Raw genomic sequence first — 72,089 nt, forward strand, 5'->3', positions numbered from 1 at the left:
TATGTGGGAGCAATGGCCTGTGCACTTGTCAGTATTTAGCCATATGTAATCAATCATTTTCCACTCAAATCTAGCCAGCCATGGGAGTGAAAGATGGCTGCTGTTTTAATAACACTTGGAGCAATAGAGTACAAATACCATAGCCAGTTGAAACTACTGGGAAGATTGTGTTAGGCAGAAGCTAATTTTCCAAGCTGGAAATTTAACCAGCATCTCAACATGCTCTTCCTTGCATAAAATGCCATGATATTTTTTTTTCATGACCACATGTTCAGAATCTCAGATTTGCATGTACTCTGCAAGACGACATTTCCAAAGTAAAAATAACGGAGTGTTTTATCCCAAAATGGCGTGTGTGGTGGGAGGAGGGGAATGAAAACTACAATGGAAAGAAACAAAAATTCAGCAGCCTGATCTAATGTAAAAGAAGTAGCTCAAGAGAAGTTTTTGCTCTGGCTCTCAATTCACACAGTAAAGCTCACAGGTCACAAATATTTAGCCCCTACTATTTTGTCATGTGGATTCAACTTTTTAAGTCAGAGGAAAAATGACTGAGCTAAATTCTTTGACACTTCTGCACAGACAAATTTGCTCCATTACGACTGCAATTTTCATAATCCTTATGATGCATTAGCCAATTTTTCTTTAAATGTTTGTAATAGAGTGAAATAAGACATCATTGTTTATCTTACCATTATCTTTTATTTGAGTTAATAGGATAAAAATTTTAGATTATATTGTTAGAAATTTTGTGTATGTCTTCTTTATGACTAATTACACAGGGTATATGTAAATCGCATCATCAGAAAAGCAGCAGAGAGAAATGTGAACACCGGTACTGCAAATAAATTGTCTTAGGGGCCAAAATTTTCCTAGAACATAATCAAGAAATTTCTTTTTATTTTTGTATTTAGATTCTGCTTTGAGTTTTCACTTTCTTTAAAGGAAGAAAATTATTTGACCAATAATCTTTTGAGGCAAAGTCTCATTTACAAATTCCTGATACTAGTAGTCTTTGGAGCCTACAGTACAGTTTAGGTGGAGTCCTTCTGAATCCACTAATCTAAAAAAGTGTGGTAATTGCCAATATCATTACTCGGTTCTTTTTGGGCAAATCTTTTGGCCATCTATTTTCATAATACGAACAATGAAACATATGTGCATGGATAACATATGTGCTACACTCCTGCCTCCAAGAATATGTTAAATAACAGAACCTTTTTTCACGTATTGAACCTTCTCTATGTCTAAAATAAGTACATTGTTGCTCACTTACAACAGAATTGGAAATTTCAAGGCTTTTATTTCCAACATTGAATGAACTGAGACTCCAGTCCCTTTCCAAATTTTAATATGTCACATACCAGATCACAGCTCTCTCTTCAAAACTGTATTTCTGTAGCTACTATTATTTACATGAATTTAAAATGGTAAAAAATAGCTGTGCAACTGCTTTAGCAGTCTTGCGAAAGATAAAGCGATAGAATCACTTGGAGCAAAATGGTGACTGATTGTGGATAAATCATATCTTTGTCATGCCTTGTTCTGAAAAAATACAACTCCCATTTGAAGATCTGCTGTTGCAAATAACTTAGTCTTTATGCAGGTCACAAGATATTTTCCATCTGTTATTTCACCAGCACTGTAGCAGATACTTAGATTGCTTTTAATTTTAAGACATTAAGATGAAGCCATGAGCATGATTTTATTTACAGTAGGACCCAATAAAAAAGCTAAAAAAATAAAACTATTTTTAAAGGAACACTGATCTGACAAGGTATAACAACATATCTGCTTATTAAATAGGGGCTCTTTCCTACAAATGCTTTCTGCATGGCATTGTGATTCTTGTGCTGAGTCATCCCACTGTCATCCTCCCAAAAATCTACAAAACAGAAAGATTTATTCAGAACACTGACAGCAGGGGCAAGGAAATGCATCATCACACCATGGCTCACAGGAGAAATACAACACATGTAATATGGTTAAACAAAATACAAGAAATGAGAGATGGCCCAGATCACAGCTTGGATTAGATCAGCTCCACGACCAGATGGAGGAAAACTGGGCTTTAGCCAATGAGCTTCAAGGAACACAGCTGCAACCAACACACAGGAAACAAAGACAAACAATGACCTCAAGCACCAACTTGAATATCTTAAACTACAGTATTTAGAAATATATCATTTATAAACTGAATAACTGACATCTGCTTACCATAAGGGTATAGCAATTCTGTACCAAATACCCATACACCTGCCTCAGTGTATATATATTAAAAAATCCTGCTCCAGTGAACAAATGGGCCTGAAATATGAATGCCTGCCCATTACTTATATAACATTCTTAAACCATAATATTCAATCCTGAGACATTCCCTTCCGTGAGCATTGTGGAAGTTTGTCACTTAGGCTCATCTCTCAGTATACAATAGTGCTGCTCTAAGTATTCAGGGCTGGCCTTACCATGAGGTGAACTGAGGCGGCTGCCTCAGGTGCCAGACTGTGGGGCGGGGGGGGGCACCACTAGGACCCAGAGTGTAGAAAATTGTGTCTGCTGCTGGTGCACATGTATTCTCTCTGCTCCAGATGCACAGAGATGGTGGAGCGCTGTGCTGGAGGACGGAGGGCACAAGAGACACAACAGGCAGGCAGGAGAAAAGGTGAGAGGGAATAACAGAAAACAGCAGAAGCTGCAGGGACAGAGAGGAGGAGGAGCCACTTATGTACTTCTCTAGCATGCCCAGGAGCCTGGACTGATTAACACCAGTTTCTCAGGGAGCTTCCTGTTTCCTGTGGCTTCCCTGAACCCACTTGAGGAAACAGGCAGTCAACTGAAGCAGTAGGAGCCAGTTAGGTTCTTAAGATGCTGATATCTTCCCTCTCTCAGACCCTGCTACCAGCCTGCTTATTTATCCCCTTCAACTGAGTGTTGAGAGCCAGTATAGCTGGCACAGAACAGCAGTCATGAGTGAAAGAAGAAAACGCCCCTCTGGGGCAGCATTCAGAAAAAGAAAGAAAGCAAAGGAAGCTTTTCTATCTAAGCAGGAAGAAGCTCTCCTGAGATACATAGACACAAATGTTCACGGTGAGCCTTCTGGCCACAGTGAGGATGTGAGTGGTGAGGAGATGCGTGATCTTCCAGTTAGTCAGAGTGCAGTTGACCTGGCAGCTACTGCAGCATCCATATCTCCATCTCAAATGCACATGCACATTCCTGAAGAAAAGTGTAGATCAGAGAAGAGTGTGGTAGAGGCAAAGAAACAGCTGCTGCTGAGTTTAGTTCCTTAAGTATAGATGATCCAGGATTGTGGACTCACTTGAGCAGTAGCCTGAGGGACTTCCTTGTACTACATGGGTCACAGCAAGAGAAAAACTTCACGTTCCCCAAAGACAATGAAAATAGAAGTTTCCATCCAACATATTACTGGTGTGAACTCCCCAATGGTGACAAAGTGGAGAGGCCATGGCTTATGTACTCAAAAACTCAGAATGCTGCATACTGTTTTTGTTGCAAACTCTTCCAGTCTAATGTTCCAGCCACATTGGATTCTACAGGAACAAAGGACTGGAAAAATCTGGCTAGAAATCTGGCATGCCATGAGAAGGCAGCAAATCACCAGAGAGCATTCCATAGGTGGAAAGAGCTTGAGATGAGACTAAGGTTAAAGGCCACCATAGATGATCAGCATCAAGAAAAGATTGCATCAGAGTCTCTTTACTGGCAAAATGTTCTGAAAAGGCTCGTTGCCATTGTCAGAATGCTTGCTCCCAAAACCTAGCACTGCGCAGCACTTCAGATCAGCTGTATGTGCCAAACAATGGAAACTTCCTTAAAATTGTGGAGCTGATGGCTGTGTTTGATGCTGTACTCCAGGAGCATCTAAGAAGAGTCACTACCCAAGAAATGTACACACACCACTACCTGGGAAAAACCATTCAAAATGAGATCATACAGTTATTGACAACAAAAGTCAAACAGAAGATTCAGATCTGAAGTCAGCAAGATATTACTCTGTTATTCTGGATTGCACACTTGACAGCAGCCATACAGAACAAATGACTTTAATGGTGCGTTTTGTAACAACAACAGAACCTAGTGAAAATATCCCTGAAATGGTGACTGTCAAAGAGCATTTTCTAGAAGTTATTGACATTGATAATACAGGAGCTGGTATAACAAATGTGCTTCTTAAAAAGCTGGAAGATATGGGAATTGCGATAGCTGACATGGTCAAGGCTACGATAATGGTGCCAACATGAAAGGAAAGAACAGAGGAGTGCAGACATGGATCCTCGAGCTTTTTTTGTCCCATGCAGTTCTCATTCATTGAACTTGGTGGTCAGTGATGCAGCATCAGCTTCTAGTGAGGCTGCTGAATTTTTTAATGTAATTCAAAGCATCTATGTATTTTTCTCTGCATCAACTCATTGATGGTAAATTTTGAAGCAACATCTGGGAACATCCTCTCTGACACTGAAACCACTAAGTGCCACATGATGGGAAAGTCAAGTGGAGGTGATAAAGCCTATCAAACACCAAATTGGAAAGATAGATGATGCCATAGTTGCCAGTATGGAGGATAATGTTATGACAGGAACTATTCATGGGAGAACAGTGGCAGAGGGAAATGGAATCACCGGAAACATACATAACTTCAAATTTCTGTGTGGCTTAGTGTTGTGGCATGACATACTGTTTGAAATAAATGCTGTAAGCAAGAGACTCCTAGGTGTTGACCTTGATGTATCTGGATCAATGGAACAACTGGACAAAGCAGTCATATCTACAGTCTTACCGGTCAGATGAGAGATTTCAAAACATTCTGAAGAGTGCACAGAAGTTAGCTTCTGTGTGAAGTTCCTCTGCCATTTTCCCACCCATTCAAGAATACAAGAGTCACCGAAGAAGACATTTTCATTAAGAGGCACGGGATAATCTTGTAAGAGACCCCAAACAACAATTCAAAGCTGTATTCTTTAACCAGGTGCTAGATTATACAATCGAGTCAGTTGAAGAATGTTTCATTCAGCTCAAGGAACACAGCAGTATATTTGGGATGTTGTATAATATTCCAGAACTCCTCACGATACCTGAAGAAGACCTACACCAGCAATTCAGGGCACTAGAGACAGTGTTGACACATGATGACATGCGTGATATTGATGCAAGTGATTTGGGTGATGAACTGAAAGCCCTTTCAAGATACATTTCAGCAGAATCAACTCCAAAGGTTGTTCTAGAATATATGTGCACAAATAAGATGACCACGCTCTTTCCAAATGCTTTTATTGCTCTGCACATACTTCAAACACTTCCTGTAACAGTTGCCAGTGGAGAACACAGCTTCTTCCAAAATGAAGTTAATAAAAACACATCTACACTCCACAATGACACAAGAGAGGCTGGTCGGCCATGCAACTATCTCAATAGAGCATGAGCTGGCCCAGACTGTCGACCTTCAGAAAGCAGTTCAAATCTTTGCAACCAAGAAGGCACGGAAAGCACCGCTTTGATTATTCAACAGATAAAAATGCCAGTGTTTACTATGCAGACAAGAAAAGTTACATTTGCTGTTCACACATTTGAAAGTTAAGTGTTACTTAACATTTTTGAACAAGACATTTTAAGTTGTTAGTTCTCCTTTATTGAGGTAGATAGCAGAGTGGTACCATGAGAGGAGTAGAACAGGAATAAGACAGAATTGAGATCTTTCAAAGTTCTGGCCCAAGCAAGGGGGTATGGGGGCTTCATTTGAGCTCTCCGCCTCAGGTGCCAAAATGTTGTGGGCCGGCCCTGTAAGTATTTGTGTATGTATTTGTGTGAAATGACACTGTACCAACTACAGCTATTCCTACCTTGCCTTACCTCATAATACTGGGTATATGCCAGAAGATCTATGCAGACCCGTGTATTTTGCATGTAGATTTAACCATAAACATCACTGTAAACTGCAACCTGTTAAATATCTGTCACTATTTCACTGTCTCCATAAGTGTGTATAGCTACTCAGCGGAAGTTGACACTGTATCTAACACTCCTCAGTAGGAGCTCTAGTTTGATGTTTTGGAGCAGTAGTCTGAAAAATGGAGCTTCTGCTTGAATTAATGGAAAATTAACAGTATTCAAAATTGTTGTAAGATAAACTCTGTATTTCTTAGTTGTTGAGTTAAAATATCCACATAAAGGCCCTACCTCAAGAGGCGTGAGAAACCCTGCTTTTTCATGCATTCCAATATGAGATAACCTTTCTGTCCCACTCTCCATGATCAGATTCTTAAAATGGCAACTTCCTATTCGACGGTCAGTTATTCTCTCTTTTTTTAAAACTATTTGTTTAAAACTATTTGTTAGTGATTTACTCTTTGTTTTCATATAGGCATTAAAACACACTTTCTATTAAATTAGACTCTTTTCCATACCTGATTGAAATGCCCAGATCTGAATCTTACTTGTTAATAGAAGCATCAGGCATTTTTGCTCTTTTTTGGAGCACACCCATAATGAGCTTAGAAAATAATGAGTGGAAATTGCTACTAAAGAGGAAGGTCATCTTCTGGGTATATATAGTCAAATACTGCCGGATATTCTTTAAGAACAATAGATAACTATTCATTACATCTATTTCAAAGCTGACTCTTGGCACAGCAACATTCTGGTATTTTCCCTATGCAAACAAACTTCTAAAAATGCCTCTGATCTTGAGCATTAACATAAACAACTTTATAACACATTGTAAGTGACTTTTGCATCTGTTTGTCTGGCAATTTATTAATCAGGACACATGCTGCTTAATACATTATTCTTTTGGTAGAAAGCATTAAGAATTAATATTTTTTTTATTCTTTTAGAGAGAGAAATACTTTTGGGGGATTAACTTTGTTTCCTTTGTGCCTGTTGTAAACATATCTATTGTCTATGGATTGAGGCAGCAGGTCCAGCACAAAAGAGGAAACTTTCTAAAGGCTGAGGAAAACATTCTCTAAACACAATGAGGTAAGTAGATTGTTGAACAGGGAGCTCAGGCCTGGAAGGTCATTTGACTTGGAATAGTTTAAAATAACCCAAAATAATATGTAGGTTTGCTTCCATGTTAAATCAGGTTCCTTAATCATGACTCTTTCTTAATCTGTGAAAGTCAACTTATCCTGTTTCTTATGGATGTTATTAAACCTCTTCCCCACTAAGTGGTGGTTAATTACAGCTCACGTTTATCATTAAAATCTGTGTTTCAATGTTGCTCCAGTGTATAATGAAGCTGTTATAACACTCTCCCACCCCTTTTCCAATGTGCTTTCATATACAAATTACTGTGCTATCACATCTTATAGGGAAATTGCAATAATTATCAGGTTGGTGCTTTCTGCATGTGGCCTTTCAGGCCTTCTGGATGTTCACTAAGCAATTGATTTTTTTTTTTCCTGCATGGTATGAATTAATGGAAAATGTTATTACTTTATATAGCAGAATGAAGTAGGAATTATCAAAAGAGGTTCTGTCTGGCTGACACAGGATCCAACTGTGTGAATACTTAGTGTCATTGCATAAGCTGAAACTTGTTAGACAAGCTGCCCTCTAAAATAATAATAATAATAAATTAATAATAAAAATAATTAATAATTAAAGCTGACCAAAAAATAAGAAATAAAATATGAGTGAAAATACACTTTTCTCCAATTCTGAAATCTAGTACCCTCAGGAGTCAAAAGATTCCTCAAGTGAGTTACTGTTTTTTAAATCAACCCTTGTAGATTTCAGCAGTTAACAGCTGAGATTGAGAATTCTGTCATCATGACCTCTCCAGCTCTCTTTCCAGAGGAAAAAGAGGTTAGAGTGGCAAAAATAAAGTGAGGCGAATTTTTAGTTCATATTTTAAAACTTCCTAGTTGCTGATCTGCCCTTCCTTCAGTTAAAAATGGAAACAAAAGTTAAGATGAGAACGGAAAGCCAACAGCTAACATTGACTTAACAGTGTATCCAAGTTCAGTACAGTCAAACCCAAAAGTTTAAAAAATATGAGACAGATCCTGCCTCCTAAATCATGACCGACTTAAAAGATATTTAAAAACAATAAATGTTGGGGATTTTTAAATGCTGTCTGGTTTTTGAGCCATTAGGATTCACATTTTCACGCTTTGCTCTGCCACCAAAATGGCTAGAAACTTTTATTTTAATGAGAGCCACCATAGCCTGCTGAGTTTGTTGAGTGTTATTGTTGAGAGAATGAGGAACTTACTTAATACACACACTTCCATTTACTCTAAAATCTGAGGACAGGCCTATACCTTTGGAAATTGGCATATTGGAACAGATAGTCCATCTAGTTCAGTATGTTGTCTCTGTACTATACTAGTTATTTCAGAGGGAGACATAACCCTGCCATAATGCACCTAGGTGCTGGTGCAATTATCTACCATGGGCAAAATGCCTGAAGTGAGGTAATATGTATGCAGTGAATACAGTGTATCAGGTGATAATAGTAAAGAATTGCAGAAAGAGAGTCTCTTATAACACAGTACATGGACCTTTATTAGAATAAGAAAAACATTATTACCCCGATGCTGCTCTGTTAGCCTCTCTGCCTCTGCTTCATTGTAGAACTTTATAGCACATTTCCTGCCCCACACCTGTTGGTTTTCCTACTGAAGTTTTAAAGAAACAGTACAAAACCACACATACTGTCTTAGCAATATTTCTAATTATTTTATTCCCCACCTCTGCTCTGGTCAAGTAACCTGGTCACTGTGTGTGATAATCAAATTGAAGCATACATCGTTGCAAATATCTGAACCACCAGTTCAGATAGCTGACTCCTGTGGATTTCTGCTGCACAGTGGTTAGGCTTAATGGAAAGGAACAGAAGGTGGAGATGGTGAATCTTGTGGTTAGGCTATTCGTTCTGCTGGGTGGAGTCAGGGAAGGGAGAATCTTTGGCCCATTTGGCTTATCCTTTTGAAAAGAGAAATCTGACTAATCGGCCCCTCAGCTCTTTCTTCTTGAGGAGGAAGAGAAAGCGTAGACTGACACATTGCAGAAGGAAGAAAAGGAGAAGAGAGACATTTTTGCCTAGTGGGTAGAGCACTGGGATTTTGGCAATCTGGGCTGTATTCCCAGCTCTACAACTTCTTAATCCTCGGCATGTCACTGCTCTGTGCCTCAGTTTCTCCATCTGTAAAATGCAGACAATTATACTCACCTCTATTATGCAACACTTTGAGATTGCTCATCAAAAACATTTTATAAAGCGTTTGGAATTATTATTTATTATTTCTTTTATTTATTAACGAGAGGGGAACACATTTCATATTTTGTGTTGGCTGAGCGCATTGCTCCTACCAGAAGCATCTTGCATTGCTCCATTCTCTCCCTGTGTGCTACCCTCCCAACTGCCTCTATTTCAAGGACTCCCTCAAAGTCCACTCACCACCTCCCCCATACCAGGAGCTCTGCCTTCCATTGCTCCCTCCCCTCATATGGTATTGGTGTTCCCCACTTCCCTGTCTCCATTCCTGCCCCCCGGCTCCTTTTCCCACTTTCCCCTCACCATCGCTGTTCCCCCCCACCCCAGTCCATGCACACATACTCAGTACCTCTCTGCCTGAGTCCTTTTTTCCCTTCACCACCATCACTCCCCCGAGGCCTTCTGGGTCCTGTTTCCTTCCCACTTCAATTCAATTCCACCTCAGTCCCTGGGTCCCTGCTTTCCCCAGTGCCATCTGTCCCATCCTTCTGGCCCTGCTGCTTCCCCCAATACAGCCCCTCTGGGTTCCTGCTTCCCCCCCAACAAAGCATCCCTATAAGGCTCTGTTAACTGCCAGAGTATAGACATTGTCCCCAAGCAGCAAGTTAAGTTGCTGCCTCTGATATGTGTAGGCAGCAGCAGAGGGTGGCAGAGAGATTCTGCTGCTTGCAGCACTGGGCAATGTGCGGGCCCTGATTTTCCTGTGAATCAGGCTTTTCTGGTGTTCCGCTTGGCATCAGAATCAACAGGCTTGTGCCCACTGGTGCCTAGACTCTTCCCTGAAATTGTGGAATGGCTTGGATGTAGCATTCCAAAATGATCATAAAAAGAAAAGGAGTACTTGTGGCACCTTAGAGACTAACAAATGTATTTGAGCATAAGCTTTCGTGAGCTCACTTCATCAGATGCAAAATGATCATGTTACAGACAAACAGAAAAGCCATTGAGTTGAGTGTTGCACCTCACTGGGCTTGGCTAATAAATTGAGGAGAGACAAGCACAGAGATCAAGCACTCTAGAGGAAAGGGGATTTCTGTAGCTTTACTAACTACTGGTCGTGCACCACCCTTTTTAATGTGTGCTTCCTCTCCCCATTGTCTCCTTCCTTACCCTAGATGAGAAAATTCTACCGCAGTGGCTTCCCTGATGGCATGCTACCTTTGGCTGTGTGACAGGGGCTGGGGACTAAGGCAACCCCAGAACTGGAATGGAAGGAACAGGATGAAAGAAACACTATGTAAAATATTCCCTTCAGAAGTATTTGTGACAACATTACAGTCTGAAGAGCATTCTTACTATGAATATTAGTAATTGATGCCTACTAGATGCTTTCTGATTGGTGTTCCTGGCCATCCAAAAGTCATGAATACAGCTATCAGGGTCTTTCAGTATGTTTTCTCCATTTAACGTGGTGGTCTGACCAAAATAGTGCCTGTGGGAGTTGACTATGCTTAAAGTTTACCAGCACACACTTATAATCCATTTGCTGCATACACAGTGGTGCAGCCACTCTGTTCTTTAAACTCCAGTATGACTAGTCACACACAATGGGTTTAAGAATATTCCAGCCTGTTCTAAAAGATCAGCCAAGTCATATTTTCATAATGCTTCTTAGGTCCTATTTTTGACCACACATGTTATTAATCAGTAATCCCAGGATATCCCCCACTTACTATTTTCCCAGTGTTTCAGAGTGTTTCTTTATTTAACATTTGAAAATGTGAGGTAATGGACATTTGAAATACAGTGGAGGGCTTGTTTTAGGGCTGGCAGAGGACTAGTTGCTGTGTATGTGTTGTATGTCACTTCTCCTAGCTCAGTGACTCACACTTCAGTTCTGGGGCAGGGTTGCTCTAAGACCGCTCCACAGCCTCTTCCCCTGACCCAGAGCTGAGTGCTGTGGCAAGGAGGGGTGGAGAAAGGAGGAAGTGAGCACTACTGTGATTGCCTTTGAGGGGGAGTTGGGCAGCACAGAAGTGGGGCAACGGTAGGAGGAAGAAAGAAAGGAAGCAATTCCTCTCCCCTGCCTTGGCTTCTGCTGGGCCCTAGCAACTGAGGAATTGTGCTGATATTTCTCCTTAGCTGGCAGACAATCCAATGAGTGCCTCCTTGTGAAACACCTGAGAGAGGGTTCCCCAGAGGTTGGAAGTGGTTAAATTAGATCCAGCTTCTGGATTTGTTTGCTGCAGAGCAAAAATTAATGGGGGCAAGGTGGTCTCTTTGCACTACTCTCATATAATAGGCCATACATTACTTGGAAGCATATGCCTGCATGCTAATAAAATGTAACTGAACTTCTGGAAAGACCCAGTTTTGCCATACATATAGAGAAATCGTAATCTTTTACCGTCGTAGCCTTTGCTGTTAATTAATAACAGCCTTTGCTATCTCTAAGTTGAAGTAATAGTGTGAGATGCTTGTACTTGTTGCTTAGCATTACTTTATTGTCCAGTAGTTTGAGTAAGCAGTGGCTAACCTAGATGCCAAGTCCTTATGTAAATATATAAGGGGAGCATTCATTAGAAGGCTGCCCATTTAATTCTGAACACGTGTAAGCTGCTCTGTAGTGTGAATGCACTGGCCCAGCAGACTTGTTCCAGAGCCAGCAAGTTTTGCAATCGGATTTAATTGTTCAGTGTGACATCCCCTTTCAGTGGACCGTCCTGACATGGTGCAGACTTTTGTTTTCTTCTGTCTGAGCCATCAGCCTGTGGTCATGATCCAGGAAGTAAAATTTACTTTCAGACTTGAAGGTTACTGTATACAGCTTCTCTTCCCTCCCCTCATCTTCCCCTCCCCCTTCCTGCACCCTGGTTTGATGTGGAGTTGGATTAGAAAGCATGTTGGAAAAAATACACACTTTTTTATCCAATTTATTTTCTCAGTGGCCATAGAACCTGGATTTCATAGAATTATATTGGGAGCTATGAGAGAAACGGAAGGTGGCAAATCTTGAAAGGTGAAATAAAATGAAAGGCGAGATTTTTTTTTTTTAAAAATAGAAACTTCTCCTTTTATTTCGGGCTTAAGCCAACAATTGGAGACGCAAATACTAACAGTGCTGTGCCCCTGTTGTTGTTGTTTATATTACGTTAGCATCAAGTGGCCTCAACCAGGTTACGGCCCCACTGTGCCAGGCTTAGTATAAATACAGAGGCCTAAATATTCCAAACTAGTGATTTTTGACTCCCAACTTGAGAAATCATCAAGTGGCCTGATTTTTATAAGTCATGAACATTTGTCCTTGGCATATCAGGCCCATTTACAGTATGTCAAGTTAGGCATCAAAATCACTAGTCAGACTATTCCTGTTCCAAAGGCTTCTCTAAAAGACAAAAATCAATGGATAAAGCAAACAAGCAGCAATAATAGGCTATTACAGCATAGACTAGCTGTGTGTGCTGAAGAACTAGCTATTGTGCACTAGCCTAAAAATAGTGGATCCTTACTGCACTTCTGTACAGTTTCTGCTTTTCTGATATTTGGAAAAAAAAAAAAAAGTCCTGCTGCCACAGCACCATGGAGTGAGGTCATATGGGGAATAGCAGAATGTGATGCTGCCCCTACTTAAAGGCATAGTAATGCCCCTATTGACTCTTGGCACTAGCTTCAATCCAGAGGCAGGCAGATGGTGTTAACTCCATGCTCTTTTAGGTTCCTTCTAGGCAGAGAAAGGAAGCAACTGTAATTCCCACCAATATTTTATAGGAGCTGATCAGGCTGAAAGCAATAACTCAGTGCGTTCTCCAGCCACCCTGTCTGCGTGCCTTCCCTGAGCAGCACAACCCACTGTTTGGGCTTTGCTAACCGTCTACCAGACAACTCAAAGGCTACTATAGCCTCCCCAGTGTCAGAGTCTACTGCCTGGATTGATCCCTGAGGAATCTAGCGCTGTGTCTTTAAAAGCAGCGGAGGGTGAAGGAATGTGAAATAATAGAGCAAAAGGAGAAGAGAGTGGAGCAGGGCATTGCATTGTCATCACTGGTATTGAACTATACTATTAATCACCGCCTCCACTCTGGATTTTCTTTGTCTAGCACATTTTTATGGCTAATACTAACTCAGTATATAGACAATAGTATAGGGTGCACTAACCAACAACTTCACTCATTTTTGTGAGACTTTTACCATACTGGAGCCTTGAGGAATTTCCATTTACTTTCCCTGTTTAACACCCATCCAACCCCACATCTCTGTTTTGTTTCCTACTTGCAGAAGATGGAATAGTACCTTCTGTGGTCTTTCAACACTGCTCCCCAGCCAGCCAGAGAGGGTGCTATTGAGTAATGCAAGGCACTATCTGCCCTAGGGAACTCAGGAGCCTTTCCAGGTCTTTTATTGGTCCAGGGGGCAAAGGACAGAGAGCAGGGATTATACCTGGATTCTTACTATGGCAGCGCACAGCACTTAGTACTTCGGAGCTATGCAGAGAGCAAAGCCCTCTCATACTTCATTGTGCCATATGTGACTGAATATTGTGCTCTTAGTATTCAGTCAGCAAGACTTTCTCCTGGTTTTCTGCATCCTTTTGTAGGAGTCACCATTAACACATTTCCCTTTCTGTGCCCAGCAGAGCTAAACAGGCAAGGGAAATCTTGGGCAGATTTATAACGTAGTAGCAGAGCTGGTGGAAAATTTCTGTCTGAAAATGCTGATTCATTGAAATCAAAACATTCTGTGGGAACATGCTGATTTAGATTAAAATTTGTTTTGAAAAACAAATCAAAATTAAGTGTTTCAAGCTTCTAGGAACAGAATGGTTTGATTTTCCATTTCAGATTGGCTTTTCATTTTGAATATAGTCTTTTCCCAGGAGCATATAGTTTTAGATAATATAAAATAAATATTAAAATAAAATGAAAAATATAAACATAAAAAATAAAAAGATATAAAAAGTCAAAATCAAAACTAAATATTCTGACTGAGTCGAAATAAAACATTTCAGAAATTGTGTTTTGCAGGAAATGTTGACTTTTCATTCCAATTTGGAATGAAAGAGTTTTTGAAATGTTGGAATTTCCGGCAGAATGGACATTTTGAGTTTTGGCCAGTTGTACTCAGTATGCTGAACTGTGTTGCTTGCTCTTGTTCTCTTTGCTGATGGTGTTATATAGCATTTGTTCTGATCTGCAGAACTGCCTGTTGTCATAATATGGACCAGACGAAATGCTGCTCAGCCCCAGCCTGGATGAAAGAGCACAGTACTGGCTATGGCAGCAACAGTGAGCTTTGAAGAGAGTATTCCTGCAAGGCTGAACAGAAAAAGGAGAACCTGACTAGCTGGTACAGGTAAGATGAGTGACTGGTGACATTGACTGTGGAAGGTCTGAGGGGGAGAATCTCAGGAGAAGGGCTTGCAGTAGCATGCAAATTCCCCTCTGCAGAAAGGGGACGAGGCAAAGTGGGTGCACAAGAAAAGCAAGCAGAAGGAAGTAGAGGAAAAAAATACAGTGAAACGGAGAACATAAATCAGCAGGAAAAGGAGTCAAATTACTGAAAGGCAAAATCTGGTGGGAGGGAGAGAAGAAGAGAAAAAGAAAAGGAGGGTAAAACAGAGATGAGCTAGCAGGTAATCTGGCTTAAATACACCAAAAGAAATTAGGAGAATGCAGCTATAGTAAAGAGGCAGAAATAAACCAAACAGCATTTAGAAGACCTTAGAAGATGTTAGAAAAGGTGTTGAGGAAAAGTATAGGGAGAAGAGTAAAAAAGTGAAAACAGGAGCCTAGTAGGATTGTCCTCCCTCTCGTTACTGAAGCTAGATAGTGGTTTGCAAAATGTGGCATCATTTTCCATGGATTGAAAAAGTGGCATCTCCTCTGATTTTGTGTATTTTGCTGCCTTATGCTTGTCACGATACTGAGAGGTATAAACTATAGCACTATAAACTATGTACACTATAAACGTCTGTTCATGTTAACTTTACTGGCAATAATAGACTTTACAAGGCAGGAATATCATGCAAGCATTCTTTAATTACATAGTAATAAGGCTTACTAATGAATACCATGTAACTACATGCAGATTACTGTGTAATTACCTTTAGTAAATCCAAAATTAGTTAGCATGTAACCTTAATTCTGGCATTGTGGTTTATAAGGCCATAATCCTGTAATGATATGGTACTTACTGTGCTGTTGCAATGCCACTACATAGTAATTTTTAAGTAGTTAAATGGTCAGTAGTTTCCACATAAGCAATATATGTATCTTGTGACTTAAACTGCTACCAATTTGTCCTCTAACCTGGTGTCCTGTTGGTTTCAACAGTGTCTTAAACTAATTACATTTTAAATGGGCTTTGTGAAATGTTTCTGTTATATCTCTCACTTACTGCTACACTGTATACTCAGCTGGGTGTAAGCATAAAAGCAATAATAAAATAGGCAGCTTAATTAGTTCCATTCATTTGCTTTAGGGGTCCAACTTGAGTACAAATGTGCACACTCAGAGTACTAATGTTTACTGTTCATTTATGGAAAGTAGAAGAGTTCCAGGCAGTAACTGCTGGGAATAACGTGGTGGTTCAATAATTATAATAAAATGATGTACAGATTAAGGAGAAGGGTAAGTATCTCTCTCCCAAATAAGGAGATTTAGCTGTGGTAAATTCTCAATTGCCTGTGTCATAAGAGTTTGAGTGACACTTCCCTTTTAAGCTTGTCTAAAAGGTCAGTAAACAAAGCTGATTCTGTCATCATGCAGAGGCTATTAATTTAACTTCACTAGTTAAGTAAGAATGCTTTTTAATATATTTATTTTTACAGTATGTTTGCAATGTACAAGACTTTTATTGAGTAGTGTGTGTTTGAGTAGTATATTCTTTAGTGATCAGAGGGAGGTGCATCCATGGAATAGTCTGCCAATTTCTAGTGAAGGGTGCTATCGTGCTACACACTGAGCGGGGACTAGGTAGCAAATGTTCGCTACTGAAATTCAGTGGCATTATTTTTGACAATTTTACCCACCAGGTCTGATTTTCCTCCCACTTACACTGGTGGGTTGAAGTCAATTAAATTACATCTCTCATACACTGGGGTGAGAGGTGAGTCAAACCTAAATTATGTGTAGTATGACCTGGTCTATGGACAGTGTCAAGCCCTGTGGTCAGGCCTAATAGTAGGAGTAGGAGTCAGGCCTAGTGGTCTGAGTGCAAATGCCAGAGCCAGAGATCAACACAGGGCCAGACAGGAATCAGAGCTGAGGGTCGGAACAAGATTACCAGCAGTTAGGGAAGGTAGGACCAGGGCTGATTCTGAGGCAGGAGTAAGGCTAGGACAGGATGGGAACAAGGCTGGGTGTAGGGTAGGATCTGGGATGGAGAAGTGGAGGAGCAGAGCAGGAGCAGTGCTTGGAGAGATGAGCACAGGAGGCAAAGTCCATGGGCATGTGCACTGAGCAGTCAGTGAGCTGCTGCTGGGCTTAAGAACCAGTCTGCTGGCTTCCTTAGCCAGTCAAGGTGGTCTGTCAGGCAGTTTAGCTGCCCTATTAGGGTGTCAGGAATACTGAGTGAGTGCTGCTGCAGGGCTTTACTCCTGACAAACTCCCAAACTCTCCTAGTTGTTATCTATGGATTTTTGTCCTCCCAAAAGGAATCAGAGAACAAGGACGGGGTGGGGACCAGGAACAAGACAGGAGCCAGGGACGAGGCAGGGAAGTTAGGAACTGGGAATGAGACTGGAAGTCAAGTAGCAGTCAGCAGGGCCTGTAGCAGCAACAAGTCAGGATTCACCTTGTTGCACAGACAACTTCCAATGTCTCTGACTCAAATACTGTACTTGGGCCAATCATGGGCTCCAGGACTCCTCTAAGCAGCTTCCTGTGGGCTGTCTCTTTTGTGGAGTGTAAGGCCCAAGGGATCCCAATTGTCAAGGCATTAGTAGAACTGTTGGGTGGTGGTGTGGACATGCCAGCAGCCTGGAGGCCTGGGTTCAGGATCCAGGGATCCTGACACTCTGCTGCAGTAGTCTGCCATTAAAGTGAATGATGCTTCTCAGGAACTGCCTGGTAGCCGCTGTAATAATTTTAATGTGCGCTTTCAGAAGTTAATCCCGGTGATAAAGCTATCATTCTGTGTCTGCTTGAGAGGTGGCATCAATAGTTATCGCAACAATCTCTCCACTCCCTCACTATTTACCACTTTGTGACCTGCTCCAATACGTCTGTTAGTCTATAAGGTGCCACAGGACTCTTTGCTGCTTTTACAGATCCAGACTAACATGGCTACCCTTCTGATACTCAGTGAATATAATGATTTAAATGGCCAGCAGCATTTCTATTGGATTATTGAAAATACTAAACAGAAAAGGAAAAAGTTAAAATAACCAGGAATTTTGCAGATCCTGGCTAGTTCTTCTCTTATATCCCAACAGTAAGCAAGAGTCTGGATGTAACTGAAGGAACAAGCAATGAATGGCCCCAAATCTGAGCCTTAAGTGGAAATCCTGATCATGGGACTTCACTGGGAACTGAAGGTACTCAACACTTCACAGATTGGAAGCCTTCTTAGCCCTTAAACATATGTAACAAATAGATACTCACACGGGCCCTGATCCTGCACATATTACATTCCCAGAGCAGGGTGCTGTTTAAAGTAGAACATTATTAAAACTTTTGTCAGAATCAAACAAACATACACATTTTGCACAAGACCCAGTACTGGAGCGTGTCTCAGGAGCCGCAAACTCTTCTGTGACCATACCCTGCTCACCATAGCTGTGTCCCTCTGAACTTTCCAGCACATTTCCAAAACTTAAGGGACATGGAGCTGAAAAATATAGCTCTGGTATTCCAGCCAGCTGTTACACGTAAAAATCATTTCCATTTATGCTAACATACATGTTCTAATTTACAAGTGCTACCCAAGCACAGATATACGTGAAGTTACATGCATAAAGTTACTCTTGCGCATAAATGTTAGGGTGATAGAGCTATTTATTATTCTCTGATAGCTCTCACTTTTTAATTTCTTTGCATTAGTTTTGTCCATAATGTATTTCCAGGATTCAGATACTCTCTTAATTTTCTTGAGTCTCATGTGTGACCCGTTTATAAGCACCACCCTTTAATCTCAAATGAGGAACTAGACAGGGATACTTACTGCTACTCTCTGGTTTGCAGTGGCCATTGAATCTCTGGCAACAGCAGTATGTGCAGAACCAAATAATTTAGGAATTAATGTTTGGCTTTACATACATACATCTTTTTTCAATAACTAACGAGACACAAAAACATCCAGTATCTCTCACTCCACTTCCAACTACATGGTCTGTTCAAACACTATGGTGATCTCTCCAGACTCAATGTGGACATTCAGAAATTAGTAGCCACTACTGTTAGCCATCTTTTCAAAAAGTTTTACTTCAAGACGTTCAGTTGAAATGGTTCCCAGAAGTCACCTACCACAGGACAGGCCCAACAAAGAAAATAACAGAATGCCACAAGCCATCACCTTCAGCCCCCAACTAAAACCTCTCCAATGCATCATCAAGGAACTACAACCTATCCTGAAGGATGACCCATCACCCTCACAGATCTTGGGAGACAGGCCAGTCCTTGCTTACAGACCGCCCCCCAACCTGAAGCAAATACTCACCAGCAACCACACACCACACAACAGAACCACTAACCCAGGAACCTATCCTTGCAACAAAGCCCGTTGCCAACTCTGTCCACATATCTATTCAGGGGACACCATCATAGGGCCTAATCACATCAGCCACACTATCAGAGGCTCGTTCACCTGCACATGTACCAATGTGATATATGCCATCATGTGCCAGCAATGCCCCTCTGCCATGTACATTGGTCAAACTGGACAGTCTCTACGTAAAAGAATGAATGGACACAAATCAGACATCAAGAATTATAACATTCAAAAACCAGTTGGAGAACACTTCAGTCCCTCTGGTCACTCGATTACAGACCTAAAAGTGGCAATACTTCAACAAAAAAACTTCAAAACCAGACTCCAACGAGAGACTGCTGAATTGGAATTAATTTGCAAACTGGATACAATTAACTTAGGCTTGAATAGAGACTGCGAGTGGATGGGTCATTACACAAAGTAAAACTATTTCCCCATGTTTATCCCCCCCCAACCCCCCACCGTTCCTTAGACATTCTTGTCAACTACTGGAAATGGCCCACCTTGATTATCACTACAAAAGGTCCCCCCTCCCCCCCCCGCTGGTAATAGCTCACCTTAAGTGATCACTCTGGTTACAGTGTGTATGGTAACACCTATTGTTTCATGTTCTCTATGTATATAAATCTCCCCACTGTATTTTCCACTGAATGCATCCGATGAAGTGAGCTGTAGCTCACGAAAGCTTATGCTCAAATCAATTTGTTAGTCTCTAAGGTGCCACAAGTACTCCTTTTCTTTTTGCCAATACAGACTAACACGGCTGCTATTCTGAAACCAGGTATTCTTCAGAGATCATTAGTACTGTGGCTACTAGGGTTGTGACTTGTTATAGTTAGGTGCTAAAGTCTCACAGTAATTATTCTTTGATTTTGGGTGTTGATCCAATTGAATTGATATGGGAATAACTGTAGTATCCTTAGGTTACCATCGTTAGAATAATAGAGTAATTTATTATGTACACCCTGATGATAAAGATAAGTGTTTATAAAGAGTTGCAAAAATAATCTTATATACATTGAAAAGTCAGGGGACTAGTCCTTATTGTAAATTATAAGTATCTGCTTGTGGGGCTGGGACTGCAGCAGTAACAGCTGACCTGGTTGCACAATGGGCTACAATGTATGAACTCCAAGTTTTATGGTAATTACAAGACTTTTACTCTCTAGCCAAGAAGAGGCATTGAGTGTTGAAAAGAATAATGCTTTCAGCTGGAAGGGAGTGGGCCCCAAATATGATAAATAATGGATTAAATGACAGGAGTCTCAGAAGAGACCATCTATCTGGTTACATGGTTGTGTGTATATATATATATATATATATATATATATAATTTTTACCCAGCTATTAGAGGTGAGCAGTAGTTGACAATACAAGGAGAAAATAAAAAAAGCTTAAAATTAAGTGGATTTGTCAGCAATGCATTACCATCTGCCTTAGGATGTAGTTTTAGGTTTTAGGCTATAGCTACACTATATCCTAGGTCAATATAACTTATGTCGCTCAGGGGTGTGAATAAGCTACCCCCTGAGTGATGTAAGTTACACTGACCTAAGCGCTGGTGTGAACAGTGCTATGTTGGCGGGAGAGCTTCTCCCACTGGCATAGCTACCGCTGCTTATTGGGGGTGGATTAATTCAAGATCTCTCCTGTAAATTTAGAGTGTCTGCACTTGCAGTGCAGCTGCACGACTGTAAGCTCTCTAATGTAGCCATAGCCTGAGTTTTTACTCAGGGGAAATTCCTATTAAAGTCAATGGAAATTTTGCATAAGGATTTCAGCACTGTCTGTCCATAATAAAGTTAGAACTTCATAGGATTATTATTAATGGTGGCACCCTCTATGTTATAAGCAATTTGCATACACATAAGAAGGAGAGTTGCTGCTGCGAGGCAATCCAAAGACAGACAACAGATTGGATGCAGGGAGACATATAATCTGAAAGCTGAAACAAATGTAGTATCATTTTACACAGCAAAGAACACTCCCCAAGCCTCTCCTCCTTCAAAATCCTCCTCAAGACCCACTTCCAGGAGAATGTCAACAGCAACTCCCAACTGGTAACAGCTGATAGATGGCCTGTAGGGACTTCTGATACTTCTCTTGCTGATCTGTGTAGGTACTCCATATCTTACAATTTATTACAATAAATACCTGACTTGAAATAATCTAGCTGTGCTCACCTCTGGCCTATTGTAAAAAAAAATATGCTCTTATTACTGCTTCCTTCATTCTCTCTCTCGTGTTCTTTCAGATAGTTTATTACAGCCACTTGTTGCACCTGGTCTTAATCAGCTTGCATGCTGTTTGGGGCATGGATCATCTTTTACTCTCTTTGTACAATATGTGAAACAATCCAGTTCTGTTACTAACAGGGGTCTATGCCCACCTCCATTTTGTGTGGTGAAGCCACTGCCTTAGTTTTACCTGCTGGAAATAGTTTTGATTTAGACCGTCCACCAAAGCAGAAAAAGTCCCCGCCTTTCTGAAGCAACTAAAGAACTCTTGTGCCAGATCCTGCAGTTCTTCTCCCTCTCAGGAGTATGATTTAGTTTTGCAAATGATAAGCTTTAACTTCTGCTTTTCTGCTACACTATGACGTTGTACAACATCTAATTTTGGTAAAAGCTAATTTTGGAATCTGTTATTTTGAATTCTCGGTATGAATATTTGCACTTTTCTTGTTGTTAACTGTAGTAATTTTGCTCAAACCTCGTACCCATTTTCAAATTTGGTTTGCCCCATTATTTGCTCCTCAGCTGAAGGCCTAACAGTGAAATGCACTCCATAGCAGAAGGACCCTGCACATGACTTTATCCCCTACATGAGATATTTTAAAAGGCATAAGCTGGGAAATAAAACTGTGTATAGAACCAGTATTCTGTGGTGAATATCGCAGTTATTGAGAGTTTATTATACACATTCTCTGTGTATGGGATGGGAGCGAAGTCTGATGTCCAGCAGGCCATACAAATTATACAGAATAGGGCCAAACACCAGTAGAAATAACTCCTGCAGTGGCGGTTGTGCCAGCAGACCTTCTCCCTACATTGGTACAGAAATTCTCCCAACACTGACTGCAGAGCAAAGCTAGGCTGATTTCCTCTTTGTATCAGCATGTAAAAAAGGAATTTACAATGATGTTTACTCAGCCCAATGACATAACTTCTTACCATTAAAAAACCTAAACCAAAAACCTGCCTATCTATCATCCTTTGTAGGCCAAGTGATCATAGAGGGTTTCTGCAGCGTAAATTGAGAGTGGGTAATTCTGAAAACACTAAAGTTGTTGAAAAGAACAAATAATATTTTTTGTCTACTTAGATAGTTAAATGCCTCTGAATAGAGACTACTCTAATAGATTAATCTATAAGGTTGGCACATTCCAAATGTTGGGAAACACCTCAGCAAAAGTCTAATCAGAAGCCCACTGAAGTCAACAGAAGTCATTCAGTGGGCTCTGGCTCATGGTCAAAGGTCTTGATCCTGCCCCATTAAAGTTAAGGTGAGTTTTTCCATTGTCTTGAATGGGAGCAGGATAAACTGTGTTATCCTGCCCACAATGAAGTCAAAGTCAAAACTGGCAGACCTAATGCTCACTCCAAAGAGTTATTACTAGCAGTTTAAGAGCAGAGAAAGCTGAACACAGAGAGGGTCTGCTCTCCATTATTTAAAAAATATAGGGAATAACAGGAAATAAGATTTTTTTCCCTTAGGTTATCTGAAATAATAAACCTTCATGCTAAAAAGTGAAAGAAATAAAATGTATTTCTACTTTAGGAGAAATGAAAGAAACAACAGAAAAATCTCATATATTCATCTTGTCTCCAGATTAGAAATATGTAAAATAATAATTTTTTCTAAAAAGTCTGTTAATTATGCAGTATTTGTTCAGTATATATTATTATGTTACTAGCTTTGACAATTCAGGTGTAACTCGACATGTCAATAAAGTTAGCTGTATAAAAGCAAGAGTTCTTTGTCCTAGGTGCTGTGGCAAAGAATGCGTTATAAATATCTAAATAGTTTAGACTTTTGTAGTTCTGTAGGTTTTTTTTACATAGAATCATAAAAATGTAGGGCAGGAAGGGACCTGAGAGGTCATCTAGTCCATTTCCCTAATGCTTAGGGAGGACCAAGTAAACCTAAACAATCCCAGACAAGTGTTTCTCTATATGACCTTGCTTCTAAGTATACTTTGTATTGAATATTTTTAAATTAGCAAGAAGTATGAATTTTATTAGAATAATAGAATATTAGGATTGGAAGAGACCTCAGGAGGTCAACTAGTCCAATCCCCTGCTCAAAGCAGGACCAACACGAAATAAATCAACCCAGCCAAGGCTTTGTCAAGCCAGGCCTTAAAAACCTAAAAGGAAGGAGATTCCACCATTTCCCTAGGTAACCCATTCCAGTGCTTCCCCACCCTCCTAGTGAAATAGTGTTTCCTAATATCCAACCTAGACGTCCCCCACTGCAACTTGAGACCATTGCTTCTTGTTCTGTCTTTTGCCACCACTTAGAACAGCCTCACTCCATCCTCTTTGAAATCCCCCTTCAGGTAGTTGAAGGCTGCCCCCTCACTCTTCTCTTCTGCAGACTAAATAACCCCAGTTTCCTCAGCCTCTCCTTGCAAGTCATGTGGTCCAGCCCCCTAATCATTTTTGTTGCCCTCCGCTGGACTCTCTCCAATTTATCCACATCCCTTCTGTAGTGGGGGGACCAAAACTGGATGCAATACTCCAGGTGTGGCCTCATGAGTGCCGAATATAGGGAAATAATCACTTCCCTCGATCTGCTGGCAATGCTCCTACTAATACAGTCCAATATGCCATCTGCCTTCTTGGTAATGAGGGCACACTGCTGACTCATATCCAGCTTCTCGTCCACTGTAATCCCCAGGTCCTTTTCTGCAGAACTGCTGTTTAGCCCGTCGGTTCCCAGCCTGTAGCGGTACATGGGATTCTTCCTTCCTAAGTGCAGGAATCTGCACTTGTACTTGTTGAACCTCATCAGATTTCTTTTGGCCCAATCCTCCAATTTGTCTAGGTCACTCTGGACTCTATCCCTACCCTCCAGCTTAGTGTCATCTGTGAACTTGCTGAGGGTGCAATTAATCCCATCATCCAAATCATTGATAAAGATGTTGTACAAAACTGGCCCCAGAACTGACCCGTTACACACCGCTTGATACCGGCTGCCAACTAGACATCGAGCCGTTGATCACTACCTGTTGAGCCCAACAATCTAGCCAGCTTTCTATCCACCTTATAGTCCATTCATCCAATCCATACTTTTTTAACTTGCTGGCTAGAATACTGTGGGAGACCATATCAAAAGCTTTGCTAAAGTCAAGCTATATCATATCTACCACTTTCCCCATATCCACAGAGCCAGTTATCTCATCATAGAAGGCAATCAGGTTGGTCAGGCATGACTTACCCTTGGTGAACCCATGTTGACTGTTCCTGATCACTTTCCTCTCCTCCAAGTGCTTCAAAATAAATTCCTTGAGGACCTTCTCCATGATTTTGCCGGGGACTGAAGTGAGGGTGAATGATCTGTAGTTCCCCAGGTTCTTTTTCTTCCCTTTTTAAAATATGGGCACTATATCTGCCTTTTTCCAATCGTCCGGGACCTCCCGCAATCACCACGAATTTTCAAAGATAATGGCCAATGGCTCTGCAATCACATCAGCCAACTCCCTCAGTACCCTTGGATGCATTAGATCTGGACCCATGGACTTGTGCACATCCAGCTTTTCTAAATAGTCCTTAACCTGTTCTTTCACCACTGAGGGCTGCTCACCTCCTTTCCATACTGTGTTATCCAGTGCAGCAGTCTGGGAGCTGACCTTCTCTGTGAAGACCGAAGCAAAAAAAGCATTGAATACTTCAGCTTTTTCCACATTATCTGTCATTATGTTGCCTCCCCCATTCAGTAAGGGTCTCACATTTTCTCTGACCTTCTTCTTGGTGCTAACATACCTGTAGAAACCCTTCTTCTTACCCTTCACATCCCTTGCTTGCTGCAACTCCAACAGTGCCTTGGCCTTCCTGATTACACCCCTGCATCTCTAGCAATATTTTTATATTCCTCCCTAGTCATCTATCCAAATTTCCACTTCTTGTAAGCTTTCTTTTTGAGTTAAGCTCACTGAAGATTTCACTGTTAAGCCAAGCTGGTCGCCTGCCATATTTGCTATTCTTTCTGCACTTCGGGATGGTTTGTTCCTGTGCCCTCAATAAGGCTTCTTTAAAATACAGCCAGCTCTCCTGGACTCCTTGCCCCCTCATATTAGCTTCCCAGGGGATCCTGCCCATCAGCTCCCTAAAGGAGTCTAAGTATGCTTTTCTGAAGTCCAGGGTCCGTATTTTGCTACTCTCCTTTCTTTCTTTTGTGAGGATCCTGAACTCAACCATCTCATGGTCATTGCTGCCTATGTTGCCACCCACTTCTACTTCCCCTACCAATTCTTCCCTATTTGTAAGCAGCAGGTCAAGAGGAGAACGGCCCCTAGTCAGTTGCTCCAGCACTTGTACCAGGAAGATGTCCCCAACAAGCTCCAAAAACTTCCTGGATTGTCTGTGCATTGCTGTATTGCTCTCCCACCAGAAGTCAGGGTGATTGAAGTCCCCATTAGTCCAGGGCCTGTTATCTGGAAACTTCAGTTAGTTATCCGAAGAAAGCGTTTGTGGGAAATGCTGAGTATCAGATGTTTCAGTATCAGAGTATCAGAAATGTGTACCAAGTAATGGAAAAGAACAGTACAAGAGGCGGGGCTGCGGGTAACAAGTTGAAGGACAAGGCCAGAAGATTTTGGCTGGACTGAGGACTAAACTTTGGCTGAACTAAGGACTAATGATATAAGCAGTACCTGAGAGTCTTTACCACCACAAGATAATGGGACCCAAAGATAAGAATGATGAGAACATTGGGTGATAAACAACAGAAAAGGAATAAACAAGTGCTGTGTATATATATGGCTGTGGGAAGGGAAATAAAGTGCTTTTTACCAGCAACTGTTTCAGTTGTCCTGTGAGCCAGCCTGCTAGCAGCAACAAGCGTTGTCTTCCTCATCCTTTTGATCTTGTGGTCTATAGCACACACCCACCACGACATCACCCTTGTTGCTCTCCCCTCTAAATTTAACCCAAAGACTCTCAACTGGCTTTTGTCCAGTTTCAAACTGGAGCTCCTGAGCAATCATACTGCTCTCTTATATACAATGCAACTTCTTCACCTTTACTCCCATACCTGTTCTTCCTGAACAGTTTATACTCATCCATAACAGTGCTCCAGTCCTGTGAATTGCTCCACCAAATTTCTGTTATTCCAATCATGTCATAGTTCCTTGATTGTGCTAAGACTTCCAATTCTTCCTGCTTGTTTCCCAGGCTTCTTGCATTCGTGTACATGCACCTAAAATAGCTAGCGGATTGCCCTACTTTCTCCATATAAATCAGGAGGTTTCCTGTCTTGTACCCTCCTTCTTGTGTTTCCTCCCAGTATAATTGAAGGATAATATATGACAGTGTCCTCATCAAGAATAAATTATTGTAGTGAAGTAATGGAGCCGCGAGAGACTTCCCAGTCTCCTCAAAATCCATTGAAAGGCAGTTTTACTTTGATTTAAGGGGCAGGGATGAGGAGGCTAAAGCCAAAGCAGTAACCAAACTGGCAATAGGAACCCTGTTGTGTATGCCTATCTTGCCTTTGTGCTCTGCCACATCAGGCAAAATATAGAATGTGTATTAGATGAATATTCTAATACTTTGTCAAATAAATAGACTGAGTCTGGTCACATTTATATTACATCAGAGTTTCTCATCACGGGTGTAACAGCAATGGTGCCAGACTGCTGAACATATGCCTCACTGCTAGATTATGTTGTCTAGGTGGAGTTGAATTGCTGAGGTGGTTTAATGGGCCACATTTCTCGATCTCTATTGCCCAGGTGTGACAAGGAAGGTGAAAGAGGAGTTAGTGATGATAGAAAGTATTTCCCCTAAAAAGGAATCACCACATCAGTGAGTAAGTGAATAGTTTCATTGGGAACTTTACTTTGTCTCTCATGAACTGGAGCATTTCTGCTTGATGATCCAATAATACCAGTTAACAAATAGGAATTCTCTTGTTCAGAGTTATGGCAATAAGAAAAATGATGAGCTACACTTAAAAAGTTGTTCATTTCCATAACAATTTTTTTCTATCTCACTGTCAGCACTATAAAATGTTCCTTGCACAAGCTGTGATATAAACAAAGGCAACATCTTTTCCAGTGGTACACAGCAGATGGCAGCTTTATCACCATATCATACACATTTCCCATTCTCCATTGAGCTGTGTTTATCCTGGACTCATGAGCTTTCTCATAATTGAATAGTATATTCGACACTGCACTAATGTGTTACTCCTCTTTTTCCCCTTTTGTTGGAGTCTTGTTGTTAGTTGCTTGGAGCTTGTGCACTGGGGAGGTTGGGGCTCTTCCAGCTGCTGATTGAATGTCTCAGGCTTTCACTGTTCCTAATGATAGTTACTTGTTAATATTCTTGCTAAGCACATAAATTATACATAACACTTTACTGCGGGGAGAAACACAACATGCCTTGGGTTTCCCTGGTCATTGTTCTTCCTCAAAGCCAAACATTCATAGAAAATGAGCCCAACTTCCATTCTTCAATCACACCCTACCCCTCCATGCTGTATTAAGCTGTATTTATCTCCTGTAACTTTTTTTGCATGAACAACACGGAGTCCTTGTAACTAACAAATTTATTTGGGCATAAGCCTGGTGATCAGCACCTTTGACTACCCTTTCCCCTGAGCTATATTAATCTGTTTCAGCCTCCTTTCCTTCTTCTTCCAGCACATCTAAAAGCAGTTCAGCATATAGTGTGCAGCGATTCTCAGCTACAAGTTACATATTTATATTCAAGCACACATACATCCACACATAGTGGTGCTGGAAGTAGGGGTGTTGAGGGTTCAGCAGCACCATCTGGCTTGAAGTGGTTTCCCTCATATACAGGGTTTACAGTTTTGTTCAGTGGCTCTCAGCACCGCTACTGTACAAATTGTTACAATGTCACTGTGTACACAATGCAGATTTAAAATCTTTATTTTAAAACAAAAAAGGAAATTGTTAATACTAATTTCCCTTTTGTTTGGCCTGTGGCAGGATGAACCTGCTTTATATTTGGGGTGTATGATGGACCACATGGTGAAGCCTGTCTTCCTGTAACATTGCCAGAAGGCCTGCTTTGCAATAATATGGGTACATCTATTATGTTTTTATGATTTGCCTGGGACTTTCCTCTTCACCTTCCTCTTTTGCTTTCTGTTCTTAATAGCCATCTGGTTATTTCCTGGGACAAGTATAGCAAGTCCTATCTCTTCTGGGCAGGCTTGTACAGTCCAGGCTGTTACAGCTTTACTGCTGCCACAGCTTTACTACTGTTGTTTGAGCTAGCTGGATCAAAGCTAGCTTGGGTACATCTACATGGGCTGCAATCACAACTCTGATTGCAGTACAGATGTACGCCTCAGTAGTGCACACACAAGAGGGTTATGCCTGTAAGGCCCATTTATATGATAGCTCCAAAATTTTGACTTCATACCTATTTTCTCTGGGATATTTGTGTCTCAGACTCAGCCTCTTTCATGGGATCCTCTTCAAGCTTATTCACCTTTGTGACATCCACCAGAAATCTTCCAAAGCCAAAAAAGGCACCATAGCACTGCAGTGATCTTGCTTAATGTTCCCATGTTGTTCACACTCTATGTTCTTTGAAGAAAGGCTCCTGGAGGTCTCCTCACAGGAATAATGTCGCATACAAGATCACTGTGCAAAATAGCAGGGTGGATATCAGTCACCTATTTTATTTATTTTTATTTTTTATTTTTATTTTATTTTATTTAACATCAGTCACCTATTTTATTTTGGCTGCGATTTTCAAAGGAGCCTCAGGGAATTAGGTGCTCAGTTGTATGGGGTTTGACATTTGAAATTCAATCGGATTTATGTGTCTAACTCCCTTAAGCTTCTTTGAAAATCCCAGCCTTTATTTGTGACGTTACCAACTTGTATGCTGATTGGTCACCTGACTTTAAAAGGCATTGTCCTTGCAGACCTCAGAGTCAATCCTGGCTGAAATTGCTTGACATTATCTTCTCTGTCACATCATTATCACTAAAATCAACAGCATTCTTATCCATCTCTGGAAACAGTGCAGAGACTGTGAAAGTACCAATGAATTCACTAACTGGCAATCTCTAGAACGGATGTAACCATCACCATATCTGGACAGCTGCTACAGCAGCCTACAGAGGGGTCTGCTCAGAAATACACGTCCTAAAAATAAAGGGAAGGGTAAACATCTTTAAATCCCTCCTGGCCAGAGGAAAACCCCTTTCACCTGTAAAGGGTTAAGAAGCTAAGACAACCTCGCTGGCACCTGACCAAAATGACCAATGGGGAGACAAGATACTTTCAAAGCTGGGGGGAGGGAAACAAAGGTTTCTCTCTTTCTGTCTGTGTGTTGCTTTTGATGGGACCAGTGCAGGAATGCAGGTCAGAACTCCTGTAAAGAGTTAATAAGCAATCTAGTTAGATATGCGTTAGATTCTGTTTTGTTTAAATGGCTGATAAAATTAGTTGTGCTGAATGGAATGTATATTCCTGTTTTTGTGTCTTTTTGTAACTTAAGGTTTTACCTAGAGGGATTCTCTATGTTTTGAATCTGATTACCCTGTAAGGTATTTACCATCCTGATTTTACAGAGATAATTCTTTTACTTTTTCTTTAATTAAAATTCTTCTTTTAAGAACCTGATTGCTTTTTCATTGTTCTTAAGATCCAAGGGTTTGGGTCTGTGTTCACCTATGCAAATTGGTGAGGATTTTTATCAAGCCTTCCCCAGAAAAGGGGGTGTAGGGCTTGGGGGGATTTTGGGGGGAAAGACATTTCCAAGTGGGCTCTTTCCCGGTTATATTTGTTAGACGCTTGGTGATGGCAGCAATAAAGTCCAGGGACAAAAGGTAAAATAGTTTGTACCTTGGGGAAGTTTTAACCTAAGCTGGTAAAAATAAGCTTAAGGGGTTTTTCATGCAGGTCCCCTCATCTGTACCCTAGAGTTCAGAGTGGGGAAGGAACCTTGACAACACATAATTGACCCCAGCTGATTATTTGGCTTAAAATATTTGAGCCTTATTCTCCCTACCCTCTTCCCAGGATAGATTTTACAGCTGAACTGGTCATCCCAGGGTCCCAGTTTTTCCCTATGAACACCACTAATAAGTCTGGGGAGTGGCATGACACTCAGATGGGGCTTTGCATGTAAACCAGCAAAGTATTCTGAAGCTGCCTCTAACTTTTCTTATGAATGCTCCGCTCCCTCCATCTCCACTGGTATCCCAAGAGGGGCAAAGCAAACAACAGGAGATTGATACAGTACACATTGATTGAATATAGTAGTGTAGGCTAATAAGTACACCAACTTATGAGTATAAATAGCATAGTCAAATAAAATTATTCTAGCATGGTGTTCCGTGCCTAAAAGAGGACCACATGACAGTATTAATATAGACTTCAGGGTTTTTTTGCAAGCTAAGGTAGTGCATGGTTAGCAAATTCATTAAGTGTAGCACTGATATTAGTAGGAAGTGCAAATTATGCAGAATAATTGAAGTGTGAATGCCATTCATTTAAAATATTGGCAGGAATAATTTCTTTAAGCCAAAGAAAATAATAAACATCTGATTTAGCCATACCACACCTCATGAAATAACTCACCTTCATAGACAGGACTTGCAGATATTAAGCCAACATCAAGCCCTAGCACTGTGGAGGTCACCTCACAGCACTTCCCATGACAATTAATATTGACATTAACAGCAAATTACCCATTCAGTCATACTAGGACTTGGGCAAGATCGCTAGGGTCAATACTGTGTCCCTAAAGAGTGAACCGTGCAAAAATATAGTGGGAGCAGCCATACTATCAGAGGCTCGTTCACCTGCACATCTACCAATGTGATATATGCCATTGTGTGCCAGCAATGCCCCTCTGCCATGTATATTGGTCAAACTGGACAATCTCTACATAAAAGAATAAATAGACACAAATCAGACGTCAAGAATTATATAATTCAAAAACCAATTGGAGAACACTTCTATCTCTCCGGTCACGCGATTACAGACCTGAGAATGGCTATCCTTCAACAAAAAAACTTCAAAACCAGACTCCAACGAGAGACTGCTGAATTGGAATTAATTTGCAAACTGGACACCATTAAATTAGGCTTGAATAAAGACTGGGAGTGGATGTGTCATTACACAAAGTAAAACTATTTCCCCATGTTTATTCCCCCCTCCCCTTCCCGTTCCTCACACGTTCTTGTCAACTGCTGGAGATGGCCCACCTTGATTATCACTACAAAAGGTTTTTCTCCCCTCTCCTGCTGGTAATAGCTCACCTTACCTGATCACTCTCATTACAGTGTGTATGGTAACACCCATTGTTTCATGTTCTCTGTGTATATAAAATCCCCCTACTGTATTTTCCACTGCATGCATCCGATGAAGTGAGCTGTAGCTCACGAAAGCTTATGCTCAAATAAATTTGTTAGTCTCTAAGGTGCCACAAGTACTCCTTTTCTTTTTAAATATCTATTTGTGATTGTTATAATGCTTCTGTGTTCAAAACCGAAGAAAAAGTAGATATGCGTTGCTTTTCTGCAGCAGCAAGTATTCTGTCAATAGTGATTGCTGTAGCTAGCTTATGTGGGGTCTGTAGAACAGATGCTTTAGAAATAGCTTCATTTTTATAATTAACATTCATTTTGAATATTTATTTATTATTTTATCTATTTTTATTTGCCTCTTTGAGAATAAGATAAGGGCAAACTAACTGAGCTACTTATTGCAGGGGCTAGAGAGTGGGAGTATGGGAATGCTGCTCCAGCAAAGGAGGCTAGCCTCTAGCTAGGCCCTGAGGAGGTCTCTGTCTGCAAGAAGCTCCTAAAGCAAAATGTTTGAATACCCAGGATAAACAGTATTCTCTTTGAAAAGCTGAATCTTGTGATTCAGGGGGGCGTTACACGTTCATCTTAAAACAGGATTTCGATGCCATACTATAACACTTTACTAAATTTTAGCACTGTAAATGCATCTATCTCAAGGGCTTACTTTTTCTCAGCCTCATAAAAGATACTGTGAAAGTGCCTGTGGAGGTGGTAAACTAGTTTTAGTGACTCAGGCATTTTCTCTAGAGTACATTGTTTGTACTCCACCAAGTGCAATTAACTCATGGTTTAAGGTCTGTGGATAAATAATCTTTTTCATTTAATCTGCTTGAATATCACAACAAGGGTTTTCCTGTCTCAGAACCAGTCAATAGGACTGGGTGGTTGAGTATTGAACGTTTCTCAGTCTTTTATTATTCACTTACAAAGACCAGTTGCATATCTGTGGTATAATGAATATACAGTATGAAGAGCACTAACAAATAGTCACATCTGTAGGGCTTTCAGTTTTAACCATTTATTTTTCAAATCATTAAAAAAAAATAAACTTTTGTTTTCCAGTGATTTATTTGCAATGATGTCTGCTGAGCCTAAAAGCTGATTGAAAAAAGTACACCTCTACCCTGATATAACACTGTCCTTGAGAGCCAAAAAATCTTACTGCATTATAGATGAAACCGCATTATATCGAACTTGCTTTGATCCACTGGAGCGCAGCCCTGCCCCTTCTCCACCCGCCGAAGCACTGCTTTACTGCGTTAATCCGAATTGGTGTTATATCGGGTTGCATTATATCAGGGTAGAGGTGTATCTGTTTTATATTTTTGGGTATCAATAATTTTTTAATTACAAATTAATTTTATAATTAATTTAGCATCACTTATTTGATATTACTTTTACTTGTATAATATCTCTTAGCTCATTCATTCAGTTTTTCATTCATAGATCTCAATGTGCTTTACAGAGGCATTGTTAGGCATTGTTATCCCCATTTTGCACACTAGAAAACTGAGACACATATTTCAAGTGACTGGCTTTTGTCACATCAAACGATGGCACAACTGTGAATAGAACTCAGGTCACCCAATTTTCAGTCATGTAGCTTGGCCACTGGACTACACTGCTCAATAGCTGTGGAATGTGTATATTGTCTCAACTTTAAGTCAATAAAATAAAACATTTATTGGTATGTCTGCTGTTTTGCCACATTCTTGTTAAGTATCAATTTATTATTAAAATTAAAAGCCCATGATATAAATATATGTGCATATAAGAATAACCTAACCTATTTAAAAACAAAACAATACTAGTAGGCCCTGATTTTCAAAGGTGGCTAGTGATTTTCAATGTTTCAGTTTTCGGGTACCCAACTCTTTAAAAGGATCTGATTTTCAGTCAGTGCTGAGCACTTGCCCTATGAAAATCAGGCTTCTCTGCGCTGGCTCAGATTGGGCACCAAAAACTTGGGACATCCCAAAGACACTTACTACTTTTGCAAAAAGAAAAGGAGTACTTGTGGCACCTTAGAGACTAACAAATTTATTAGAGCATAAGCTTTCGTGAGCTACAGCTCACTTCATCGGATGCATTTGGTGGAGCTCACGAAAGCTTATGCTCTAATAAATTTGTTAGTCTCTAAGGTGCCACAAGTACTCCTTTTCTTTTTGCGAATACAGACTAACACGGCTGCTACTCTGAAGCCTGTTACTACTTTTGAAAATCATAGCAAATCAACTATAATCTGCAGTGATGGTCCAGAACACAATAGTGTTACTAAATGGTTTTTTGATTATTTTTCTAAATGCTGTAGTGTTTTGTACAAGAATGTTTAGACAGATGTTTTTTTCCCCCTTTTCTCTCTCTGTAAGAACTATTTGCTCTTTTGAGACTCAAGAGATTGTCTTTTTGATGTTGAATTGACATTTCGTCTCTGTGTGACTGGATATCTGTAGGTAGAATTGCTGTGGAAATGCATCCATTACATATGTTAGATATAGTTTTGTCTCAGAAAGTTAGAGTTATTATAGATAAAATATTTATGCAGACATATAAACCCTACTAAATATAAAATGCACCCTCTGCATTTTCAAATTCGTCTGTGGGGATTTAGGGACACCAATCCAATTGACTTTAATATAAGATGTACCCCTAAATACCACCACCCAGCTTTGAAAGTGTACGGGCAATCTCATCCCAAATTATTTTATAGCGCCCAATTCTTGAGAGTTTGCAATGTGAAAGAGTGAACGGTGAACTGCGGTCACTGGGAGCTGTGAGTGGCCGTGCCTGCGGACGCTCAGGTAAACAAAGCATCTTGAGGCCTGCCAGGGGCTTACCCTGAACAAGCCGCAAACCAAGTTTGGGAACCCCTGCTGTAGACAAACTATTTGGGACAGGTAAGGAAACAGGTTTTAAAAGAAAGGTTCGTGCACTAGAAATATTGAAATATACATTCCAAGATTTCTGATTATGGAATTGTACATTCCAGTCGTGATCAACCACTCTGTAGGGACAGATGATGAGCATGAGAGGGGTCACAGTGGTGTTATCCTCACTGTCTTTCTATTTCTGGGAAAATCAGTGGGATAGCAAGGGTGGGCTTTAAACAGTTCAAAGAAGAACATCCTTGTATTCAAACTAAGATTAGTATCAACAAATACATTCATTATAAAATGGAACTGGGTTGACTTGGTATCTATTTCCCATTGTTCTGTTTTCATAGAATCATAGAAGTGTAAGGCTGCAGGGACCTCGAGAGGTCATCTCTTCTTCTCCAAACACTCCCCAGGGTCAAAGCATTGCCAGTACCTAACCACTCTATTCCCTAATTGAAGGTGGGGAGCCCAGGCACTATACTAGTCTACCTCTCAAAATGAACAAGAAGAGACAAGGTCATAGCCTCATCCTCTCTCCTCGTGCCCCAGAAGAAGAGGGAGTGCACGCTGCACCCTCTAAAAAGAGAAGTGCAGTGTCTGGACCCTCCAGAACAAGTCTAACTGAGGCTGTCCTTAACTTTCAAAGTGGTCAGTAGCATAAAGCTCAAAGAATTTTTTGTGTCACGTGACTGTGGATTTGCATTCCAGTTTCTTCATGTTGAAAAATAAAAGGAGAGATAGGAATGGAACTTGGCAGGCAGTTGAACAGGCCTGGGGAGACCTCTGTTCAAATCTTCCAACATGCAATGGCAAATACTCTCAGAACAGTGTACCTGTGTCTATATGTGTTTAAAGCCACCATACTGTTGTAACCTGAGAACCTGCCATTGCCTGGTGCAAGAGCAGTAACTTCACAAGCTGTTATCTGTAGCAGTTTTTCTAGTAATGTCATATTAAACCTGTACCTGTGTCTGCAGCTGGGATTTCGTTTGACAAGATATCTCCTCTCAGATTGCATGTGCTTGCTGAGTTTACTGGAGTTTTTATTTTAAAACTTAAATATAGAACATCTGTAGAAGATGAGACTAACAGTTTGAAGTTCTTTATTCAGGTGATGGTATTTCACTGTAGTATTTTATTACTTAAAATCATATAATAGTCATTATAATAGAAATTATTGTTCATTTGGATTTCCACGCGTGCTTCATTAAAAGGTGGTACTTCAGTTATGAGATATTTAAAATTGAGTATCACCATTTACAGCCAACGCAGCTCAAGGATGCAAAATCCTTTGTTCAAATGACCTGCTAGCCAGCCAGCTAAAAGCATCAAACTCTTTGTAATCCAATAGTGCTTCCAAAGCAATAACTACATTCCTTGGGAGCTATGCCCTGGAGACAAATTAGCTATTCAAAGCAGAAACAGTTTCACTGTATAGTTTTCTCAGGTGAGGCACTCTTGGTAATGCTGATTTTATCAAGTAAAGACATTACCTGTCAGAAAATACTGAGCTGTTATTTCTTTGAAAAAGAGCATGTCCTTAGCTGGATTGTGCAATCCTCACTCAAGCTGGTGAACACTTGCACGAATAGTCCCATTGACTTCACAATGGAAGTGATTTGTTATGATCATTTCTGTTGCAATTAACATTATATGCTTTGAAATTATAAGATACTACAGTTTCATTGGTTTCAGTGGCACTATTTGGGTTACTAAGTGCTCACCAGCATGAGTGAGGGTTGCACAATGTAGACCAGTGAATCTTAATATCAAATTACACACACACACATGCACACACACACAGACCTTCAGTTTTTCTTTCGGAACAAAACCAGCAGTAACTAGAGGATGAACTTTTCACACTGAAAAGAGCTTGTAGCAAAAAGAACAGTGCCAGTGTGCAGATGCCACCCTGCAAAGAATGTTGGCAGGAGACAAACACTGGGCCTTCCACTGCTGCAACTTTAAATTATTGTTTGTCAAGTTGATGTATTTGTAATAAGTAGAGAAATGAGAACACAAGGGAGACAGAAGGCTTGAGACCTCTCAGAGGCTAGAACATTTAGCATTTTTATGTAGCCTGGCAAAACGGAAGGAATCTTCACTGACTGATAGCGCACCCTTGCACAGCTTACCCTTGTGCTAGTGTGAATGGGAAGTGGCAGAATCCACAGACCACTCACTTTTGTGCTCAAGAAATGAGACCAGCAGAGTAAAAATGTGGTGTAGTGCAAGTACAAAGTGCAGTCAAATATAGAATTGTCCCGCCAGTTGTAGAGGGAATTCATGCCTCCTCAGAGCATGCATTATTTAGCTACCAGAGAAAGCGTTGTCATTTGGCTTTGGAAGACAGTAGTATATTCTCTTAATCATGAAACCCTGGAGTTTAGGTCCTTTGTACCCATTAAGAGGAAATCACAGTTAACAGAGGACACCATTTTAATAGCACTGCTGCTGTCTGTACAGGGAGCTGCAGAACCCATCGTTTGACTGGACAGGCCTATGGGATTGGGGTGAGGCCAGAACAGCCACCTTCCATCTGAGAATCTCAAAACATTTCAGAAGTATTAATTAATTAAACCTGGAAATAACCCGATGGGATAGACAGTTATCCCATTAGACAGAAGAAGAAACTGAAGTACAGAGATTGAATTACCTGCCCAATGTCACACAGGAAGACCATGACAAAGCCAGGAACAGAACCTAAATTTCCTGACTCTTCATCCTAAACCTTAACCAGAAAAACATTCTTGCTTTCCAAGTACTGTACCACTTAGTCACCAGAAAGGTGTCCCCATTAAACAGAATTTCCTTTCCCATTATACAGCAGCTTTAGCTCTTAAATGGCTTGGGTGAAATCACGCCTTTATTGAAGTCAAAGTTTTCTCCATTGACTTTAATGGAGCCAGGATTTCACCCAGTCTTAAAATGGTTCACTGAAAGAGATTCCAGTTAAATAGATTTTCCAATTAACTTCCCAACTGAATAGTGTATATTTTCATAAAAATATTGTACAGCCACAGACCCCCTGTGATTTATCAACAGCTTTCAGTTTTTAAACTTAAGGATACAGCCCAATAAGAGAAATAGAATCTTTTTATAGTAGTAATGCTGTCAGGTGGCAAAAGTCAGTCCACTCCAAGGGTTAAAACCAAGCTTCTTCTCTAAAGTTTCTATGGCAACTAGATGCAATCTATAGTGATATTGTAGTTAATGAAATGTTTCTTTCAGACCAAGAGGGCAACATGTAGCTTTCAGTAATGAGGGGTGTCTTCAGGGGAAAGAACAGAGGCATCAAAGCTGCCTCCTAGCAAACTATATTGCATGCTGCAAGCCTGGGGTACATGCAGTGTATCTTGAAGTCCAAATCTCCTTTTGTTTATTCACAGTGCCTCTTTCATGTTTGCTCCACTGAAAAGAAATTCTGGGAATATGGAAAATTTCTAAGCTGTAGATGTATTACTTGGGGGAAACAATATTTTTGTTTGCTTATTTCCAGCAACACCATTGAAACTCCATGTAATATTTTAACAGACTCACAATTCCTCAGTCAGAATGCTGTATAGTCCTATGCGAAGAAAGCTTCTTTGTGTGTGTGAAACAGGTTTGTTTTTCAGATATTTGGAAAGGATAGGTGCATCTGAAAGCTGTTGATGTCACTGTACTGTATCTAATATGGATAAAACCATGTCTCACTGAATTCCTTTTGTCTTCTGAGAAGCTGCCTTCCTGAAATGCAAAAAACGAAACAGGTATTTCCCATCTTGATGATTCATTTCAGACACAGGAAAACATGAAAGAAAGTCCCTGTGTGTGTGAGAGGGAGGTCAGTGACTTACTCTGGAATATGCCACAACTGAACTGAAACACAAAAACCACCTGCCTCTCCCCTTGCAACCTCAGCGACGAGGGGACTTTGTTTATACCTGAAGGGGAAAGAAGACCCTTGGCTCTTTTAAGGACTGCACCTTCCTCATGGACTTGAGAAGAGGAGACAGGGTTCTGTGACTGATTGGTTGGAAGGAGAGATGTGACATAAGCCTGTTGGCTCCCACACACCAAAGGGGAGGGCTTTTAAGTCCTTCCCCAGCTCTGAGTGCCAGTCTATCCTGCTAAGTAAAGCTATCTCCTCCTTGAGATTAGAATAGGACTGAGTTCTGGGTCCTTGCTGTGGGCATCACAGTTTTGAGGGTCCTGGAAGCAGGTTAATGGGGGTATGGAGCTGATGGCAGCCTTCCCTGGAGTGGGACAAATTATAAAGGGAGGATGAGGAGCACTGGATGGGTATTGCTGGGTAGTTCCCAGACATGTTACTTAATAAAGTTGTTGCCTAGTTAAACTACATTCCTGATTTCAGAGTAGCAGCCGTGTTAGTCTGTATTCGCAAAAAGAAAAGGAGTACTTGTGGCACCTTAGAGACTAACAATTTGTTAGTCTCTAAGGTGCCACAAGTACTCCTTTTCTTTTTACATTCCTGATGTTGTCTTTCTTCCAGTGCTGTGTGGGACAAGAGTATCTGCCTCTGCCACAAGGAGGTGGACTCCTCTTTTATTAAAGATGCAGTAATGCAAAGCCAAAATGACAATCACTCCTTTCGGTTATATACTTACTGTACATACACCACAGAGATCATTCTTATCTACAAAGGACCCTCTTCAGCACTCTGTTCAAGTCAAGTCAGTGGGAGTTTGGCTGAGGTAAAGTGTGAGTAAGGGCTGATGAATAGAGCTTGCTTTCTTTTGACTACGTAGCACCATGAATACTATTTACATACAAACTCTAAACATCCATATTTGTGCCAATAGTTAGAGTATTCCCTAGCATTTCATAAAATGTCTGAAAATGCAATTTATATCTAAAATATTTAGTACGTTAATATGTTACTTTCTACTGAAATTTAAGTATAGGGCCAAATCTTGAAGTCCTTACTCCCATTGAAAGCATCCAGATTATTGCTCCTGTCAGTAGGATGAGCTACAGTATGTACTCATATACTGTATTTTTACATATGTAATACATATTTCTCTATAGAAGTACAGTATATATATGTAAAGTATGTGCTATGCTATAACATACCAACACTTACTGCATTTCTGATTTAGAATCAAAGGTAATATATAAAAATCAAAAGCCAAAATGTTCAAACTTTGTCTTCATTTGGAGCTGCTTGGGGCGGCACAAAACGTAGAGCCGGCCCTGACTCTAGCACTTTAACTGTGAAAACATTACTGCCATATTGCACATTGTAGGAAGATTGAACAGCTTGCCAGCACATCCTGGAAGAACTCCTTTGGAAGAACTTCTCTTGCTTTTGCTTTTAATTCTCTGTAATGTCAGAAAATGGGCAGAGCTGCATTGAGGTGCTGGTGGACATTTCAGCAATGTTTTCTGACCCACCAAAGGCAGTTGGCAGAACTTAGGCTGGAGCAGGAGGAGGCAGAGAAGCAGTACCCAGGCATGGCAGACTTGCACTGGCTGATGCTGCTCATTACACTTGGTACAGCTGATGATGCCCCCTACGTAGACTGGTGCTTCTGGAACAGAGCCACAAGCACAGACTGATGGGATCACATTATCATGTAGACCTGGAATGACTATAAAGAGGCACACATGAGGCCACCGTTGCAAGTCCAGAAATGGGTTGCTATAGCTGACTGGAAGTTGCCTACCCCAGGCTGCTACAGGTCCATTGCCAACCAGTATGGTGTTGGAAAGTTGACTGTGGGTAAAGTGGCGGCAGAGATTTCTGAGGCAATCAGGCCTGTGGTTTACCCCAAGGTGATGGGTATAAAAGATATTCCTGAGGTAATTGCTGGCTTTGAGAGAACAGGGTTTCTAAACTGTGCTGGAGCCATTTATTGGACTGATGTGCCCACAGTTTGCTTTCCTGAAGGAGCACATGAGTACATAAACAGCAACAGGCATTACTCCATTGTTCTGCAGGCCCTTGTGGACCACAAGGGTCAATTTCTGAATGTCAATGTGGACTGCACTGGGAAAGTTCATGGTGCCAGGGTTTTTCACCAACTGAGAGTCTACATTGATGGACAGTCTGGGACACAAGTCCCACCAAATGACATTGTCATAAACAGAGTTACTGTCCCACCTGTTGTTCTGGAGGTCCACACATACACCCTTTTGCCGAGGCTTGTGAAACCATAGACTGATTTCAGAGGCCCTGGGAAAAGATGGTTTAATCACACTCTTATCAGGTATAGAATGGTTGCTGAATGTGATTTTGGCAGGCTGAAATCTCATTCAAGATGTTTAGAGACCCATTTGGATGCCAGTGTCATCAGTGCTGTCTGCATTACCATGGCTTACTGTGCTCTTCACAATCTTTGTGAAGCCAGAGGCGAGCCATTTTCCCCCGAATGGACCGATGACAGCGAGGGGCTGCTGAACCAGTACGCTCAGCCAGAAAGTGCAATTACCACAGCTGGAGCTGGACGCACCCAGGCAACAGAAGCCAGGGATGCTTTGTGCTCCCACATTATGGACTTGCATAGGCCAAAGGAAGAGGGTAAATAGTACTTCTATTAATGTGCTTGTCAGGAGGATGGGGCTAATTGGTTCAGGGTCAGTGCTTGTGCACAGGTGGGGGGCTGGATTGCCGTGCAATGTACTTATGAATGACATGATCACTTATGAAGTGGGGGTGGAGATGGGGGATGATTCACAATACGGAGTCATATAAGGCATGATTGAAGTGTGGATTGTTGTGCCTAATTGCACAGAGGAATAGGGTTTGCTTACTAATTTCTAATTGTTCCTGACCATGTGTTTAGCTTTATATTTCATATACTGATTGTATGATGAGATGCAGTGATAGAAATAAACTCTGATGGTGTGTTTGCAGCTTGGTGGTCAGAAGACAATGTAAGGGTTAACAGTGACTCACATGCTGCTGTATGCTAAGGCGGGTTGCTTCCATTTTCACTTGAGTTGACTGGAGATTCTTGAGAGAGAGAGGACAAAGGAAATTGGCCCATGGGATTGTGGGTACTTTTGAAGGACTCCCAGGACCTGAGTCAAATGGGGCTGGATCTACACTGCAAATCAGTAGGGCTCAAACCCTGTGTCCTGGCTTGACTTGGGCTCAGACCTTCTACCCCAGCAGGGTCCCAGTACCGTAGGTCTGAGCCCAAGTCTGAGAGATTTGTGTGCAGATGGAAGTGGGGCTTGGGCTCAAGCCTGAGTCCAAGCCTAGGCTTACACTGCAGCATAGACATACACTAGAAGCCCTGGGGATTGGAGGAGCACAACATTGTTATACACCTACATAAAGCATCTGACTCTAAATCTTGAGCTACAGAAGATGTTTTTATTTCTAAGGTTTCATTTCTTTCAAATAAAACTCACCAAAGCCACTTCTTATTCATGTTCAAAACCTGTATCATCATAATTTCAATGTACAGCTCAGACAGGATACCAGTGAACCCTGCTCTTTAGTAGAGATGCATTTTCTTTTTTTAGTGGGATACACAGTGATGTTTGATACAATGGTATCACGTGTCAGCACAAACACTGCTTTGCTGTGAAAAGATTAATGAATGTAGGGCAGAAGCACAAATAATGCGGGACTGAAATAATGTTAAATTTAATATGGCCAATGAAATGAGGTCTTCATGCGTGAACTGATATGTGGAGTCTGCATTTGAATTTACAGTTGCAGAGATTTCATAAAAGCTTCAGTAGATGACAGGGTTCTGAAATTAGAAGGTCCTTTTTTTGTTTACTGAATTTCATAAATAGTGAAATAGCTATGGTTATTTTATGTTTAAAATGTTCTTTTTATTTAATTTTTCCATTTTCTGTAACCTAACTTCATAATACAATATGCCCAACAGCTTGGCTTTCAGGCTAAGTCTAAGTGTCATAGGTGCTCATAGACCATTGTGATGAACCCTGGTATAAGTACCTAAATTAGACAGTAACAGTTCAGTATCTCCTGTTCTCTTGAAGGCAAATATACTTGGCCCTGGCAGTGTGGTAGACTTAGTGATCTTTCCTTCTCTAGTTAGTATAGGCCAGATCCTCTACTGATACAAATAGGCATGTATCTGTTGATGTAATGAACTTGAACATTGCTATCACCAAAGTGCTAACAGCAATACTCATTCCCCCAATGCATGTTAGAGCTAAACAACAATGGAAGGATGCAAGTGGTCACCAGTTGTCAGGTGGACTGTGTATTGCAACAACAGAGAGAATGGTCTCTGGAATAGATTACTACTGGGCTTTGTTTTACAGGGACAGACATGGAGGCAGTTTGAGCTACAGAACGCATGTGGCAGAATACATGGGAAGAGGCCAAAGGAAAAGGAAAACACCACAAAGCTCTCCTTGTGGAATGTTTTGTGAAGTCTGTATCCTCTCAAGAGGAAGGGACTTGGAGGCCTATGGAATTTGGAATGGGTGAGGCTTCCTCACCCTTAGATATTACTGTCCCACAAATCAATGCCAGAACGACCCAACCACATAGATAGCTCTTGCTTGCATGCTGTTTCATGGATTCCCTAGTCTGGCTCCTGCAGGAACCCTGCTGTCATTGCTCAGAATCAGCTGCAGACAAGACCTGGATGGAGTTTATACAGTGCTAAACTGTACTCCTTCCTGGATTCCCATGTGGTAAGGATGGAACAACAGAGAATAGTCATAGATTCATAGATTCATAGATACTAAGGTCAGAAGGGACCACTCTGATCATCTAGTCTGACCTCCTGCACAGCGCAGGCCACAGAATGTCACCCACCACTCCTATGAAAAACCTCACCCATGTCTGAGCTATTGAAGTCCTCAAATCATGGTTCAAAACTTCAAGGAGCAGAGAAGCCTCCCTCCAGTCAACCATGCCCCATGCTACAGAGGAAGGCGAAAAACCTCCAGGGCCTCTCCAATCTGCCCTGGAGGAAAATTCCTTCCCGACCCCAAATATGGCAATCAGCTAAACCCTGAGCATATGGGCAAGATTCACCAGCCAGATACCCAGGAAAGAATTTTCTATAGTAACTCAGATCCCATCCATCTAATATCCCATCTCAGGGGATTTGGCCTATTTACCCTGAATATTTAAAGATCAGTTACTTACCAAAATCCCATTATCCCATCATACCATCTCCTCCATAAACTTATCGAGTAGAATCTTAAAACCAGATAGATCTTTTGCCCCCACTGCTTCCCTTGGAAGGCTATTCCAAAACTTCACTCCTCTGATGGTTAAAAACCTTCGTCTGATTTCAAGTCTAAACTTCCTGGTGGCCAGTTTATACCCATTTGTTCTTGTGTCCACATTGGTGCTGAGCTGAAATAATTCCTCTCCCTCTCCTATATTTATCCCTCTGATATATTTATAGAGAGCAATCATATCTCCCCTCAACCTTCTTTTAGTTAGGCTAAACAAGCCAAGCTCTTTAAGTCTCCTTTCATAAGACAAGTTTTCCATTCCTCGGATCATCCTAGTAGCCCTTCTCTGTACCTGCTCCAGTTTGAATTCATCCTTTTTAAACATGGGAGACCAGAACTGCACACAGTATTCTAGGTGAGGTCTCACCAGTGCCTTGTATAACGGTACTAAAACCTCCTTATCCCTACTGGAAATGCCTCTCCTGATGCATCCCAAAACCGCATTAGCTTTTTTCACAGCCATATCACATTGGCAGCTCATAGTCATCCTATGATCAACCAATACTCCAAGGTCCTTCTCCTCTTCCGTTACTTCTAATTGATGCGTCCCCAGCTTATAACTAAAATTCTTGTTATTAATCCCTAAATGCATAACCTTACACTTCTCACTATTAAATTTCATCCTATTACTATTACTCCAGTTTACAAGGTCATCCAGATCCTCCTGTATAATATCCCGATCCTTCTCCGAATTGGCAATACCTCCCAGCTTTGTATCATCTGCAAACTTTATTAGCACACTCCCACTTTTTGTGCCAAGGTCAGTAACAAAAAGATTAAATAAGATTGGTCCCAAAACCGATCCCTGAGGAACTCCACTGGTAACCTCCCTCCAACCTGACAGTTCGCCTTTCAGTAGGACCCGTTGCAGTCTCCCCTTTAACCAATTCCTTATCCACCTTCTGATGTTCATATTGATCCCCATCTTCTCCAATTTAACTAATAATTCCCCATGTGGCACGGTATCAAATGCCTTACTGAAATCTAGGTAAATTAGATCCACTGCATTTCCTTTATCTAAAAAATCTGTTACTTTTTCAAAAAAGGAGATTAGGTTGGTTTGGCACAATCTACCTTTTGTAAAACCATGTTGTATTTTGTCCCATTTACCATTGACTTCAATGTCCTTAACTAATTTCTCCTTCAAAATTTTTTCCAGGACCTTGCATACTACAGATGTCAAACTAACTGGCCTGTAGTTACCTGGATCACTTTTTTTTCCTTTCTTAAAAATAGGAACTATATTAGCAATTCTCCAATCATTCGGTACTATTCCTGAGTTTACAGATTCATTAAAATTCTTGCTAATGGGCTTGCAATTTCAGGTGCCAATTCCTTTAATATTCTTGGATGAAGATTATCTGGGCCCCCCGATTTAGTCCCATTAAGCTGTTTCAGTTTCGCTTCTACCTCTGATATGGTAATATCTACCTCTATATCCTCCTTCCCATTTGTCATGCTACCATTATCCCCAAGATCCTCTTTAGCCTTATTAAAGACTGAGGCAAAGTATTTGTTTAGATATTGGGCCATGCCTAGATTATCTTTAACCTCCGCTCCATCCTCAGTGTTAAGCGGCCCCACTTCTTCCTTCTTAGTTTTCTTCTTATTTATATGGCTATAGAACCTTTTACTATTGGTTTTAATTCCCTTTGCAAGGTCCAACTCTACTCGACTTTTAGCCTCTCTGACTTTATCCCTACATCTTCTGACCTCAATTAGGTAGGTTTCCTTGCTGATCCCTCCCATCTTCCACTCCCTGTATGCTTTCTGCTTCTTCATAATCACCTCTCTAAGATGCTTGCTCATCCAGCTTGGTCTACAACTCCTTCCTATGAATTTTTTCCCCTTTCTTGGGATACAGGCTTCCGATAGCTTCTGCAGTTTTGATTTAAAGTAATCCCAGGCCTCAACTGCCTTTAGATCCATAAGTTCTTCAGTCCAATCCACTTCCCTAACTAATTGTCTTAATTTTTGAAAGTCAGCCCTTTTGAAATCAAAAACCCTAGTTGCAGATTTATTTTTGTTAATCCTTCCATTTAGTTTGAACTGAATTAGCTCATGATCACTTGAGCCAAGATTGTCCCCTACAACCATTTCTTCTATGAGGTCCTCGCTACTCACCAAAATTAAATCTAAAATGGCATCCCCTCTAGTCGGTTCAGCAACTACTTGTTGAAGGAATCCATCAGCTATCGCATCTAGGAAAATCTGAGCCCTATTATTATTACTAGCACTGGTCCTCCAGTCTATATCTGGGAAGTTAAAGTCTCCCATGATCACACAGTTTCCATTAGTATTTACTTTATTAAAGACATCAAAAAGGGCTCTATCCATAACCAAATTAGATCCCGGAGGTCTATAGCACACCCCAAGCACTATCGTAGGAGAGGCTTTACTAGTTTTCTTCCCCAATGTAATTTTTGCCCAGACAGACTCTGTCTTATCCATTGCATCGCTTCTTATTTCTTTACATTCTAACTCATCGTTGATATACAATGCTACTCCACCCCCTTTACCTTTGTTTCTGTCTTTCCTAAACAGCACATACCCTTCAATACCTGTAGTCCAGTCATGACTACTATTCCACCATGTTTCTGTTATCCCTATAATATCTGGTTTCACTTCCTGCACCAGTAGCTCTAGTTCCTCCATTTTGTTACCTAGACTCCTCGCATTGGTGTATAAACATCTTAATTTTTGCTGTTTGGCCTCGCTCACATTTTGTACCCTATTAGGCACAGTCATTCTACAGCCATTATAACCTATTAGACTAGTATCCACTTAGTCAGTCTCTTGCTTGATGTTAGTGTACCCTGCCTACACCCCACAAAGCTCTTTTGTGTGGAATCTCAGTGAAGGGTGTTCCCTAGAACACAGGAAGTCAGGAATAGCGTTACACAGGTGGCAGAAATATTGTGAACATCATTTCCCTAGCACCTTCCATGCAGCACTGGTGAGAAACTCCAGAACTGCATACTGACTGCAGTTTCTGATGTCTCATATTACTGTTAGAATGACCAGTGCTTGCTCTTTTGTTATTGATGTATTTCCTTTCAGAGTTTAAAAGTGCTTAACCTATGGAATTTTGCAGCACATATATCTCATCTGATCTCAGTAAAACAAACTCTGTAATATCTGTAAAGCTCCTCATTTATCAAAAATGCCCAAGTCCTAATTCAGACCTTGTATAACTGGGTGCATAAAGGGTGCCTTAGATATTGTTTTTCTGGGACACTCTGGTAGTCCTTTGGCTTTATAGTGTGTCACACAGGCTGGGCCTAATTTAGACCTGCAGCTCCACCAATGGTGGTAAAGGTAAGATACTGGTGTAGACCATGTAAAGGCATTTTTACCACAGCATCTCCTACCCCAGCTCAAAGCCCAACTAAAGGATGTTGTTATATAAACACCAGTGTCGTATTCATACTAGCACTATTACCAGTACAATGGGGGAAGATTTCCTGAAAACTGCTAGTGCAGACACAATCCCAGGGATCTAAGTTTGGGTGCTGAGCTTGACTCCTCAGCCAGGAAAGGCTGTGGGAGTGTTATGTAGACAACATGTTTGGCCCCTTAGCTTCTGTGTGGAGGAGACTGCCTTATGCTTTTGAGTGACCCCTACAAGCTGATTTTTGAAGAAGTATAGACAGACTCCAAAGGGAATAGCATCCAATGCTCTTCAGACACTGGATGGGTTACCATGATACTAGGGCATTTCATGAAGGGAGAGAGAGAATTAAAAGGAGTGGACTGCATCAGGGAGGAAGGCCCTCTCCTTCCTTTAAATACGGTTCAGTCATTGTAGGTTGAAAGGTCAAGATGCCCTGCCATTCTGCTATTTGTGATCAGCCAGTGCAGCAGCTAGAGGTTTGTTGTTTGTAAATGAGGACTTTTTTGCTTCCTCAAACAAATAAAACTGGCATTTGACTTGTCTATCGAAGAGTATGTGCCCAGATTTGTATAGATCTTGAATTAACAAAAATTTGTAGACTTTTTCTTTATATCTCTGCCATGACCACTGAATGAAAAAGGAGTGTTCAGATAAATCTCAACCTTCATATCTTCAGTCTAACAATGACATTTATTTATTTGTTTTATTTATTTATTAAATTACACTGCACAGTAGATATGCAGCACACTGTACAGCTAAAACAGGGCAAAGGTCTTGGCCCTACAACCGAAAGCCCTCATTAACACATGGAGATGATGGCAGAACCCTTGGGCTAACATTGGATCAGTTTTGAACTCTCTTGGTTATTATGTTTTATTAGTTTATTTGTTATTTTTGGCAGGGGTTATGTATTATGCTGTATAATCCTGTTCAGGAATTTTGGCCGGGATTGCTCACCTGAGATTAGTGACAGAAAGCTACTCAGTTTATCAGCTACTGCCAATCCCAGAGGGTGAAATGATGATGCATACTTGAGCAGGTCTGATCCTCTGAAGGAGAGGGCAGTGATGCACAAGCACACTACCCAGTATATTACAATACTGGAAAGAAAACACATCACCTGCAGAGTAAGTTGTTTATCTATTTGTATTACAGTGAATAGTGTCTATAGTCCCCATAGTGCTGGGCACGGTACAGATACATAGCAAGAGGCAGTCCTTGTGCCAAAGAGCTTAATGAGGTGTTGGAGTCTGTGAGTATCTCTTAGCACACTCTCTTGGGGTGAGCTTCTCACACCTGTTCCAGACCTTGTATGCTGGTTAAACTGGCTGACGCAATGTAACATTGCTCTAAAAGCTCCACATCCAGCCAGGGGAGAATTCCCCCACCATGGGAACTGGGGAAGAATATTGAGTACCCCTTTACAAACTCTAGCATAGGGAGCTGTCTAGGATGGGGCAGTAGCCCAATGTGCTGTGGAGTTTCTGAGCAACACTATTGCTGGAGATCACTGGAGATTGGTTGCTATAAGTTAGGCAGCCCTCCATGACTGTCTGAATTATGATAGGGGCCATTCCAGCCCCAGAGTTGCCCAGAATCAGGAGGGAGCACTGGAGGCTTTCACCCCTAGTATGTTGTATTTTCTCATTAATAGTGAAGAGTGTTGAATATAGTAACTATGGCATTCCTTTCTCTCTGCTCCATCACTGGAACCCATTATTGTGGTCACCCTGTCATTTTCTTGTATGAAGCTCTGCAAGTCTGAGTGCACGCACATATGAACTTACTTTTCCTGAATATTCTTCTACTCCCAGTAATGTCCCTAGGCGACCCAATTCCTTCTTTCACATGCTCTTATTTTATCTGACATTCACTAAAAATAAATGTACCATTGTGCAGCAAAGACCAAATCAACTGTCTGAACTTCATTGCTAGATATGCACAGTCTATGAGGAAATTAATGTTGATTTGTAATTACAGCATCACTGATATTTGACACTAAAAATGGTGGCATTCCAAACCTGGGGGGTGGGGAAATCACATTCCGCTTTTAAATGTATCAAACTGAAATATATAATCAAGTGATATTAGTAATGCATACTTTAAATACATAATGGATTAAAATGCTGCTCATTATTCACCTATAGAGAGGAGAAATTCTAATTACTATAATTTGGTGATTAGTTGTGATAAATATAACATGCTAATTAAATGTCCTTATCTATTTATCGATCTAGCTTATTTGTTGTAGGTATACAAATGCTTAACAGTCATGTGTAATTACTCACTAAAATTGAATTTAAGCCCTTTATTACCAGATACCTCATTATTCTATCATTTAAACAGCTGATTATTGGGGGGCAGTATCTAATAAATAAAGCCAGGGTTTTTAGTTTTCACTTTTACAAAAAGAGATTGTTGATTCTGAATAGGAAGACTTGCCTCTACCAATCATTGGAAATTTCCAGTTTCCAGTTCTTTGCATTTCATTTATACAAGGTCACTGAATCTGGAACTTTGCTGAACAATCAGCATTGCATCCAAACAAGTCATTTAAAACTAAAAATACATGAAGTCTTTGTTCATGAAGAGAAACAGAATACAATTAATCATCATTAGAAATAGATATAGGCAAAGTGTGTGTGTGTGTGTTTGTGTATATATATAGAACAGTATTCATATTGGCTTGCATACTTAGAAAATCTTTTGAAGATTGGAGAAAAGATTGAAACTATTTGTAAGGTGAAAGTTAGTTTTATTCTTTTTGCCACCAGGATTTAATCAAAGTAAATATTTTTTTTTGAATAAAATAAGATGTGAAAAAGTAACTATTGTAGTAGGTAATGGAGTAGAAAGATAATTTAATTTAACATAATAGATTAGATTAATTAGTGATGAAAACAAGTTTCTTCAGTTAGGAATATAAACTCATGCAGGTTTAGTCCCATTTGACAATAATCACTATTTGCAGCTTTTAGAGTATACCTGTACTTATCAATTCCAAGTTACTAATCATTCCAGTGCTATGGTAAGCCACTTCTGATCAGGGATAGCCCAGAAGACTGTAAGTACTTGGCTTTGATTTACAATGAAGAATATCCAGTGTTTTCTAGTTAAAAGGTAAAAGCCTGAACCAGACCCTTCCTGCATCTGAAGTCTCCTGAACTGGTGAAAGTTCAAAGCCAGATCTGAATTTTGTGGCTCAGACCCATATGTAAGTGTCTCTTTGGAGCCTGCTTTCACCACCAAAATAATAGGCGCTTCCAACCTTCACTGCATCTGATGCAGGTTTTCCATAGATACGAGATAGTGGAGTGGTCAGTGAAAGCAGAATGGCAATATCAATAGTGAAATAGATGGTCGGTCAGCTAGCAAGTACACAAATTACAGATGCATTCATTCTACTTACAAGGAGGATGTTTTGCATTGAATTGTCAGTGGAAGGAGGATCTAACTGTGTGGCATTTGCTCTTTCCTGATAGACATTTCCCTTGGTCTGTATTAAAACCTTGTCCTACCTGATCTTCACGTCGTTCTTGGGGAAAACAGTCAAACATAACCTCTGAAATGCAACCATGGATAAAGCTGGCTTCAGAGCAGTTATTTTATGGTGCCTACTTGGACCCAGTTGAGTGAGGTAATTTCTGTCTACCCGTGGTACTTACTGTATGCTAATCCCTCAGCGTAATCTATTGAGAACTGGATTAGGCAACTCTCCCCATGATGGTGAGCATTTACTCACATAATTAATCCCACTGAAGTCAATGGAACTACTTGTGTGGATAATTATTCGCAAATACAAATAGAGGTTAAACAATCTAGCTGTCCTCAGGCAGCACAAAAAGAGGAGAGATTCTGGCTCGAAACATCCAATGGAGAATTTCCCTTGCAGAGGGGAATTCCCCCACTGGTATTAAGTCAGTGGAGATGGCAGAGCTGGCTCTGCACCAACTGACTCCCTTTCAGGCCAGTTTGGGGGCATACCAGGGTGTTGGTGGGTCAGGAAAGAGATGGACCTTATGCCGGGGATGTATGTTAGAGCCTCTCCTCAATTACTTTAATGCCAGGGTTTGCCCAGCCCCAGATAAAGACGCCACAACCAGCTCCCAACTGTCCCCAACTCTGCTGCACTGAGCAAAGTGTGGACACAAGGGAGAACTGAGCTCCTTCTCTCTATGAGTGAGTGTTCTCTTAAAACACTGTTAGAAACTGTTAGAAGTGTTCCTTTGAGCAACCTTTTCTCACCAGTGGATGCCTCTGGCCTGAAGAACTGATAGCCTCTGTGGATGGAGGGATGCTTCTGGAGATTTGTTACTAGTTGGAGGGATGTCCTTCTAAAACTTTGATAATCTGATTCTCTTATGGTTTCCTTTCAAAATCAGGACAATCTTCTTGAAGCAGCACCCAAGAAAATTTTTGTGCTGGCATAATTTCTTAATATGATTTTAAATTATTAACAGCATGCAACCAAGTAAGGCTTAAATATATATGATATTAACTCTGGCCATATGTCTAAACTCTGCAAAGAGAAATTTTCATTTACCTAACCTTTGGAATGTATTTCACTGTAGCTGACAATACAGTGACAGCTGTACAACTGAAAACAAAACTGGTATCATTGGGATAATACAGAGCTGCCAATGGGAAATAACTATGCACACCAGATCTTCTGGCACCTTTGTTCAACAGTCTATGGTCATGTGCACCTTTGTATATAAATAGGAATAATTACTACTATGAATACCTAAAGAATTTCTGGAAACAAATCAATTTTTATCAACATAGGGTAGCATGCCTCAGTCACACAAATGAAATGCCACATGGGAATCATAAATCTGGCCGGCCCAGAAGTCTGAGTAGTGGATCATGTTATCATTCAGCAGCTCAGAGCCTGAGTCATTAGTGAGGCTGGCTGTTGTGTCACGTAAAGAAACCTTTATAGTAGCACATGAGTCATTATAAAGTTTCTGTGTGAAAGTGATCGAAAACTGTTACTTTTTAAAAGAGGAAAAATGCACTGTCTCTGCAAGGAAAACACTTTATGGAGATTCAGGTGGGCCCTGACTACATTGTATAACCACTTTTGTGCTGCGGGTCTTGCATAGCTTACAGTTACACTTAAATTATAAAACCACTCACCAGAACGTTATACACATTTGACTCGGAGGTAATGGAAGCTTTGTTTGCATGCATGATGACAAACCAAACAAACAAAATAAGTTGCATGCAGCAACAAAAATGCACTCATGAAAAGTAGAACAGAAAATAACAAGAGGATAGGCTGAAAGCAGAACATATCCAAACTGGCAGCCACATAAAAGGAAAATCCCCTTGAAAATCAACTTCTCATTCAAACTAACCCCAAACTCAGAAGCACATAAAAAGGGAAATTGAAATAAAAAGTGAGGTAAAATAGAAGCCCTTGAAGATACATTGTCAAAGAAACTCATGAGGTTTCAAGTCAATGGAAGGTGACTGTGAAACTGAAACTCAATGCAACTCTGAAAATATACCCTAAGGATCAGAGCAAAGAAACCAACAGCCATTTTCCACACACAAATCATATTCAAGATGAGTCTTGCATACAAGGCTATTCAAGGGAATCACAGGGGAGAGAATTCCCCCTTTGCCCCGTGGGGCAAAATTAGAGGAATTAAATCCAAACCTTTGCAGGGGGACAGCACAAAGCCTATGCACCACCCAAGCCCTGATCTGAAGGTTTAAGTGTCATTTAAGTGGGGTGTATGTCTTGCACTGGCCAACTGCACAGAGCTGAATTTCTGCCTAGCAGAGGAGTTATTGCTACTGCAGCAGGACAACTTGCAGTCCTTGCTTATCACCTATGCATGTGTTTTTTGCACTGTGAATCCATGGAGTCACATATTTATTTGCTACACCTCTGTTGCTTCTCTAGCCTGTCCCCTGTCCAGTGGTGCAGAGACAGCTGCAGTGAACTGTTGCTCAGGTGAACAAAATTCCTTTGTATGTCCTTTTCATTGCTAGAATACCCCAGTGCAGCCAAACTGCTCCAGTTCCATTGCCTTTTAGGTCTTCCGTGGCCCTTCTGCAGGATTTGGCACTAGAGAATATAACTGACTACCCAGCAGAATGTTTGCAGCATTGTTGTAGCCATGTTGGTCCCTGGATATTAGGAAGACTAGGTGGATGAGGTAGTATCTTTTATTGGACCAACTTCTGTTGGTGAGAGAGACAAACAATGTGTTCAAACGTTGATACTTTGATTTAGTTTCCCAGACCTGAAGAAGAGCTCTCTGTAAGCTCAAAAGCTTGTCTCTCTCACCAACAGAAACTGTTCCAATAAAAGATCTACCTCATCTACCTTGTCTCTCAAATACCCAGTAGAATGGTAGAGAAGAGGTACAATTCCATTATATATATATAAAAACATAGTGGGGGAGTCTAGTTTTACAAAATGATCTCTGTATCGGAGATCTCTTGGGGATAAAGACACTTCATTTAAAATACTGTTAAACACAGGTAAAATGTTATTGCTTTTCCTATAACATTTTTAAGAATTTATTTTACTCTGCATGGTCCACTCAATGACCTGAACAAAACGAAGTTTTAAAAAAGCCAAAACCAAATCTGCATCCCAGAGTTTAACAAAGGCTCTTCAGTTGTTTATTTTTGAGTCATGCTACAGTCTAGAAAGAGGAGGAGGAGATGAGAGGAGGAGGATGACCTTTTGGTACATTTTAACTTATCTCTGTTGACGCTTTATGGAAGAATTTGATGAATATCCATTTAATAACAATTCTGCCTATTTTACCAGTCTAGGGGAGCAATGGAGGTGTGTCAAATAAAGCTGTGACTACATGGATCCACTGTGTAAAAAACCACATGCATACGAGGTGAGGAAGATCTGCAGATATCATATTTTCTGTATTCTTTTCCCCTCACTTTTAGTTTAGCATGGACAGTGGCATGAAAGTGGGATCTGTGTTCATCTGCTTCCATTCAAATGTCCAATCTGAAATCTTACAATTCGGTATATGTCACTATATTAATTGACACAGGCATCAAGGAAGAAAGGATCTAAAGATCAAATCCTTGGATGCAGCCATACTTGCTTAGAACAGGACTGAGAGCTATAGGGGAAATTGGTACTATAGAACTCCCTCCCTCTGGATCCTGAATGGAACTAGGGCTAATTCAGTCCCTGGCCCAAGTTAGAGTAGATTTACAGCGGCTTTAATACTCTAATATGTGCTGGCTGGTAACAGCCATGCTCCTGCACCAGGAGGGCTAAAATGGGTTGATGCAGAGCCAGAGTTTCCCCATTGCTGGATAAATCTCCATTTGGCTGTATTTGCCAGCTGTCTATCATCCTTAGTACCGTCAGAGTGTCTCAAAGAGGCTGGAGTGGGGGCCAAGATGTGTCCCTGGGCTTTAGGTATGAAATAAACAGCAGAAGCAGCTGAAAGAAAGTTCTTGTTTCCATAGTAATATCCCTGGTAATAATGCACTGAGGAAGAAAAAACAGGAAATGTCAGCTCTAATAGGCACAAGGACCTTTGCACAAAGCCCATGACAGGAGAAATCATTTACACCTGTGCACCATTCTGCCTTGGTAGCATTTGGCATCCCTTTGCACAGGTATAAATGGATACACCAGGCCTAAGGCAACAGAGAATTGTTACCCAACAGTATTTTTTCCCCAACAGTTTCCCATGAAACATCGGCTAGTCTTTCAGAGGTTATGCCTATTTCAATTGACTGAATAAATGCTCAATAGTGAGCAACCACATTACAACCTAAAAAACTAAAACGATGAAAACAATAGTAATAGAACTCTCATGGCAACTGGACCGGGAAATTATCCATTCAACTTTTCTTCGGGTGCTAAAAAGGCTTTACCCTCCACAGGATATAAAGGACAAGGAGAGAGGTTTGGGGAGACTTGAGAAAGGAGAATAGGGTAATTTTGAATGCTGCATGATGCTGTTGTGCCTGATCTTTGTATGTCATTATGCTTCTTATTTATTAGCTAAAAAAATAGGGACCAATTCTACACCTTTTGACCTCAACATTCCTATTGACTTTACTGAGAGTAAGATCAGACCCATTGTGGGCTAGATGATAGTCTGTCTCTCCACTCCAAGGGTGTGGGGGCGAGGGGAGGGAAGGAGTGTGAGAAGCTTTAGTGTGCTCTTCTGGATGCAGAGACTATCCTCTGCTTGTGCCTTGTAGGGCATAAACCACTGCAAAGGGGCAGGAAATGGGGCTATGGCGCTGACTCCAAACATACAGGCCAATGGATAAGGCCCGCAGTGCAGACCAACATAAGCTTCACCCCTGCATGGAATATGACAGCAGGGCTAATTCCTCCCTGCAGGGCTGGGAATTGCAGAAGGTTTGAATGGCAAAATACAAATCTTAATGCAATTTAATCTACTTTAAAATATTTAGTAAAAGTAATATACATACGTAACACATAATATATTTCCACATGGTGTAATAACAATAATACATTTCCACATATTGGGAAAATTACACAACACCTTCTTGTTCCTGAAGAAAAACAGTAAAAGACAATTTATCTGGTGGACCTTCTGGCCCAGTGCTGGCTTTCCCTTAATGGTTTTGTAAGTTTGACAAGCTAATTGCCTAGCAGAGTCCTTCCAGTTGGTAAAGATCACTTCAAATGAAACAAAATTTTGCAGGGATGCTAGCTGTTGTGGGGGTAGCTGGTAGTTGTGGGATAGTTGTTTTTAACCTGTGGCTAGAGATGTACCTCAGGGACTCTCATTTACTATTCAGTAAGCTGAAGTGTGACAAAACAAGTCAGGCTAGTCCCATCCCAGGGTCCCAAATAAAACTCTCCTGCTTCCCTCATGTTTCTCAGAAAAGGATGATTTTTTCAAAATTCTTTTGCTCATTGACCTCCCTTTAAAAAAATCAGAAGAGGAAAGGGGTTTTTTTTCAGTCAAGAAAAGCACGTTTTAGTTGTGGAAACTTTTTTTCTCTCCTAGTCACAAAAAAGTATCTGAAATACTGGAAATTTTATACCCAAAAGCAGAACTAAAGAAAAATTTAAAATGAGAATTTTTAAGTTTTGGTTAAAGATATTTGTGCACAGCTGTATTTTTGGCTCAAACCCATGAAGAGTATGTATTCCATTTTTCAACATTGTGGATAGGATTTTTTTTTGTATCAACTCCATAGACTTTTTCCACTATATTTTTTTGCAAAATAAGCAATCCAGCTATTGATACACCAACCACTTTAACAGTTTAAAGAAATGTCATATCATTCAGATAATATTGATAACATTAAACATATAATTTGGGGGTCTTAATGCTCCATATTTATTCTTTAATCATATATTAACATTTTGTGAGAACTAGACCTAGTCACTTTTTATCACTCTGTCTAAAAGACATCTGTAACAAATCATTTATATCCCAGATGTGAATGGGTAATGAATTCCATCAATTAAAAACTTGCTTAACAGAATCTGCTAAGGATGGGACAACGAGCATATACCTAATTTGGGGTGTATTTTAACTTGTAGGCATTTGAGGCCCCGGTCTTTTAATTTAAACCACAATTCAATCTGGGGCCTAATGCATTTTTCATTTAAGGATACAGTCTGATGTAAGAACATTGACAGTAAGATGAGATATGCCCCAAATTCCTGGATAGTCTTCATTTTTTCTCTCCAGTTTGTTAGGCTTTCTCAGAGTTCCTCAAGCCTATTTTGCTTAGGCTGGCCTTTACCTACATATCCCAAAATTTGATTCCTTCTATTCCTGGTGATCCTACAATTGCCATGCAAGAAATCCCACCACCAAAAGCAAGAGCAGTGGGGGATAGCAGCAGTCTCTGCTTTGTACCTGGCCTAGGAAAAAGTTTTCTGAAGTAGTGTCACTAGTGATAACTACTGTTGAGGGTGCCTTGTGTTAAAGTTTAATCCACATAATAAATAAATTTCTTATCCTGTAATGCTCCATAATCTTACACAGAAAACCCCATTCAGCTTTGCTGACTGCTTTGCCTGAGTCTACTGAAAAAACTGCAGCTGCCTCTAATGCATTTTGTCTGATTTATCAGTTTCCTCATTTTGTCAGGCAGCAGCCACTCCTTCATAAACCCCACCTAATTGGCGTGTATTATTTTGGGGTGTTTTATCTTGCAGCTGGGAAGCCAGAATTTCTGCCAGTAATTTGCAGTCATCATTTAGAAATGAAACAAGTTTGTAGCTTCCTCAATCTGTTGGGTCTCTCCCAGGTTCTGTAAAGAGAATTGTAGAAGCATTACTCATAGTTCCAGCAAGACACCTTAATTCAAGGCCTTCACTAACTAACCAGTGGAATTTGTTTTGTTTGTTTTTTTTTTAAATCACCAGGATAGTCTCCCTCTAGGAATTTTCCCTTTGTTTAAATCTTTTAGGACAGATCTCCATTCTCCTTTTGTATAGAACCGCCTAGATTCTTTGTATCCTCTCTGGGAAGTTTAAAGCTACAGATATATATTTTTCTAGTCTTTCCTTCTCTAACTCCTTGTGAAGAATGTAACTTTGTAATAGAAATTCCTAAGAGTTTTATTGGTCTTCTCCAAGTTCTTGATTTTCTCCAACTTTTACCATTCTGTTTGTTGTTGCTGTTTTAAGGCTTATATATATTCTGTGCCCACCATTTCCTGGCTGTATCCCCATTATAACAGCACTCTCTGGCAGACCAAAATTTGTGTGTTGGAGAGATTTTAAAAATATTCACAAAAAGAAAAGGAGTACTTGTGGCACCTTAGAGACTAACAAATTTATTAGAGCATAAGCTTTCGTGAAAGCTTATGCTCTAATAAATTTGTTAGTCTCTAAGGTGCTACAAGTACTCCTTTTCTTTTTGTGAATACAGACTAACACGGCTGCTACTCTGAAACCTTTAAAAATATTGACATCTTCTTTCCTCTCTCACTAACAAACCATCTGAGACAGATTTTCTCTGGCCCATTCTGCTTCCCTTTTAGTAAAACCACTACACTGCATCAGCCGTCCTCTCTCTCATGTAAGGGCCATTTAAAGTGGCTACTGTATTTGTCCATTAGCCTCCCTGCTTCCTTTCCCTACAGGCGGAGCACAGTTCCAGAGAAGCACTGCTTCAAGGGGCAGCAGAATTAGCTGCGCTATATCTCCAAGCAGCATTCCTCACCAGAGCTGAATGCTGTGCATGGGAGAGGGAGGTAGACAGGCAGTCTGACTGTGTCTGGAGTTTGGTGAGGTGGGGCATGGGTGGAGGAGGCAGACAAGGAGCATGCTATTCCTTTCCTCCTCTTCACAGGCTCCCTCTGGGCCTTAGTGCCAGGGGATGTTTACTGATTGTATTTGCTTTTCAACCAGTAGGGTGAGACCCTTTGGGATACCTCTTCATAATTCATGCGTTGATCACTACCCACTGCTTGAGATGCCCTTGCCTATCACAGCACAGAGGAGGTGACAGTAGGACTCAGGGCAACTAGAGGCTAGAGAGGGTGGTTATAATGTGGAGATGCTGGGGTAGCATGCAAACAGCAGTGCATGCAAACAGTAGCTACCTATGACTGCTAGGCAACCATGCAGGGAGGTGGTATTGAGAGCTTGGGAAAAGGAAGCCGCTGAACCACAGAGACTCAAACACACAATCAGCTCAGCTGTGACAGAGGGGATGCACGGGCCTGAACAGAACCAGAAGATTCTGCTTATTGATCCTGCTTTCTGCCTAAGGGATTGGAAATGGAGTCATGATTGGAACTGCCTTGGAGTTGCTGTGGTAACTGTCAGGGAGCCAGGCAGGGACAAGGCAAAGCCAGCAGGAGCAGCCCTGAGGCTGCACTGGGATCTAGGACCTGGGAATTGTAGAAGCAGTACACTGGTTGCTGTGGAAGGAAGGAGGAAACAGCCAATCTGTGGGGAAGGCTGATAAGCACATGCTGAGCAACTTGGTCACAGAGCAAGGAAGCAATTCTCTACAGAGACAGAGGGACCCAGGCATCGGAAGTCCCAAGGGGTAGTTTTAGCTGGGTATCAGTACAGCAGAGAGAGGACAGATAATTATATTTTGACCACCTCCAGTTATTTCAGGGAGTTTATAGTCTGTCACCCACTGATAGAAGCTGTTAAATGAAAGATGTGAAACAACCAATGTGGCTAGTGAGCCAAGCCCACTGTCAAGAAGCCCACTGACAACAGCAGGGCTTGAGGGAACTGAGGGTCAGACATGAAAGGTTATCCCAGAGGCACCTTTTAAGAAGCAAGGTGAGTATCCATGTGCCTGCCTACTGGACTGCCTCCCACTGTTCTTACCTTCTACTGTAAATAATAGACCAAAATGATGGTGTGGGGGCGGGGTGTTGGTGGAGGGGGGCTTTCCTACAAAAAGTGCACGTGGATACAGAGAGAAAGGGTAATTTCAGCTTCTTCCCTTCAGCAAAGGGATCCTTAGCCCAGGAGACAGTCTAATCTTTTAAATTTCCTTTCCATAAATCTGTTTTTCCTGGATAATCCATCTTTGCCTGCTGGCATACTACTCCTGATAATGAGCCTGTCATCACATCAGGTTAAAATGTACCACTACAATTAATTTTTAGAAAATATACTGTTCACAGGATAATGGGAATTACATCCTATTTTAAAGATGATCAGGCGACACAAGACAAGAATCTAATTCTTTTCATGAAAACTGACAGATTTTACTTCAAAACCAACTACACTTCATTAAACCGGTGAGAAAAACCTGCAACACAGAGCTGAAATATTACAGCTGTGAATTCTCCAAAGTAAGGAAAGAATCCCTATATTGTCCCAGGACAACATAATGAACTTATAATGGATTAACTCCATTTCCAGATACATTTGGGCTCAGTGTATTGATTTTTCTTCCTATTCATATAACTAAGGAGGATTAGTGACATGATTCTTCTTACTCTGTAGCTTTGAACAAAACAGCAGAGAGCTGCAAATGACAAAGAATAGAAAATTGCTACAAATAATAAAGTCCAGTACGGAGTTACAGTAATTGCTACAAAACTAAACTGAGGGAAATCTGTTGTTTTAATGATTTAAATAAGAATAGAAAGCACATGGGCCTTTTGTGTGGTTTCATTATATGTAAGTTCTATGTTTTCTTAAACCTGTTAAAGACATCAGTACCAAGAATAATTAAACCACAACATGTTTATTATTCTGTATTCAGGAGAGTCTCTGTTGAAGAGACTAACTCAAGGCAATATAAACTTATACTGAGGGATTAGTATGAGAAGTGATAGTACTTCGGGTTTGTTAAAGGTAACAAATATCAAATTAAAAAAATCAACTGATACAGGCGTGGTATAATGTACCTCAGAGGCAATACTTGCCGGATTACACACAGGGATCTTTTCCATTTTTCTCTTTTGCTTTATGTAGGTGGTATTCTGTTTATAGTTTAAATTCATATATATGTGTCTATAAATATATGGACCTTTTTAATATGTAGATATAGATAGAGAGAGAAAAGAGTTCTGCATTTTTTACAGTGCTTCACCTTATATGTTTTAATATGTAATTGGACCCCAGAAAGCTGCAAAGGTTGTTTTCCAGTTATACCAAGATCTCACCTGTATAGCTTGGTGAAGGTGGTATGTGAAATCATAGTATAGTGGTAGAAAATCAGTCACTGTATTATAATATTACAGTAGCGGTAATAATGTAACAAGTTGTGGTGACCCTTTAAGAGTAGGCACAGGCCAGCACAGCCTGTTCCTGACTTCAGTCCAAAATAAGGGTTGGAATAGCAAGAGAGGATGGAAAATGCAGACTATGTAAGACAAGTTGCTTGTCCAGTCTGGAAAACTGGGGGCTGAGATAAGACCTGTGTAAGGGTCTCCACCAAAAGAGGAGGGGAGCAGTGCAGGAGGATCTGTTGGAAAAGGGCCTGTGGACAGTACTGGAGGAAGTCTAGAGGTAGCAGGATGTAGAAAGACCCTGGGAAGTGTGAAGAGGCTGCAGCTGTCCTTTAAGAGCCAGCACAACCTGTTAGAAATAGTAAATTATGGCAGCTCCCAAAGGCCCAGTGTGCTGGCTGATGTACAAACCAACATGATGTGAGACAATCCCTGCCCCAGAGCACTTACAGTCTAACCAACCAAAAAACAAAGAGCAGGGGATAAGGGCATAACATACAAGTGAATGAATACGGTGAAGAATTGACACAACTTCTTAGTTATGTTATGGTGTTGCTTGTTTTCATTTTGCTCCCAATTTTTAAAATCGGGGTAAGGGTATAGAGAGGGGGAATGTCAGGAATGAATGAAAGGGGAGCAGGGAAAGGAAGGAAGGGAAGAGAGACAGCCACAGTTCATCACCTGCCTTGTCAAGGTCAGCAAGTGGAGTTTATTAGCATCATGGCAGATGGATTTATAAGATGATAAGCTCATGGCTGTATGGTTCGCATCAGGAAGTTTCCCCATCCATAAGGGGTAGTGTGGGAGAAAACACAAAGGTGTTTAGCGCAGAAGCTGACAGGTGGGCATTAAAGGTTGGAAATGTTATCAGAGAGTGAAGGCTGAGGGTCAGTGTTATGATATGTTTACTAGATCAACTTGGTAGGGTGGGGTTAAGATGTGAAGGGCCTTAATGATCAAGGCAAGAAAGCTTGTGTATGATGTGGAGATGATGTTTAATGTATGATGTACTATATATGGTATGTGTCCAGAGAGCCCAGGAATTGACACGATCATGGGAATCTGGGATAAAAGGAAGGAATCAGGAGGGGATACTAAATTAAGGGAGAGCTCTAGTGTGCATAAGTGATACACTGCACTTTTATAGTTGGTAAAGCAAATGCAAAGAAATGGTGGCTATTAATATTTATGAATAAAACAGGACTCACAATGTTTTGGTAAAAATTGTGAAAATGAAAATAGTGACATCTACAATCTTCCATCCCAACCTATTGGAGAAATGATGTGAAACAAGGACCTTCTAAGTCTTTCGCATGAAGGAAAGTAAAACTTTAGTCAGGACAGAAGACTTGTTTATCTCCTAAGATGGGGTCTTTCCTTGTTTAAACCCTGATTCCTATATGGCCTAGTGCAGTGAATTGTGAATGTCACCAGATACTCCACTAGTTAAGCAACTGTAGCCCTTTTGTAGAAAATAAGCAAGAAAGGACTGGGGTGAAGAACTTCCCTCTCCCCTTTGCACCCACATTGAGAAGTTTTAAAATATCCTTTGGCCTAGTTTAAATCAGAATGTTACAATTTTTTCCTTAGGGTTGAGAGAAAAACAGTCAATCTTAAAAAGTTTTTGTTTTTGTTTTGTTTTTTTTGCTATTGCAAAACTTGAGAAAGAATCATTAGAAATTTCAAACCCAAAAAGAATAGCTGTTGAAAAGCCAAGAATATGTCAGTTTCCCTTTGGGTACAAGCATTTACATAGAGCTCTAATCAGGAACAGGACACCCAGTGAGAATATGAATTAAACCATCGGTTCATGGAAGGACATAAAAAAGCCTGCTTCCAAATGATTGAATTCATTGCCCCATCTGCCAGTAGGTAGCACTTTAACAAAAGGGATATTTCCCTTTATGAATCATCAGGGGTAATATTGATTGTCTTCCCAGTATATTGTAAAACTGTAGAAAGAACAGTACAGCCTGGTTCTATAAGTCATTTTCTGAATGAATTAGGCTTTTAGATGTAAATGATTTGGAGTTTAGATTTCCATCGTCACAGTGACTTTCAGGAGGAAGTCAGTTAAAACGTAACCATGACAGTTTCTGAATGACTTATTAAATGTTTTAAAAGTCAGGGGAATTGGAACAGTTATTAAGATTCCCACAGAGAATGAGTGCAGCCCCTTTACTTGCTGTTTTTGAGGCTTTCTCCCCTATGTCCGGGGCAAAGCATGCAGCTACCTTATTGGGAAACAAGTTAGAATTAGGGCCAACTGGCCTTTTGTGCCTTTAAAAATCTCCCCCATAGTCTCTTTTCAGGATCACCATCTTTCTGCTGTAGCTGGGCCAAATACAATCCTCATTAACACCTAAGCAGCTCTTCCATTGAGTTGCCTGGGTGAAAACCAACTGTTGTGTCTATCTCATTTCCAGCTATGGTGAGAAAAGGCATTTTTATTTCAGGGGCCTGATCTTGCAATATGCTGAATCCCTTGACTCCCAATGCATTTAATGAGAGCCACTGAGCATTTTCTTTTTGGTACCTTGTATCTTGCAAATTTGAACCCTTGATGTGTTTTTGAGCTTTTCACAAGAACAGGCTCTTAAGCATGGGTATTCAGAAATGTGTACAAAATTTTTATGACTTTCAGTAATTGTTTAAATTAAATATTGCTTGTAAAATACGCTGGATTGACTGTTTTGGCAATTAATGTCCTTTATGTAGTTAGAGAGGTGAAATCCTGGCCCTATTGAAGTCAATGGGAGTTTTTCTATTGACTTCAGTGAGGCAAGGATTTCACCCAGTGGGTAAACCATGGAAAGTCAGTGTCAGCATAAGTTTCCCCATGCTGCCTCATCAATTTGCCTCAGCCTCAATGCTCCTGACTTGGAGAGACTATCTGTAGAGGTCTTTAAGGTAGAGGGTAGTTTATTCTCCATGCCGATTGAATTTAGAATGAGAATCTAGTCCATGGGCTCTATTTCCAGCTTTGCGCCTGACTCTTGTGTGAGGGACATGGCCTTTAGCCTACCTGCTCCTCAAGTAGATACTCCATCTGCAAACAGGGAGGGTAATCCTCAGTCAGGTTTGTAAGTGCTTTGTGATCTCTGGCTGGAAAGTGCAAATATTGTTTATTTTTAGTTGCAGCAGTAATTAAACAGATGCTGATTGTGATTATTTTATTTGGCAATGTTTTATGAGATTGTGTTGGGATGTTCTATTATGAAATTAACTAATATCACTAATTAACTTTATATAGGCCATTGAAAAATTCCTTCAGATGCCCACAATTTTTCGTCACTACTGAACTAACCTAGATCTGAACCAGTGATATAGAGGTGATGCAAATAAACCCTGTTTTCAGTAGCTGATTAGGGACAAAACAGCTTAGTCTATAAAGTCCCTTGAAAATATTTGCATGAGCTGTAGCTTCCTCTCAATATTCTGACTTGCTACTACTGCAACACTGCAGTATTTAAGATTTAAATATGGACATATGAATGTTAAGTATTATTATTTATTTATATTCTGGTAGCCTCTATGAGTCCCAGTCATGGACCAGCACCCCATTGTGCTAGGCACTGTTCTGACACTTGGCAAAGAGTACCTGCTCCAAAGAGCTTATAATCTAGTATCTGTCACATTTCAGACCATCTACACCTGTATTCCCCCTCTATGATCTGGCAAGGGCACTCACTCTAGGGTCCAGGCTCCTCAGCTGTTACCTCTCTCTCTTCTGACTGGGGCATTTAAAGGCTGCACAGTTCCCCAACTCCCTAGCAAACGAGGCCTGCTTTGCTTCTCTCCTCAGAGACAGTACACAATGTAACTGCCACTGTTGGGTTACCACACAGCTCTGTCTAAGCAAACACATTTATTCTGAAGATACAAATATTACAGAAAAAACATCTTAAAAGAACTTACACAAATGCTAATAAGCTTAGCAGAGATCACCCCCAACTGCAACAAGGGCTCTGGCTGGTGAACAGTTCTCCAAACCCCACACAGTAGTTTTTCCTGTGGCCACAAGTTCATCACAACTTCAGCTCAGAACAAGTCCCTCAGTCTTATGAGGCCCCAGTAGGCCAAAGTCCTGCCAACCTTGTCCTAAGGATTGGAGCTTCCCTTGAACCAGGGTCATGTCCATTTACTAAATCAGAAAGAAGTAAATTTTAACTCAGGCTATGTAACCAAAAATCCTTTTGTTTTCTGTAGGTCCCTGGAAAATTCAGTTTGAACCAGTATCTATGAGCCTCTCCCCACCCAGGTGGTGGAAGCTCTCTGGACATGTTACAACTTGCATGAATTTGCCTAGCCTCTCCTCACTGTTCTTCGTTCCTGGAGAGCTGTGGTCCCCATCCCCCATGGAAATACATACAATCCCTCAATAATACATAAACATTTGCATTTTTAATAAAGTGAACTCCTAAAATACTTAAACTTAAGTCAGTAAGGTTTGTCCAGGTTATTGCAGGATATTGTCATCTCCGTCATCTCTCCCTCCTAAAGAAGTGGGTATAACTAGGGTGCTTGACAGGCATCCTAGGGGCACCCGTTGACTTATTTCCTGGACAGGTTTATTCCTTGCCATTTCTGCCATTACTTTTCATAAGTTCATATTTCAATTATGTACATAATAAACAGTCTGCTAGGAAGCAAGCATACATCTTTCAAAAATCCATACAGTTTGTCAATCATCCTGTATAATATCTCTCTTTAGAAACCTCTGGGGCTGAGTTCTCATATGCCTCTTTCCATCCCAACAATTTCCATCCCACCATAACCTCAGCCTGGACCAGTCCACACAAGAGATCCACTTCCTGGACACTACGGTGCTAATAAGCGATGGTCACATAAACACCATCCTATATCGGAAACCTACTGACCGCTATTCCTACCTACATGCCTCTAGCTTTCATCCAGATCATACCACTCAATCCATTGTCTACAGCCAAGCGCTACGATATAACCGCATTTGCTCCAACCCCTCAGACAGAGACAAACACCTACAAGATCTCTATCAAGCGTTCTTGTAACTACAATACCCACCTGCTGAAGTGAAGAAACAGATTGACAGAGCCAGAAGAGTACCCAGAAGTCACCTACTACAGGACAGGCCCAACAAAGAAAAGAAAAGAATGCCACTAGCCAGCACCTTCAGCCCGCAACTAAAACCTCTCCAACGCATCATCAAGGATCTACAACCTATCCTGAAGGACGACCCATCACTCTCACAGATCTTGGGAGACAGGCCAGTCCTTGCTTACAGAAAGCCCCTCAATCTGAAGCAAATACTCACCAGCAACCACACACCACACAACAGAACCACTAACCCAGGAACCTATCCTTGCAACAAAGCCCATTGCCAACTCTGTCCACATATCTATTCAGGGGACACCATCATAGGGCCTAATCACATCAGCCACAATATCAGAGGCTCGAACGAGGCTTCACCTGCACATCTACCAATGTGATATATGCCATCATGTGCCAGCAATGCCCCTTTGCCATGTACATTGATCAAACTGGACAGTCTCTATGTAAAAGAATAAATGGACACAAATCAGACGTCAAGAATTATAACATTCAAAAACCAGTCAGAGAACACTTCAATCTCTCCGGTCACTCGATTACAGACCTGAGGGTGGCTATCCTTCAACAAAAAAGCTTCAAAAACTGACTCCAATGAGAGACTGCTGAATTGGAATTAATTTGCAAACTGGATACAATTAATTTAGGCTTGAATAGAGACTGGGAATGGATGAGTCATTACACAAAGTAAAACTATTTCCCCATGTTATTTCTCCCCCCCACCCAACCCCCCACTGTTCCTCAGATGTTCTTGTTAACTGCTGGAAATAGCCTACCTGGCTTGTCACCATGAAAGGTTTTCCTCCTTTCTTCCCCTGCTGCTGGTGATGGCTCATCTTAAGTGATCACTCTCCTTACAGTGTGTATGATAAAACCATTGTTTCATGTTCTCTGTATGTGTATAAGTCTCCCCACTGTATTTTCCACCAAATGCATCCAATGAAGTGAGCTGTAGCTCACGAAAGCTTATGCTCAAATAAATTTGTTAGTCTCTAAGGTGCCACAAGTACTCCTTTTCTTTTTGCAAATACAGACTAATATGGCTGCTACTCTGAAACCTGTCATATGCCCCTTGTTATCCAAAAACATTTTGGTGTAAACCTGAGACCTGCTCCTCCCATTCCCACCTGCCTGGCAGTTTCTAGGGAGAGTGCATGGTGTCCCTTTGTTCCCCAGCAACAGTTCCAGGGGAAAAAAAAAAGCAGTGGCTGGAGAGGAATTGACTACATCTGGATATCCAGAAGCTTGCAGACCATGAATACCAGGATCAATATGAGAGAGAAGAAGAGAACCACCTTCACTATGAGAAAGAAGAGGAGAAGAAGAACCAGCGCCAGACAGAAGAACAGGAGAAGTAGCACCATTATGATGAGAAAGAGAAGGACAAGGAATGTCAATATCAGCTTGAAATGGAGGAAACTGTTCCTTCAACACTTAAAGCTGGTAGGTGAAGCCAGGGCTCCTGAACCTGTCCCGGTGGGTGGCATAGACTCCAAATTATTCCTCACTTTAGGGACGGGAATGACATGGATATGTTTCTAAATGCTTTTGAAATTGGGTATGAATTGAATAAGGTAGGAGGAGGAGGACGACATGATATAGAACCTGGCTCCATTATGGTCTGAAACAAAGGCCTTGGACATTTTCCTTATGAACAGAGAACTATAAAGATTATGAATGAAAACAAGATTTTTTGCAAAAGTTTAAACTGACTTGTCAAGCACGTAGGAGAACGTCTTAGGGAGTCCAGAAAAGAGTCACTGAGGCCTACGTATTAATGGATGTGACTCTAGCTCAGGGTGCCCAGGATTGTGAGCCACCTTGTTGCCTCACCTCACCGAGAGAGAGACTTGTGCTTACCTGGGTATCAACTCCCTGACCCCACCAATCTATTAGCAACCCATACAATCTTCTCAGAGCTCTGCCAGCCCTTACTTTGCCTTGCAGGTTAACACTAATTGCACTCCAAGGCCCTCAGAAAGCCTCACCCTTTAGTATCCAGCCCCACTCACAATAATTATCATGTGTGTTATTCCCAAGGAAAGAGACACAGCTTGACCAATACATCTTAGGATCAGGTCCTTTATAGAACCACTGCACTGAGATTTAATTATTGTGAAAACCATCATATCTTTATTAACAAATATTAAGATTTAAGAGATACCGAGTAAGGATAATGGAAACAGAAATGGTTCCACAAATAAAACAAAACATAAAACATAATCCTAGGTCTGCACTTATCAATAGTTACCTTTCTTATTTGATAGAGTAGATTGTCAAAGACTGAATCCTTGGGAGACAGAGTTGCTGGTTTTCGGTCAGAGCCAGAATGCAAGCTTTCATGAACACCCCACACCTTTCCATGGGTTTTCTCCATGAATAGATGACAAAATGTTTGTCTCCCAGTTATAGGCCAGTAAACCTGTGAAGTGCACCCCTGGATAGGACTCTTCCCCTTCATTGCTTGTTTTTGCTGTTGACTTCACATATCTCTGTTCTTAATTAGCATTCAGTTCAAACCAGTGATGGCAGGCCCATTGTAAAACAATACAATGCTTAATTTACATGTCAGTTAACTAGATGGACACATAAGTTTTCCCTCAGACCAAGACTATCTTTGTTGGTGACTCACACCTTGATACAGACTCTCAGGATATATTTTCATACATACCCACAACTTCTTAAATATCATCCATAATAGGATCATGCTGGTCATTGCATGATGTGGCTTTCATTTAAGATCTGACATGATATTTTTTTATGGATAAATACTTTGAAAGCAGTGTGTTCGTTGTAGTGAGTTTATCTGGCCTGTTAGGAGCTGCTGACACAGAGTAGTGAACCCATTACCAGCTAGTACTAATGGGCCTCTTTACAATGGGTATAGAGCAATTCTTTAAACTCTGCCCCTCTAATCTGAAATAATGGTTAATAGACAAAAACCACAGGGATGTAAATATAGCTGGGAAATGGGAAGACCAATATCCAGATAGTCAGCCTGGGGTTAATAGAAATCATGGTAGGGATGGAATGGGCTCAGAGGATAGGTATCAGGCCTATGCTGAGACCCTTGCCCAGGGGAAAATGAAACCACCTCTGAGAAGCTCTGGGTCCGGTGGGGAAAAGCAGTGTTCCCTACGTGACCAGCGGGGTGACTTTGACCAGAATACCCATGTCGCCCGCTGAGTACCAGCTTCACCCCAACTTCAGATTTAATGGTGTGACTGAATCTCTGGAGGGAGGGAGTCACACAACCATTCTGCAGATGGCATATAATGTTCATGCTGAACCATTCACCCCCCAATCCACCACCTACACACCATGTTTCATCCTCCCAGATGCAAGTCCATTAGATCATCAGTAGGAGAGGAAGATGGCAATTAATGGGGAGACATTCACTGCATGGGGGCTACTGAGACAGCTAAGACTATATTTAAGCCCCGTGTCATGAAACCCCATCAAATGCTCCCAATGTGTGAAATGTGGGTTAAAGTTATTGTGGTAAAGCCTTCACTCTACCTACAGTACAGTTTTTTATGCAGACCCAGGAAGGGTCACAGGTGGTGATTGTAGGTGCATTGTTAGATAGTCCTTAATCTTCTCTTTCAGGCAACGATATTATAGCTTTGAAAGCAGAAGGAATAAATTGGGTCCCCTAAGTAAGCTCCAGATAGGCAAGAGACATTCTGAGCCAAAATGCAAATAGAAAAGCTGGGCAAAGGTGACATTCCCCCTGCCAGAGGCAAAGAGGAATCTAGTTACTTTCCCAGAGTAGGCAAACAAATACCCAAGAAGAGGGGAGTGATGAGAACTACTGAGAATTCTCTGGGCTCAGAGAAATAAGTTCTTTCGCCTCTGGGTCCCTGGTGAAGGTAGGCATTCAAAGCGTGGTGATGGCAGTGGCTCTAGCCAGAAGTAGGGACACTGAGGCAACTGCAGTGCACTGCTAAGTCTATGACACACACACACCAAGGTGGGAAATGCCCAAATAGAGTGTAAGACAGCTGCTTGGGAGATGACAAAAGTAACAGTCATGAAGGAGAAGGGACTTTTTTCCACAGTCTCTGACCACTTGAGGATCTGTGAAAATGCAAAAGAGCCAGAGCCAGATAGGAGAAGGACTTCTGCTTACCTTGGCTCAATGTGTGGGGAATGATTGGTCACCTCAAGAGGGCAGCAGCCCCACTCCTGGGGAACAGGGGGATAAAAGCAGCCAAGTTAGGCTGACTGTGGAAGCAGCCACAGCTGTGGCCAGCTCAATCAGGGCCCAGCTGGCCTTATAAAAGGTCTGTGAGCCAGGAGCTGAGTTAGTCTTTCTCTATCTCTGGAGAAAGAGAAGGACCTGGCTGCTTGGCAGTGAAGGGTACCTGAGAAAGAGTAGAGCTGGAGAGCTCCAGCCTAGTAACTCTTCAGGTTGCAGGCCTTGTATAAGGCCTAAAGAAGGTCCCAGGGCTGCAGAAGTACTAAGTAGTATTAATATGGCACCAGGATGCAGTAAGGATCCATTCCAACTCCCTTTAGAGTTAATGGAAAAACTCCCATTGACTTCAGTGGAGTTGGATTAGAGCCTATGGGTCAAGTCTTAGTCTAGCTGAAGTAAATGGGACCTTTGCCATTGACTTCAGAGAGACTAGGATTTGGTTGTAAGAAAAACAAATGGAAGTAGAACCTTCATCCTGAGAGAACACTGTATCTTCTAGAAGGAGCAACAACTTTTTAAGATTAGGGCCTAAACATAGTAAAATTCAGGTCCAGACTTTCCCAGCATGTGGGGGGTGTTTAGATCAGGGTTTTTGATTTGGCCCCCTACATACATAACTGCCAGCCACTGTTCAGATTAGAGTTTTAGGTTTGGACCCGTCTCTGTGTGAGATAAAATGAAACACAGAAAATGTGGAATCTAAGTTAAAAGTACAATACCACAGTTCTTTTCTCTTTCAATCAGTGGCTGGAAGAAAACAAAGCCACAATAGAATGCCTCCAAAATGCGAGGAACTGGAGGGGATGAGTTACTTGACAGGACAGAAACTTATTGGATTGACTTGACCCTGTCTCTCTTCAGCCTCATACATATTCTTGAGAAGCTGGTGGCAAGACAACAGTGCTCCTCTTTAAAATATTCATGTTGAATTATTCATTGCATTTTAATAGGCTATAATCATATGCAACAGGTGTTTTTCCTCTGGCTTATTGAATTGAAGTATAACTAGCTCCCAGTTATTGGCCTCAGGGAAAGAAGCAGTAGAACAAATCAACCTTATTTTAAATTAATTACTGAACTGCTACAGTGCCTATATGTTATTGTTTTGCTTTTTTGTGTTAGCATATAGTACACACAAAATGCACTCTGAAACTGAGAGAAGAAATACAACATATGAAATTAGCTTTGCGAAAACAACTCATGGATTTGTAAAGTATGATTCTAATAGTGGTGGCGTGCCCATTTTAAAATATTGTATTATAAAATCTTTTTTGAACAGAAAGCTAATGAATTGCTAGCACGGTGATAAAAGGGATACAGGTTATTTTAATTTTACCCCAAAGAATAATTTCAAAATGAATATGCATTTTGGGCCTCATTTTGTGGCTTATATATTAAAGCATTTTACAGAGTTATATGCTTTAAACAGCTTCTTAATGTTACTTTTTTTTCAACTACAAAATATAGGAACTGAAAACATTTTTCTTTACTCCCTTTAATGCTCGTGTATTTCTAATGTAAAATAAGAGATGTTAGTAAGTGATTGGTGCAATATTCCGATGATAAATTGTTCACATATATAAAATTAATAAATACAATACAGTTGCCTGTTTGTGGCTATGTTGGCTATAAGTTTTGTGGATATGATTTTAGGTATTCAGTTCTGAAAGTTTGGCCCAATGTAGGTAATATTTACTTTAATATATTTAGCACCCTTCTTCCAGAATGAGCCCCAAAAGCTTTATAAACTGATTTACAAACTATGGGCCAGATTCTGGGTGGCCAGATTCTGGGTGCCTAGTACACAGAAAGACACCATGAAACTCAAAGGGAAACATAAGGCAGCAATAAGAAAAGGAGTACTTGTGGCACCTTAGAGACTAACAAATTTATTTAAGCATAAGCTTTCGTTAGCTACAGTTCACTTCTTCAGATGCATGTAGTTGAAAATACAGTGGGGAGATTTTATATACACAGAGAACATGAAACAATGGTTGGTACCATACAGACTGTAACAAAAGTGATCTGGTAGGGTGTACCAGCAGGAGAGGTGGGGGCGGGGAGGAATTATCTTTTGTAGTGATAATCAAGGTGGGCCATTTCCAGCAGTTCACAAGAACATGTGAGGAACAGTGGGGGGGGGGGAGGAAATAAACATGGGGAAATAGTTTTACTTTGTGTAATGACACATCTACTCCCAGTCTTTATTCAAGCCTACATGCATCCGATGAAGTGAGCTGTAGCTCACGAAAGCTTATGCTCAAATAAATTTGTTAG

General features: G+C 40.9%; 1 long non-coding RNA gene across 1 annotated transcript; it reads left to right on the forward strand.

Annotated features, from left to right (window-relative positions):
• The first annotated feature begins 5,636 nt into the window (after window positions 1-5,636).
• On the forward strand, window positions 5,637-42,932 carry LOC122460741. Its single transcript, XR_006282216.1, has 3 exons — window positions 5,637-6,996; window positions 14,375-14,530; window positions 42,541-42,932. It is a non-coding gene; the product is annotated as an uncharacterized LOC122460741 (long non-coding RNA).
• The last annotated feature ends 29,157 nt before the right edge of the window (window positions 42,933-72,089 follow it).

This window comes from Dermochelys coriacea, chromosome 6, assembly GCF_009764565.3.
Source record: "Dermochelys coriacea isolate rDerCor1 chromosome 6, rDerCor1.pri.v4, whole genome shotgun sequence".
Lineage (NCBI taxonomy): Eukaryota > Metazoa > Chordata > Testudines > Dermochelyidae > Dermochelys > Dermochelys coriacea.